The sequence below is a fragment of the Periophthalmus magnuspinnatus genome, chromosome 15 (assembly GCF_009829125.3).
Source record: "Periophthalmus magnuspinnatus isolate fPerMag1 chromosome 15, fPerMag1.2.pri, whole genome shotgun sequence".
In the NCBI taxonomy this organism is placed as follows: Eukaryota; Metazoa; Chordata; class Actinopteri; order Gobiiformes; family Gobiidae; genus Periophthalmus; species Periophthalmus magnuspinnatus.
The window spans coordinates 14,873,045-14,933,992 of NC_047140.1; the positions used below are offsets into that span (position 1 = coordinate 14,873,045).

A 60,948-nucleotide genomic window follows, 5' to 3' on the forward strand; every position below is an offset into this window, starting at 1 on the left:
TCTATGGTACCTTGGGTATTAAATGATTGTGTCGACATCTAAGGTTAGAGTGTAAGTCATTCTTTTTCTCTGCCAATTTCTTGACAATATTTTCTAGCTCTCTTACCAGTCTTTTACTATGGATCATGCCAGGACGACTGAGAGATTACAGACATTTGTCCAAAGGCAGAAATTTACATACAGTAACATTACTATGCCTTTAAATATTTTGGGAAAACCCAGATGATTATGTCATGTCTTTGGAAGCTACTGAGGTTTATTGATGACATTTGAGTTAATTAGAGACATAGCTGTGGATGCTTCTTTGTGTAACATCAAGGGAAAGTCACAAGAAATCAGCCAAGATATCAAGAAGAGAACTATGAACTTGCACAAGTCCGGTTCTTCCTTGGGTGTAATTTCCAAATGCCTGAAGGTGGCACGTTCATGTGTTGAGACAATTATACACAAGTATAAAAGTATAAACACCATGAGAATGTCCAGCTATCATACCACTCAGGAAGGAGACGGGATCTGTGTCCGAGAGATGAATGTGCTTTTGTCGGAAATGTGCATATCAGCGCAAGAACAAAAGCAAAAGACCTTGTAAAGATGCTGGATGAAGGTGGTAAGAGTGTGTCATTATCCACAGTGAAACGAGTACTGTACTGACATCAGCTGGAAGGCCACTCTGCCAGGAAGAAGCCATTATTCTTAAAGAAACATAAAAAAGCCAGATTGCAGTTTGCAAATGCACACAGGAAGAAAGATCTTAATTTTTGGAGACATGTCCTCTGGTTATACCAGTTCTGTCAGGAGGAATGGGCCAAAATTCCTGCCAACAATTGTGAGAAGCCTTTGGAAAGATTTCCAAAATGTGCAACCAAAGTCATACAGTTTAAAGGAAATGGTAACAAATACTAATGAAATGTATGGAAACCTCTGACGTTGAAGAAAGTATTGAAATATTGTCTAAAAAATCCTTCTGTCATTATTCTGGCATTTAGTGAATAGAAATAATTTTGATAATCCTAATTGACCTAAAAAGGAACAGTTTAATCTGATTCCATGTCACACAGTGAGAAAAGAGTGTATGTGTCTTGTTCCAAATAGGACGAGCATTTCCAGCTCCAATTCACTTCATTGGACATTTCACTCTATTGAAAAACTGTCACCCTTCTCTCTGTAACTGTTACTGTCAGACTCGTCATTTTAGTCTTAAAATGTTTTTTTAAACATGATCCTGGTATTTATTTCACTAATGTGTCCATAACTCAAGATATGAACATTAATAATAGATAAACAGGCACCTTCTTTCCTCTAGGTTGCTCCCGCAACAGGTTTGATTGACAGTGTTGCAAAGCATCCAGCCTGTGCTAAACCACCGGTGCAGGCGGGAAGGGGCGTTACCTTTAAGAGCCTCGCTCCTGATTGGCTCTTTGGTTGCTATGATACTTGCAGTCGGAATGCCAAATGTGAAACTCGACTCCAAATTTGCCCCTATAACCTCTGACCTCGTTGAGCTTCATTTGGCTGGAGTTATATGCTATGGGTGAAGTCACACTCCCTTAGTCCACTTCTTTATTCAGTCTATAGTTTTGGCACCTGATTTATAAAGAGCTTAAATTTACGTCAGTTGGCAGTTGATTCCATTCTGAGACGGTGAGTGGAAAAAGAGTTTTTATACTGGATCATACTGTGTTTTAACATTCGATATGGATGAAAAAGTGTTGCTTGCCTTCTGTGACACTGCGTTAACTTGTGTCTCCCATTGTAACTTGCTCCTTGCTCCTACTTTGTGCACACCCAAGTACCTGGTCTGATCTGACTCCGGCAATACTTGATCACATAATGTATAAAATGTTGTCCATGGTGTAGTACTCCGTCACATTTACTTGAGTAACTTTTTAAATAAATAGTACTTTTCAGAGTACTCATCTAGCAGCATATTTTTACTCCTACTTGAGTAATAGTTTTATTGAAGTAACAGTACTCTTACTTGAGTAAATCTTTTGGTTGCTCTTTCCACTGTGAGTCTACAAGTAGCAAAATCTGTGAAATGATTGGAACTTTTATATTTCTTGCTCTGCTCCTTCAGATATGATTTAAGTTGTCTCATTTTTGTGTCTTTCCTTTGAAAATACCAGCTTTTCTGCGCTATTTAATGCTTTGTCTTTCAAATTACATTTACTACAAATTATAAATCAGATGTTATGTCCAAACAATTACTCTTTAAATTACTATTACTGTCTCTTAGTTGTTTTCATAAATACTTTTTTACTCTTACTTGAGTAATTTCTTGAGCCTGTATCTTGTTCTTGTGCTTGAGTAATATTATTTTGAAGTAACATCAAATTCTGGTTACTCTACCCACCCACGCACTATATATTTTTTTCTGATTGTGGGTCTGCTGTCTGCTTGTCTTGTGGAGATGATGCTGATTTCTTTGGCTAGTTTCCCAGTATGCCATTTTTTATTATTACTGAAATTACTTCAAAAACATGCTTTCTAACTAACTTATTGCTATTAGCAGCTTGCCTCTCCACAGATCTGACCTGCAACTCAGATAGGTGATACAACATGCTTGTATTTGATGTATTTCTTTCCATACCGTAGTAGAACATTCAAAGCAACCTTTCCATGGAGACAAGCAGAAGTTGGACCTTCCACCAGAAAAGTTACATAGTGGCTCTTTTAAATATTCTGTCAATCATGTTCAAAGTATTGTTCCTAACACTGGAGTCAGTCCCAGTGCCCTCCCTGCTTTAGCCTGGACTCGTGACGTCTGCTCTTGTATACTCACATTCACAAAGTAATTACAGCCTTGGTTGTGTTTGTGCTTCAATGAATCGCAGACAGCTCCTTTAACTCCCCCTCTCTCTACATTACATTTCACTCTGTAAGAATAAAACAATTTACATTTCTCCTCTGATTTACATAATTTTTCATTAAGTTTACTGTCAACATTTAACCAAAACAAATGTTCAAAGGCATACAATCTTTTTTGGGTTTTAAAATGTGATCCATGCATAAATAAATTATACTGTATATCTAATAGAAAGTAGGTGTGTTATGAATATATTTCCTATGTGGGTTGATCATCAGTGTGTAATCTATTTCATATTTATGTTTTTGGCTGTTTAAATTATGCCATAAACTGGGTCTGTTTGGGAGTCTGTGAAGGAGTGTTATCGCCATCTAGTGTTCACTTGGAGGAATAGCATCCATGCATAGAGTAGACAGTTATGAATGGAAAAAAAATCAATGAAGGTTAAACCAATATAATAAATTTGGAAATTTTGGGGAGACAGTAATACAATTTCAAACTCAATTTTGATACTACGAAATAGACTCGATACACAATACTGATCCTGATAATACGATGATAATAACAATCTTTCTTTAGGCAGCAGAATGTGACTTTCAACATTAAATAGTAGTACTAGCCGCACTATACAACTTTCTGAAGGGGAATTTGCACCTGGTTGTCTCTAATAGAAGTGTTACTGCTTTGCCTGGGATGTTCTACAGTATATCATTAAAATTATTGAACGCACATACATTTACTGCCCAAAAATAAACATGCAATTTATACTGTAAGTGGGGTAGCCTCTCCACAGATCTGGTGGGGATCTGCCATATCACAAAACATTCCAGGTCTCCAGGAGTGATAACATCTCAATACAAGCAGCAGCAGCAAACTCTCCTGAAAAATGATGTTACTTTATATGTGCAGGTTTTGCTTCTCACTGTATCCAGGGGTTTCAAAATGATTCTGTGTCGTTTATGATGGAGGGAGGAGTGAGAGAGGGAGGAGAGCGTGATGGTGAGAGAGACAGAGAGGGAGGAGAGAGTGACTGGGAGAGGGAGAAAGTGATGGAGAGAGAGAGAAAGAAAGGGAGAGGGAGCGGGAGAAGAGAGGGAGGAGAGTGAGTTATGGTGAGAGGGAGTGACGGAGAGAGAGAAAGAAAGGGAGAGAGAGACAGGGAAGAGGGAAGGAGGAGAGAGTGACAGTGAGAGGGATAAAGAGAGAGAGTGACGAGAGACAAAGATGGAAGGGAGGAGAGAGTGACAGTGAGAGGGAGTGGAGGAGAGAGAGAAAGAGAGGGAGACCGGGAAGAAGAGAGAGGGAGGAGAGAGTAATGGAGAGGGAGAGTGTCATGGAGAGCGAGAAAGAGGGAGAAAAGAGGGAGGAGAGAGTGATGGGTGAGGGAGAGAGAGAGACAGAGAGATAGAGAGAAGGTGATGAGAGAAAGTAAGAGGGAAGAAGAGTGACAGAGAGAAAGAGTGATGAGAGGGAAAAAAGAGAGGGGGAGAGAGTGATGGGAGAGGAAGTGAGTGACAGAAAGAGAGACATAGACAGCGAGAGGGAGATAGTGATGGAGAGAAAGTAAGAGGGAAGTAGAGAGTGATGGAGAGAAAGAAAGAGAGGGGAGAGAGTGATGATAGAAAGAGAGAGGGAGAAAAAGAGGGAGTGTGACAGACAAAGAGACAGTGATGGAGAGAGTGGGGGCAAGGGAGAGAGTGGCACAAAGAGAGAAAGGGACAGAGTAATGGAGTGAGTGATGGGGAGAGAGAGAGAGTGACGGATAGATTGAAAGAGAGGGAGAGAGACAGTGAGAAACAGAGAGGGGGGGGTAGAGAGAGGGAAAGAGAGATATATTATATATATTATGTGTAGGTTTTCTCTTCACAATATCCATGGCTTTCGAAACAATGGAAAATAGGAACTGTTGCCATTGCAATTAACAATTTGAAATAAAAAATATCTTATGAATGTGAAAAAGTCCTCAAAACACTGCAGGAGAGCTCATGAATACAGATATTGTTCTTTCAGTACTTACTTTCAATGGCTGCCGGCTAACACATTCACATACAAGGGTGAAGTGTCTTGCCCAAGAACACGACAACAGTAACGCAATGTCACCAAACTACCAACCTTTGTGATCAAGCAACTCTGCACTACGGCAACTACTATTTTCCACTGCTGTTGTTTAGGACAACTTTCTCTGCACAAAACAGCTTTCGTAGCACATTTGTTGATAGTAAATTTCTCTTCCTGCTTCTCCTCGGGCTACACTCTCATTTTTAGAAGTGCGGAACAAAAGTGCAAAGTGTAAAACATTTTCATCAGCTGTTGTGATAAATGAAATAGTGTACAATCCGAAACAAGCCACTGGACAGAGCTCCCTCAGGCTGAGAGATGGCCGCTTCATTCACAAACACAAAACTACATGGTTCTTATCCTCTCCACAGCCAAACAGTGCACATATAAACAAACACTGCACTGACAAACAGATAGGACACTATATTGGGACATTAAACTTAAATGATAGAATCTAGTGTTTGAGATAAAGTGTTTCTACCTCAAATTTACACTCTATTTGAGATAAGAACTGTAGAGGTATTTTAAAGCAACTGTACGTAGCTTGCACTCTAACAGTTAACAATCAACCTGGGCTGACAGTGGTGAAACCTGCAGATAAAGGACACGTTCATGTTTTTCTTATTTGCAGTATATGGACAGATGAGAACCAGAACACCACATTATAACATAGACTAATTGACCATAATGTCCAGTGTTTTTTGTAATTAAGAATAAATCCGCTCCACAGTAAAATCTATATTTGATTTGAACATGTTTACGTCTTATCTGGGGACACAGATGGGTCATGTTTATGGAATTTAAAATCAAAATTTTGCATACATGTCTATAAAAAGGTTCAGTATGTAACTTTTCTGGTGCCACCTGCATATATCTAGGGAGATGTTATTCCACTGCCGGATATGTTCCACCGTGTGTCATTAAAGTTATATCTATCTCCATGGAAACAGGCTAGTTACAAGTTATGGAGAGGTTATTACACACAATAATAATAATAATGCATGTTTATCCAGTTATTTATCAATGAAAACATTTGTACTTAATTAAGTGCAAGGTATAGTTCAATGTCAAACTATGGAATATTCCAAACAAACCAATCAAATCTGTATGTAGGCAAGCAGAAAAGTTACACAGTGCACCTTTAAGAGCTCTTTAGTTGAGAGGCGATGGTCGTAATGTTTTGGTTGATTGGTGAAACGTTACTCGTACCAGTGGGACATGTGATCTTTGTAATGTGATCCAAACACACGGTCTCCAGGCAACAGTCCTACCGTGACTCACTGATGACGCAGCGGGAGGGATCTGACCGAAGAGCAAATACCTGAGGAGGCAAGGGAGAGAAGAGGGCGAAAGAGAGGGATAAAGAGGGAGAGACGAGGGAGAGAAAGAGCGAAGAGAGAAAAATCTGTACTCTGACTAAATACTGAAGGGAGAAGGAAGAGAGGGAGCGAGAGAAGGAAGAAAAATAAGACCTGGGGAGAGGGAGACAGAGAAAAAGAGAGAGATTGTCCTCAAACCAAATACTGAAGAGATACAACGTAGAGGGAAAGAGAGGGAGAGAGAGAGGAGAAAGTGAGAGGAGTAGGAGAGTTATGTGTCAGACCTGGGCAACAGCGTGAGGATCCAAGATGGCTGCTGCTCTGGAGTCTTGCAGACCCTTCTCCTCAGACTTGTCCCTCATCAGACGCCTCAACTACAGCCTAAAGCACGGGCAGAGGTAACTTTTGCACAGAGATTTTTTTTTTTTCTTGTGTTTTAGTAACAAACTGATTTGTTTTGGATTGAGGGCTGTCATTCTGAAGAAACACTGCACTAACTAGAGTTTTAGGTCCATCTCCCAAATAAAATGTTTTGTTTTTGTATGTTTTTTTGACCGAATCTATCTCGAAGTGTATTTGGAGTGATTCATGCATGTTTGAGTAATCTTTTTACTCCTGTAAGACATCATTGCTCCGATCTACCTCCGTTTTCATGGCCACTGGCATACACCCACTTTGCTGTACTTAATTGGTCTCTATCAGTGACGCTGCATAAGATTCTGTAGAGTCGTGTAGTCATTTTGGTACTAATGCAAAAAAAAAAAGCAAATCCATGGGACAACAGTCTAAGCAGGGCTATCAGACTTCCCTCATCCCAGCAGAGAGACATAGTCCCTCCAGTGTGTCCTGGGTCTTCCCTGGAACCTCCTCCCAGTGTGACATGCCTGGATCACTTCTTTAGGCGTTCAGGAGGGATCTGGAACAAATGCCACAGTCACCACAGCTGGCTCCTTTCGGCGTGGAGGAGCAGCGGATCTACTCTGAGGTCCTTCCTCATCCTATCTCTAAGGGAGTGCCCAGCCACCCTGCGGAGGAAACTCATTTTGATCATTTGTATCCGAGATCTTATCCTTTCAGTCATTAGCCAAAGTTCATGACCATAGGTGAGGGTAGTCAGCCAAGACAGCCCCACAGCGTCCAAAGATTTAAGATATTCAGGATGGAACTCATCCAGCCCTGGAGCTTAACCACTGAGTAGCTTGCCAAACACCTGAGTGACTTCAGCCAGGGTGATGGATGAGTCCACTTCCAAGTCTTCAGTCTCTGCTTCCTCTTTGGAAGACGTGAAGGTGGGATTGAGGAAATCCTCAAAGTATTCCTTTGACTGTCCGACACCATCCCTAGTCAAGGTCAGCAGCTCTCCACCCACACTGTAAACAGTGTTGGTGAAGCACTGCCTCCCCCTCCTGAGGCATCAGAATCTGTTCGACGCCGACTGATAGTCCTCCTCCATGGCCTCCCCGAACTCATCCCAACCCTGAGTTTCTGCACGCTTGGCCCGCCGGTACCAGTCAGCTGCCTCAGGGGTACCACAAGCCAACAAGACTCGACAACACTCTTTCTTCAGCCTGATGGCATCCCTTACCTCTGGTGTCCACCATCAGGTTCAGGGGTTGCCACCACGAAAAACACCGCAGACCTTACGACCACAGCTATGAGCAGTCACATCAATAATAGAGGTGGAGAACATGGCCCACTCAGAGTCCATGTCCCCAGCCTCCCTCGGGATCTGGGATAAGCTCTCCCAGAGGTGCGAGTTGAACACCCTGTTGACAGAGGAATCTCCCAGACATTCCCAACAGGCCTTCACAGTACACTTGGGTCTGTCAGGTCTGTTTGGCTTCTTCCTCGCCAGGGGATCGAGCTCACCACCAGGTGGTGATCGGTTGACAGCTCTGCCCCCCTCTTCACCCGAGTGTTCAAGACATGTGGCTGGAGGTCAGATGACACAACAACAAAGTCAATCATCGACCTCCGGTCTAAGGTGTCCGGGTGCCACGTGCACTGATGGACACCCTCACAAATGAATGCCTAAATTCTAACTTAATGATCCACTTGTGTCATAGATTATAACTATGTAGTAGACACAAGCAAATTATTTTTACATCTACTAAAGTAAAATTATTAAGTTTGTATCACAAGTATTTATTATATAATTGTTAATGATTATTTGTTCATAGACATCGCAGTAACAAAGCTGCAGCATTAAGGGCTATAAACCATTTTTGTTTACTATGTTTCTCAAACTGAGGTACATGAGCTCCTTGAGGTGGGACTTAGACAGCTCTTCAGTTTGTGGGTTCGCCTAATTTAGAGCTAATTTAATCCATGTTTTTTGCTCCTTTGAATAATTTGTTGTTGATTGATACTTTGCAGTGACATCATGTTGGTTTGCACACATTTCCAAACATTTGCAAACACTGCCAAAAAAGTTCAAACTCAAGAAAAATACAAAATGGATTTAAACAACACATTTTCAGGAGACTGTGATCGATATGAGCATTCATAGTCCTGTTAAGGTGTTTGATGTGATTTGAAAGGTGGGAATGACTGATAAACAGTTGGCTAATGGAAGCTAGCTTGTGACTGATTGACTTGTTTAAAAGCACAAATCAGCTCATCTGCTGTAGTTCAGATCAGACTGTGTTAAAACAAAGCTCAGATTAAAGGCTAACTTTAGTAAGAGAGTTACTAAAGCCCTCACCCCCAGGGAATGTTGAGGGCATCAGCTGCAAAGTATCAATAACTACATTGGCAATGATGTAGTCCACCATAAAACTGATTTAGCCCTAGATTGGTTAGTTTTATAGATCTGGTTTAGATCTGGTGATACTCAGAAAGACTTTTTTTTTTCTTTGGTGGTACTTGGTTTTAAAAATGTTTCAGAGCCACTGCTATACAAATCTTTCTGAATAAGGACATATTTCATACATCTCTATATATGTTCTTCAGAGACAGACCCACTGTGAGTGCTGGCTCCAGTCGGGCCCCTCTCCGTGTAGACGTCCCCCTTTTGGACCCCTGCAGTGGGCACCTCACCCCAGGATCTGCAGTCTCTTTGAAGCTGAGGAATCCACAACCATTCATACGTTTACCCCATGTGCCCTCTGACCTCTGGGTACCTCCAGGTTTAAGGGGCAGAGCCAGGACAGAGAACCCCAGGACAGTGAGCCTTATCCTGGACATGTCTCCGGAGAAGGACTGGAACTCACGGAGGGTCCACCACTCTGCACTGAGGGCTCGGATCAATGGTGAGAAGTAGTTGGTCACCTTAACTAATGATTTTAGACATTTATTTTTATTTTTTTACCATGATGATTAATCAGCCTTAGTCATGAGATTTTGAAAGAACGCATCAAGTGATTAGTGCAGTTACCTAATTGTTAAAATATGTGTTGAATATAAGTTGAACCATGAATTCAACCATAGTAAGTTGTTTTATATATTTTTATACGTATTTTGCCAATATATTCCTACTGCCTGTCATCTTGAAAATCTTTTCATAAAAATACATCAACCTATCTTTTCAACTACATTCATCTCCTTCCTTATCCTCACCACAGTAGCAGAACTATCAGCCACCTCAGCCTCTCCATCTTCCCCTCTTCGCCACCAAATGAAATATAGACCAATACCAAAAATTTCACCTTTTTCAGCCAATCCTGATGAAGACCCACCCAAGTGCATGGCCCAGGCTGTGTCCAGTGGTATCACTCTCAAGTCTGCACAACAGGTACATACACAGCATCAGGTTTTGATATTTTTTTTCTCTCTCTTTTTCATCTTTCTCTCAAAATAAATGAGAAGTTAGAAAGTCCAGGGTTGTATTGATCTGATGAGGCCTATCTGTGTGGAATTTACTTTCTGTTTCTCCTACTTTGAAAAACATGCAATTTTGTTGTAAAACTTATACAGACACAGAGAGTTATTGTCCCCATAGGGAAATTTGTCCTCTGCATTTGACCCATCCTACAATGCCGCTGGGACAACCTGTAAAGAGCAGTGGGACCCATCTCCAGATCTTGAGCTAGTTTTAGTCAGGACTACCTTAGCTGGAGGAATTGACGTTTTTGAGCTTTTAACCATGCCATTGTTGCCCCACATCAAAAACGTTGAGTTGTATTTTTACTTCATTCACGCTTATTTCCTTAACCCAAATCCTCTGTTAACACTCAAAAATGCACAGGTTAAACTCTAAACTTCCCATGCATGATTTTCAAGTCCATAAACCATCAACGGACCCATTTTGTGGTCAAATTGTGTTCACAACAAACGCGTGGCTCTATTAGCATTCCCAGGGGATAAGAACTTCATCTGTTTACTTTCTCATTGTTCATTCTTGTTGCTGACGGCAAAGTGAGCTCCAACTCTTAAATTCTTCATTGGAAACGGAGGTGTAGTTTACATTTTCCAAAGACAGACATTATTTTAAGTTCGAAAAAGGGAAATACTTATCCCAAGGTGACCAAAAGCATGTTTAAAAGAATGCTTCACTCAAAAAACTCCATAAGAATAATACAATCTAAAATGTAAATGCAGCCATGCTAATCTCAGTTTCTAATTTGTACCTCACTAGCCAGCCTCAGTCATTTCTCATTAAAAGTTACAACTCTCACAGTGTATTACAAGATGCGGCGCGTTCTTTACATCCCCTTCTAACATAAACTCGTCAACACTTTTGTAAAAACATGACGCTGCAATTACGCAAAGTCTTGTCTAATTAATCTGTAAACAACAACAACAAGGATCTAAACATGAGATACCTGCGTTGTGCGTCATGTCCCTGTCTCTGCAGGTAATCGCGCGTTAATGAGTTTGTGTTTATCAAGAGCAGACTGGAGGCTGTTTAGATGATTGTGTCGCCACTTCAGCTCCTACAGATCAGCAAAAAGAGGGGAAAAAGAGGAAAAAAGAGAGATGTAGAGGAGAGAAGTGATTACAGGGGGATGGTGAAATGATAATGAACTTTGTTGTAGTGCTGTGTATAAGAAAGGCATTTAAATAATAGGCTTGCAACATTGAAGTTTATATGGTTTTCTTGTTTCGTAATTATATTGATTTGCTGCAGTAAATATTCATCTTACTTTTACATGTAGTTTGAAAATACATGTTTTCAAAAGTTTGAAAGGATCCATGCAAAACTGACTTTTTTTGACAGACCAGTGTGTTGTTTATACATATCCTAACATGACACTGGTGCCATTCTCCTGCCTGCATTAACAGGGGAATAGCGCCATCTGCAGTCTGACTTCTCCAGGACAGCATCCCAAGTCCTTGAAAGTTGATAGGCTCTCCTCATCTCTGTCTACTATCCTATGGACTCGCATCCCAATAGCATCGTTAATCCAACACGCTGGTCTGTTGAAAATTACTTTTATTTGAGCCTATTTTGAACTTGTTTGATATTTTAACCATGTTATTAAAATTGTTCCCTCATTAAATACATAGTTGGAGTTGTATTTTGCTTTACTCACGCTTGTTTGATGAATCCGGTTTAGTAAGCTCACTTCTAAGCACTAAAAGCACAGGATTTTGAATTTCCCAGAATTGTTACATCACAGGTTTTAAAATCATTCAGTCATTACAACTTCATGCTTCTGTTAGCATTCCATAAGAAGTTACAGACCCTAGCTGTTTAATTATTTAACAAAACCAATTAAATGTGTTTGTTAAAAAAATGTAAAAAAAAAAAAAAAAAAAAAAAAAAAATGTAATCATCAATATGCTCCCTCTCTCCTCCATCACTCTGCTATTATTGTTAAAACCATCTTGCTGCAACAGAGCCATCAGCCTCCTCAGCCTCTCCATCTCCTCCTCTTCACCACCAGGATCTAAAGTTTATCCATTAAATACACCCTTTATTGCATTCTTTTTGTTCATATATTTAAACTTCTCCAAGTACACACATTTTTTGTTTATTTCTCACAATGTTGGCTACAAAGAATTCACCACGACCCATATGCAAAATAAAGGGGGGAATAATTACAGTTTTGGCATTAAATGTACCTCTCTTATCTCTGCAGGCTCCTGTTTCTCCTGAACAGTGGATTTCTGAGGAAGTTCGACATTACATATACACTTCTGCTACACAGAGGTGAGAGCTCATATCCTCAAGTGCAGGTGCAAAATACTACAGTAATAATACCCTAATCATAGTGTGTGTGACCACTAATATGGATGGAGTGAGTAAACATTTAACAGCTTTAACTGGTTTAGACCTGGAGTATACCTGGTTTAGATCTCAGTTAGACTTATATTAGTGGGTTAGACCCGGTTTAGACCTGGTTTAGACCTGATTTAGTCCTGGTTTAGACTTGATTTAGACCTGGTTTAGAACAGCTCTTGTGGTGTGGTTCTACACTGCAGTGATATCTAATGTGGATAATACCATGTTTAGTCCTGGTTCAGTCCTGGTTTAGGCCTGGTTTAGTGCTGGATTAAATTTTGGTTAGACCTGGTTTAGTCCTTAGTTAGACCTGGTTTAGACCTGGTTTAGTCCTAGTTTAGTCCTGGTTTAGTCCTAGGTTATACCTGTTTTAGACCTGGTTTAGTCCTGGTTTAGTCCTGGGTTAGACCTGTTTTACACCTGGTTTAGTCCTGGTTTAGTCCTGGGTTATACCTGTTTTAGACCTGGTTTAGTCCTGGTTCAGTCTTAGTTTAGTCCTGCTTTAGACCTGTTTTAGAGCAGCTGTGTGTTCTTAGGCTGCAGCCAGTATCTGATGGATGTGCTTTATATCTTGTTTGTCCTGGTTTAAGGGGGGTTTAAATCTGATTTAGTGCTGCACCTGAGTTAGACCTGAGTTCAGACAGGGTTAAGTACAGATTTTCTGTGATTCCGGTCAGACCTGGTTTAGTCCAGCTTTAGTTCCAAGTTAGACCTGGTTTAGTCCACAATTTTATGAACAATTTAATAAACATTTTAACATTTAACATTTTAAACAGTGTCTTTCCAGTTTCAATGAGAATGAAATAAAATGAGACTGAAAACTGGATATGACTCAACATTATATAAAATCCAGCAGAAAGAACTGAAAGAAATCGCAATATCTCAATACCAAAATCTGGTCAAGCTGCCCCAAAAGAACGAGACTGACAGCACAACAAGACAAAGACAAACCGATGCAAATGAAAAACAAGCATTGCATGTTATATGGAAAATATGAGACTTGAAATAGAACTTAAACCTATAGAGCCTACACAAAGCCAAAATAGATAATGTGTAACTGGTGCGAGGGACTCAGAATTACCATAAATGACAGTTTTTCTATAAGAACAGCCTCGGCAGCCTCATATAGCTGCTATAGAGAAACATGGAGATTATATACAGCATGGATTTACTGTATATGAAAATACATGCACAAGTGTTTCTATTGCTAGCATTGTTTTATTTGGATAAGGAGGGTTATTTCTTTTTAAAAAGAGGGTCCATTTGAAGGTCTAAATTAGAGATGAACCAATTAATTTTTCCCGGTCCAAATACAGATATAAATACTTTGGCTTTAAGAATCAACTAGTGTAGAGCCTCTGTATGGGGCAACATGTGCTAGTCTTATTCCTTCAAATTATACTCCCAACCTGGCTACTGGCTGAACCGACATTTTGTAACTGATTCCTGATCCAGATATTTTTTTTATTTTTATTGTTAGCTTTCTGTTACTGGAATATTGTGTTGAGTTTAGATGTTAAAAATGCATATTCCCTTTGATAACAACATGCCACATGAGGGTCATGGGCCAGGGGGTTCTTTGTACAGGGACCAAGACTGAATAAACGAGAAAATGGTTTATCCAATGTAAATATTGATGGAAACAAAAATTTTTATTGTTGTAAGGTTAGAACATGTATTTGCTCAAATATCTAAGCATAGCAAGTCATTTAAACAGATTAAGCTGAGGAGTCAAAACAAATTATCTAACATTATAGGCTCAAAATGTTTCGTCTAAAGCTGTATTTGAATTAATAAGTGGGGTTGTGGGAGTCGACCTGTGTACAATACACTAGGCCGGCATCAGAGACAAGTGGGTGGACACTTCAGGGTCTCAGTACAAACACTGTACACTGGCTCTTATCATTAGGGCCTGTGCCTGCTCCTATTAAATCTTTCTATTTTCACCAACCAAATTATTATTTTGCACTTGAAAGTTGCTAGCATAATACATTATCTATATGACTGAATGTATGATAAAAGAAAATGTATACTCTTACAGGAGTTATGAGGATGTGAACTGGGACAGGAAGTTACCGCGGCGACCGAAAGCTCCAGACCTTACTTTGGAGAAAATGGTCGACCCTGTGAGAGTATCTTCATCAAGACGATACCATGAGAGACCCCAGCTATGGCAGGTCAGGCACTGATCTGCTTCACAGGAGGAAGAATGTATGGTTAAAAATCCTCATATATATCTATATATAAATAAAACGTCTGTGGTTTCGGTCTTGTTGACAGTGAAGCTGCTCTGGCCTCTCTCTGTATAAACCTGAGACGTGTTTACAGGTTTAAAGGTCAGGGACAGACTGTTGTTGTGCACACGGCTCTAAAGCCACAGGGTCGGCGCAGAATAAAATGTTATGTTATTGTTGTTATTTTTCTACAACGGGGCTGACAAGTGTGACATGAAGGGTCCAACTTCTACTATTTTTTGTGATATGTAAGGTATTGTTGTTTTATTATTAACAATTCATTATAATTCAATGACATGTCAAAAAAACAACAAAAACAGAAATAAATAAATAAATACATTTGTGATTTATGTGTAACCAATTTACTTCTTTACAGTATTAAGTTGGGTACCCAAGCTTTAACTATCCTCCACAAAGTGTACATATGGTTTTAACAGAGGTCATCTGGAAAAGTTTTTTGCGATCAAGATGTTTGGGCTCCCATCCAGAAGCCATTTTAAATTTTATTGAATTGGCTTGAGACACTTGGATTTATACTACTTTGAGTTACTAAGACCAACCCCGAGGGGAGCAGTTTTAGAATGAACCTGCCCTGCCTGTATTTTACTAGCCCATACATTACACCCTCTCTTATCCTCCACAAACTGTTTAATAAATCATGTACTTTCATATTTTTCTTTCTTGATTTCAGTCAGCTGGAGCCGAGTGGAACAGACGACAGCTTCGGTCTCAGGAAGACGTCCGAAAACCCTTCTCCTTGTAAGTTTAGTAATTATTATTGAAAAATGTAAAACTAATTTTCAAAAACAAATCAAATATCAGTGAATTTATTTGACCTCCAGCTGCAGTGGGTGCCCTCGATCAGGACAGATCCCTTTGTACACGTGAGTTACATTTGTGTAAACTGGCTGACCTGGCAAACATTAATGTGCATGTAACAGGTTTTCATGTTTTTCTAATTCTGACTTGGTTTGAGTATTCAAAACTGATGACATCGTTGACTGAAGTATCCTCAAAGTAATCTAGAAACAAAAGTGCAATGTATTACCTATAAATGTTCAAAGACTCTTGGAGATAAGAACACAACAATCTAAAAGAAAGAGAACCAGCCCGTGAAACGAGTTCATTTATGGAATAGTCTTCACAAAAAAATCAAAGAATCAAGAAGAACAATGACATCTAAGAAATACATACATGCGCATTAAAAGTGTGGACGTCTGTTTCCAATGGATTAATGCGTGAGATATAAATGAAATGCATGTTTTAAAGTAATGATCAGTATTGTCTGGAAAAGGGGGCAGATTACTCTTCTCTCTACTCCTTTTCATTCATTTCTTGACACTGATGCGTTTTGATAATTTATGAATGAAATAAATGAAAAACATTAATCATAGTTTTACATCAGCGAAGTGGCAGTTTGTGAAGAGTACAAAAATACAGGAAGTATTAAACAGAAAGCCTCTACTTATGCCATCAACAAAATTATATCCAAAACGCAGAGACAATTTACAAGCAAGGAAGGCATTTTAACCATTCATTTAACAAAATAAAGGTTGTCATTTATTTTTTATGAGAGTGAACATAACTATTGGGTAATTTAGAAATGTTTTGGGCCTTGTTTGCATTATAGTTGCTAGGTAACAGTTATGTAATTACCTCTACATATGTCGTATGTGTGACGTTTAACCATCAACTCCAACGGCCCAACTCTGGATCAGGCTTAACCCACTCAAAACAGCACACTGCTCTCAACATGGACTAGACCTGGACTAAACAGGACTAGACTTCAACTAAACTAGGACTAACCCAGGACTAACCCAGGACTACGAATGTCATATCCACGGCCCATGTCCAACCAGGAAGAAAAATTATAGGTCTTCACCCCAAAACTAAATAAACAAATACAAAAACAGGAAAGATTTTAGTAAAATCTCCAATGTTACAATAATGAAATGAGACTAAACCTGTCATATGCACTTTAAAGCTGTATATTTCTGTTTACTAACCCTTTGACACTGATGTGATACCAGTGGTGTGATTGGCTCTACAAACCCAGAGGACATTGATAACCCAGACAAACCCTTTACTCCTCTGACCCTGAAGAGAAGTGTACAGCCCCCCTACACTCCGACTGCACGGTGAGACTGCCCTCTGCTGTACACAAGAATCACAACTGTGCTTAGGCTGTTAAATGCACACATGCCCTACTGTAGTTTATCAAATACTATTACAATATTTCCAATTAATCAACATGAAAATACCTCCTTATACATATTTATTTACATATTTAAATTGATGTAATTTGCCAAACCAAGCCATTAATATGCATTTTAGATTTGAACTGGTTGATGGAGGTGGAAGTTTGTTTGAGGGAAGTTTAGGTTTTAAAGTATTTGTTTAAATGATTGTCTACTGAGAAATGTATTGTGTGGTGATAACACTGTTTTTATTAAATCATTTATTTTGCCAGTCGGACCACTATTCCTGGTTACACTGGGAGAGGGGTGTATGCAGACGCCTCAGATGGGTCCAGTCCTGCTCAGAGTATGGGGTGAGTAAATGTAAAATAAAATAAGTACTGGCATTGTTAATCTTGTGATCTGAATGATCTTATGGTAAAATGAGTCAAATGAACTGTTTTAAATTAGATTATTATTGACTTGTTAAGTATAGTAGCGTGTACTCACTGGTGGAACATAAAACAAAGTAAAAGGAGTAAAATACTGTGCTTAAGTACAAATTTCAGGTTTCTGTACTTCATTGAATTTTAAAGTGAATACTTTTTACTCACTACATTTGAGAGCAGGTATCTGTACTTTCTACTTTACTACATTTTTGAAGTGGCCTGAAAAGTGAAAGTGTGTTTTTTTATTATTGTCTGAAACTTGCTGAAAAGACTGAGGGGTTTATTTTTACATGTTGGTGGTTTGGGCAAACACAAATATAGAGATAAAAAAGCTAGGGAAAGACATTGATTCAATAGTTTCTGTTGAAAAAAATTGTAAATCTTTATTAAAATCACTACAGTAACAACAGTGAGTTCTTCTTCCACCGCTGCTTGTACTGTAGTGTCCACTGGAGGGCGCACTTATGCACTTTACCAACCATTGCCACGGAACAGACCACAGCAGACTGTGAGCAACTATTCATGACCACAAACTATGGCATTGATTGATTAATTTAATTATGATTTATGAAAGTATATGTTTTCTGCGATTGTTGAATTATAATGATGGGCTTATGTTTTCATTTTGTGGACATTTGGGATAATTAATAATAATAATTATTAAATGCCTTTTAATTTAAACTAAAACATGAATAAAAGCATTGCGTTTGAGAGCTAGTGAGCCAATTTCAGTAAAGCTGATTCACTCATGTGTTTAGTTGAATGATCTACTATTTTGGAGTGTTCTAAGCAACTTCTGAACTACTCGAGAAAGCAAAACAATCAATGCCAATTAGAAAGAACCAGACAGAGGAAAGAAACATATTAGCACCTTTTTTCCCAAAATGTTGTGAATTGGTCATCGTCACAGACTGTATAAATGTACTGGCTCCAGTGAAATGAAGCTCAACAAGGTTGGCAATTATAGAGGTGAATTTGGAGCCGCTGGTCTTGCAGGGAGCGGGTGCTGTTAATCAAACCTGTTGCTAACATTTTAAGACCAAAATGACGAGGCTCACTGCAGCAGTTACAGAAAGAGGAGTGACAATGTTTCAATGCAAAGTGAATTGGAGACAAAGTAGATGGAGCCGGAAGTGCGCCCATGATCACTTCCTATTTGGAATGCAGTGGCTAGTTTGTTAGCTATGTCCATTTATACATACAGTCTATGGTCATCTTTAAGTAAGTGGGGTGCTGCAGGATTTTTTTTTTTTTATAAAAAAAAGTGTACTGTGACTCAAAAAAGGTGAAAAACACTGTACTAGACATGTGCTTCTGTATGAAAACAAACTGTTGTTAGACCATACTCATTAACCCTGTGTGCTCTGGCCTTTCCCTCTCTCTCTCTTTCTTGCCACCTCATTCTCCCTCCTCTCTCTCACGCTCTCTCTTTCTCCCTCTCTGTCTCTCTTTCTCTCTCCCTTCCCCCCTTTCTCTGTCTCTCTCTGTGGTGTTTCAGGATCCTGTCTCCAGATGCAAATCCACAGCCCCTTGTGTTGTGTGGGCTGTAGTTTCATTTTCATTTCATTTTTGCATGGTCCTCTGTTTCCTTCCTCTTTCTCTCCCTCTCTTTCTCTTTCTGTTGTGTTCCCCCCTCTCTTGCCCTTTTACCTCCTTCTCTCTGCCTCCATCAATGCCTTTCTTTCTCTCTACACCCCTCATTTTTGCTTTTTTGCTCCCCCCTCTCTTTGTTCATAATCTAATTTTCTTTCCCTGTTTCTTCTCTCTCCTCTCTTCGCCCTTCTCTCTCCATTTTCTTTTCTTTTTTACCTGTAGGCTTCTCTTCCTCCCCTTCTCTTCCTCTCTCCTCTGCCCCCCTCTTTCTCTCTTTTGACACATGTCCCGTTTTCCTCCTCACATAAACCACAATGGTTCAGGAGTTTAACTGTCAACTCCAACGGACCAACTGTGGATCAGGCTTAACCCACTCAAAACAACACACTGCTCTCAACAGGGACTAGACTAGGACTAAAACAGGACGAGAGTAGGACTAAACCAGACCTAAAGTAGAACTAAACCAGGATTAAACCAGAACTAAAGTAGAACTAAACCAGGATTAAACCAGGTTTAAATTAGGACAAACCAGGACTGAACTAGTACTAAACCAGGACTGGAGAACTCAACAAGGACAAAACCAGGACTAAATTAGGACTAAACCAGTACTTAAATGAGTCTTAACCTGGTCATGGGGCCACATTTGTATTAAATAAAAGAAAAACTGAATCAAAACTAAACTAGGAATAAACCAGAATAATAGGAGAAGAATTTTTTAAGACAATTTTTTATGACTTTCTTCAAAGTTTTAGACATACATTTCATCAGTATTTGGTACCATTGCCTTTAAACTAGATGACTTGGGTCAAATGTTTTGATATCCTTCCACTAGTTTATCCACTGAGCAGAAGGTTGGTGGTTCGAACCCCACTCTCGGCGTAAACATCACTGTTTGAGAGGTCAAATCCACTGACCCACGGGTTGACAATACGATTCCAGCTCCTACAGATGAATGCTGTTGCTGTGTCCTTGGGCAAGACACTTAACCTACTTCACCCCCAGTGTCTGTGTACACTGGAGTGTGAATGTGTGTGTGAATGGGTGAGTGGTTGCTTGATGTAAAGCTCTTTTAGTGCTTTGGTGGAAGGTGGAAAAGTGCTATATAAAAATGTGACCATTTATTAATTGTCTTGGAATTTTCTTTTTTTTTTTTCAAACTCTTAAAATTGTATGACAAATGGACATATACAGTTTTCAGTGTGTGGTAGATTTTGTTGACTCAGACATGCAAATGTTTTTACAGGGGGATTTTTAAAAAAAAAATCTTTTTTCATCTTATATAGATAAAATCTGAACTACACCAGGCCATTTGAATATTAATACATTTCAGTAAATACATTTGTTACGTAATTATGTTGATTATGTGTGTTAAAACACGGCATGTGTTGTCGGGAAAAAAGTTACATTTTTGACAAGAAAGAATGATTAAAACATGAACAAAGATTATAAAAAAGACAGCATAGAATATAGGCCCTTGCTACTGGGTGAACCAAGTGACCAAGTTTTGTGCAATGTCTTTTTTGTGAGATGTTCTAATTGTCTTCTGTGTCTCCCTGGGGCAACAGATGGAAATTAGTAACTATAACCAGTCATATTACAGATGTTCATTAATGTCTGCTGTCCCTATCAAATAAATAAAATGAATACATAAATATTTCCTCATCCCTCAGGTCACTTGGAGTTTTGCAGAGTCCATCTTTGGTCCGCTCTGCTCCTCTGTCTCGGCTGGTAACCACGACCAGTCCATGGAACCCATTCACCAAGAACCCCGTCTCCCGTCCGACCCAGAGCAGATAGGCCTGCACCAGAGCAAAGTCTGAATTAAGTGTGTACCAAGCCTGAGCGGCCGATGGTACAGACAGACAGCCTCACTCCTGTCAGTCAACCTTCTTTTGATGAGGACAACTGAGATGACCAGAACTAAACTTGTATGTTACTGTGGTTAAACCTGAAGTTTGTTGAGACCTGGACTATTCCTGGTCTCAACAAGAGTGAATCGCTGGTCTAAATCCAGACTAACCATGTCCTGAAACCAGTCTACTCAAACCAGGACAAAACATTGGATTTACTGCCCAAAATGATTAAAATAAAATAAAAATAAAAGGATTCACAAGATTCTTCCTCCATTAGAAGCCTGCAGCGCACCATCAGTGTCCACGGACCAGATGTTGAGACCCCCCAGCTCTCTTCTTACTCCTCTCTCTCCCTTCCTGCCCTCGCTCTCCTCCCTTTTCTCTATCTCTCTCCCTCTCTCTCTCCCTCCCAAATCCCTCTCACCTGCCTTTCCCCTCTTCTATCTCTCTCTTTTTATCTGTTTTCCGTTCTTTCTGACCCTCTCTCCCTCCCAATCCCCCCCTTCTCTCTCCCTTATTCTCTCACCTCTCCCTCCTCTCTGTCATCTCCTCCCCTCTTCTCTCCTCCCTCTCTCCCCCTGTGCGTCCAGCTCGTATGCAGTATAATGAGGCAGAGACATTATCATAATTTGTGTGATTTAGATGAGTGCTTTCCAAACTGAGTTCAGAGATGGAGCATTGTCCTCCTAAACACAACGCTCTGACTCAGTGACTCCACTCTGAGGATCTGAGTCCAGCCAAGGGCACACAGCAAGTCTAGATATGGAAAGAGACGTTTTTTTGTCAGGTTTAAAGCAGATTTCAATATTAACTCTTAATATTAAACTTCACATTTTTGTTCAAGTTAAACTAATATGTATGTTTGTTTTTTTTTTGGTTTTTTTTTGGTTTTTTGGGGGGGGGGGTTTCTAATTTTTTTTTGTTCTCATTTTTGTTCTGTTTTTTTTTTTTTTTTTTTTTAAACACACGTCTGAAAATAAATAACTGTAGCGGGATAGGGGGTAGGTGAACAGAGAAATTTTCTGAGCACTCAAACCTCAAATACAGGACAACACAGGGTTACAACTTTGACTATGTTTATGATAAAAGTACACAGTTATAACATTTAAAAGCTCATAAAAGGACTGCACATGGATTTTGCTTCCTAGTGCACTAACATCTTTGACCTCGGGCATTATGGAACCACTTTAAAATTACAATCACATCTGGCAGCATCCAGGACATTGTTTTTGCCATATTTAAAGATACTACATTATGCAAAATTGACTCTTGTGAGCTTTAAATCATGTTATAATGTTGTTTCCTCTTCAAAAACATACCCAGAGTTGTTGTGTTTTGTTTCATTCACGCATGTTTGAGTAACTCTTTATTATTAGGTTGTCTGTATGTCCAAAGCTCAAAATGCTATGTTCCACCTTGTGATGTCATGACGCATTTTACCTTTAATTCAGGAGAAGTTGACAATTCCAGGGCTGAAATTGTCCAAATCGTCCTAGTAGTGAAGGTGTATGGAGTGTACAAATACAGTGTGATGAAACAACATTATAACATAGATCAGAAATGTCATAATATGAGCCTTTTAAAGTCAAAATCACGGCTATGTATTTTCAGACAGTAAAGTATTTTCAGTTTTCCTTATTTTTCGTCTCATAAGTTGTACTGTTTTTTGTCTAATTCTAAACCCGCTGAGTCCATTTGATCTGTGAGGGATATGAGTGACACGATTATGAAGTGTCTGTGGTTTCTGCAGTCACAGGAAACAGGGATGACCTACTTCCTGTTTCTCACAACTTCTAACCATCCACCTCAACCTGGATTCTACTGATGCCATTTTGAATTTTTGCTCCATTTTACTCACAAGTAACAAAAAACGTCACCAGATTTGTCAAAGGTTATCGTTTCCTTCAAACGTGTTTAAATCCAGTTAATCTTGGTGGAGCAGTCTTCCTCTGGTTCAGTATCTCTAACAGCTCTGAGCAGCAGGAAGGAGCAAACCACAAACTTGTGTCTCATTCAAAAGTCCTACTATATACTTCTACTCTGGCAGTTTAAAGTTTCAGGGGCTCTGGGCACATGCTGATCAATGAGGAGATGATTGAAACTAGACCTCAATTCTATTACAATAAGACCAAAGAATGGATGAGAGCGACTTTGAGTTTAACAATCACATTACAAAAAGTCCATAAAACTAAGTGGGCTGAAATCTGCTGAGAATTACTAAAAGATGTGTTAAAGTGACAGTATGTAGCTTTCTGGAGGTGGAAAGTCACCTGCATGATTCCATTGAAATAGTGAGTTAAAACCATATGGAACATTCTCCGTGTAGATAGATTATGCCATACTGTGGTATATTATAGTCAAAGGAACAACTACAGGCAGGAGGAGGCCGGGTTCCAGGCCAAATAAGACCAGCAATTTCTCGTTTACATTCTGATCAACTCCAGAAGGGTTAGAAGTCGCTAATTTGTATCACGTATTTCTCAAAAGCAGAAGACATCTCATAACATTCAGAGCAATATATAACTTATTTTACCTGAGATAAATAAGAGTTTGGTGCTTCGATTATTGAATCTGCAAAAATCTAAGCTGTTTTTCAGTCTCTTATGTTGTTGTTGTTGTTGTTTTTTTTGGGGTTTTTTTTCTTTCTTGTGGGTAAGCAGCCATGTTTGTTTTCAACATGAACAGAGCATGTGTCTCATGTCAATCACGCCGCCAAAAACTAGGGAGACAAGATATGCCTCCAGGTCCACTCACCTTTGTAAACTTTTGTCAATGCATGTGGTTCTGGCTGGACAGGTAAGTAAGGTTGCATGTTCAATAGTGCAATAAAAACACTCATGATGTTTTAAATGGCACCAAGCTGGCTGGTTAAAATGCAGTGCAGTCTCCTCTCTGGGTCCAGTGCGTCTCCATCGGTCACCTGTGAAGTGTAGAACACAAAGCCACGAGAGAGTACAGGACACTCAGGCCTTAGGCTACGGTGATGGAGCGCTGCTACAATACTCACGCAGCAAGACAAAGTTCTCCTCTGCCCCTACACCTACGTGGATCACAAAATAAACAGCAGTGCACACACAAAACAACCGCGGAAGCCCTAGGGTACTACTTTGAAAAGAGTTACTACAATTCATGTTACCCACAGGGCTGGCAGAGCTCTCTGAAACACAAATAAGTACAAATCATTTCATATCAACATAAAGAGTTTGTCACTTGTAGAGTTACTCATAGTTTGCCTGGGATCAAGAATACACATTTCTTCAATCGGGGAAACGCATGGTCCATCTTTATCGGAAAAAATGAAGGAAAAAAATCACAGGGGGCTGAAAAATATCACAAATTTCTGCCGAATCAATAAGTGAAGCAGTAAACTCTGTTCATCTGAGGTGAGGTAAATTGACCAGTGAGCTCCTTCTTTTCACATGTGTCACTGACAAAAGACAAATATGACTCCACGATCACGTTTGACTGGGCTTGAGACGCTGCGGAAGATGCAAGGACTAGAATGATATCAATCTGTATATATATAAAAAAAACAGATAACACTTTGGATTTGCCAGGGAAGATTAACCAAAACTTTTACTCAAGTTACAGTACTATTACACTGTACAATATATTACTCAAGTATAAGTAAAACGTGACTCCAACATGTACAATTTTATTAAAAAGTGAATCTAGCAAATCTGAGTAGTACCCACTTGTAACTTACTCTTTAAATTTGTATTTTCACATTGCACAGGCCTCTATAAAGCTACAAACCTCTATGCTAATACATTCACTTCTTGCATTGTCCACCACCCCCTTAATAAACCTGCATCCTTTCAAACTCACATGTATTATTAGACCTACATCTCCATTAACCTTCTCCTCTTTCTCCTCTGTCCCTCCTCTCCTCCCTCCTCTCTCCATCCTCTCAATACATTTTCCATTTGGCGTTCTGCATCTTATTTTTCTGCCTTTCAAAAACATCTTTCTCACGTTGATTGATTCGAGCCTCGCGTCTCTCCTGTTGGAAATCTGAACGGCTGCTTGGGCGTAAGATTAATTCCTCGGCTAATTTTTCACACGTTGCTTCTCCATGAAAAGGCCAGAGTGTCAAGCATGCCTGCCTCCTTCTACTGACAACGCGCAGATAATTAACATAAGGAAATTGATGCGTTCCTTCGGAGTGGGGAATTTAATTTAGCCAGACATCTTTTGCATAATGCCATCCCAAATAAAAGGGGAGGTTGTCTTTTTTTCAGTCTGGAGATAAATTGGAGTATTTAAAGGGATTATCAAGCGTTGAACCAATTAAGAGTGACACGTGATATGAGGCAGTGAATGCTGTTTAAACGCCCATGAAATAGGCACGGTAACGTCGCTTTTGTCGAGAAGGAGAGCGAGGGGAAACGGAGAGCAGGTTTATAATGATGTTAATTACAAAGACATGGGCTGAATCTCACCTGCAGCAGACACCGAACAAGATTAGAATAATGAATTACTTTATTTAGAGAGTAATAATGCAAGAATTTGATTAAACATAGATGACCAATAATATGACGTTAATACATCTGTTTTGCATCCGTGTTGTGTTGTCACGATACTAAATTTTAAACTCGATTTCGATTCTAGGGAACAGATACCACCATGCTGATTAAAAAAAAACAAACATGGGTTCATTTCTGTCCTGTGAATATGGCTTGTTTATTATCAATATCTGTTCAAATGAGTATCTAGTTTCTAAACCTGTATCGAAACTAAATGAGTATCTAGTTTCGATCCAGGTTGAGAATCTAGTATCTGATTTTCGATACTTTTGACAGCCCTATGTTCATGTGACCCCACGACATTGTAGTTTAAACTGAGCTGGACGACAGGTCAGAATTCTATGGTAGGATTGAACTGTCAGATTGCAGATTTGTTGACCTGGTTTATGGTTAATATCTCTGTAATTACTGGGCCTATTCGCATGAAACAAAAACTGGCACAGAGTTCACCGTCTTCTCTCTCAGTATAAATAATATGTGACAAGTGAAGTTACTTTTTAACGTTAGCATCAGAAAGTGGTGCAGTTGCTCAACACTAAAATGTGATTGTTGTCAGTTTAAAGACTTAAGATATAAGATTAATAAGGAAAGTTTGAGCAGGCAATTCTCAAAATGCAACCTGACAGAGCAGCTCTTAGAAATGATTAGTAATGTATTGCCTTGTTGATTAAAAATATGATAACTGATGCTTTTTTCACGTCACCTGAACACAGCGGTGACATGGTTATTTGCAGATCTCCTTCTGTAGCAAGACAGCAATGGGAAAGGAATGTCATGCCATAGAGCGCAACAACAGATTCTTCTGGTCAGTCGCAGAATTGACTCACTGTGTCATTAATTCATGGTGAAAATTTTCTGGACGGAGAGTCAACTATACCTGCTTGTCTCCATGAAGATCCTTTGCCTGGAAAGTTCAACAGTATAGACTTAAACTTAACAAGATGAAGACGACGCCAGGCAAAGTTACAGGTCAGATCTGTAGAAAGGCGAGCCCACTCACAGTCCGAATGCATATTTATCCAATGTATTATAATGAAACATCTGCAATTTTATAAATGCTATAGCTGAATGCCGTGCTGTGGATTATTTATTTCATTTCATGTATCTTTATTTATACAGGGTTTCAGCTCCCTGTTAAAATACAGTACAATAAAATATAATAATAATAATAATAATAATAATAATAATAATAATAATAATAATAATAATAATAATAATAATAATAATAATAATAATAATAATAATAATAATAATGCATAGGTCAATTTTGGTGTGATTATAAAGTTTAGCACTAGATTATTAAAATGCATAAATGGCACCAATTTTTGTAGTTTTGCACGCCCTTGAAATGCATTCCACTTAAAGGCATCAACATTGATACCAAGCATTAGCCCAACTTAGTCATGAATCTCAATCACATAACCTTTTCCTGATATGGAAGCCATTTTGAGGACTTTATCATTCAAATAATAGAATATTTGGGGAATTTTAATGACTGTGGCTATACTGCTTATTTTTCATCTCTTAAAACCCGTGCATATGTGGTGTTGTCAGTTGCTCCTCTCTCCCTCTCTCCCCCTCTCGTCTTATCTCACTCTGCTGACTCTGACTCTGCTCTGTCTGGGCCTTTTGCTTTGTCATATTTGACCCACAGTTGAACATTTAGTTTCAATCTGATACAGAAAAGATAAGGACCTAAATAAATCCCCAAATATGAAAGCTCAGAATGACTCTTTAAGAAATCTGGAGAAGGCCCTGACAGCACTGCGGTCATCAGAGTATTAACAGTTTTCAAATTTGATATCTTTAAAGGGCTGATATTACACTGTTTTCTGATCTATGTTATAATGTTGTTTCCTCATCAAACATATGTCTGGAGTATACCTTTTGTTTCATTTGTTTAACACAAACCCTGTATATTTGGGCTGAGTTCTTCTCTCAAACTGAAAACACTCTGTTCCACCTTGTGATGTCATGTGGTAATACAGGAAGTGCTCCATTGTGTTTTTAATTTCTCTACACCTCCACTAGAATCATTTGGATCATTTCACCCTTGAATGGCCAGTCCATACCAAACAAAAGGTAAAAGGTAACTGTTAACTTGAAAACTACCATTACATGACATCACGAGGTGGAACAGAGCATTTTGAACTTTGGAGATGAAGACAGACTAATAATAAAGGATTTCTCAAATGTGTGAATGAAACAAAACACAACTCCAGGTATGTTTTTGATGAGGAAACAACATTATAACAACGCTCACAAGAGTCACTTTTGCGTAATATAGGACCTTTAAGAAATTACTTATCAATAATTGTTACTTCCATGGGTTTCGGTCACATAACTTTTTGCTGTTACTTTTGACCTTTAAAAAATAAAATAGTTTTGAATTGCTAATAACATTCCTAATTTTTCATCACTCTGACACAAATGGATATATTGTCATTACACCAGAGTATATAGTTCATTTTAGACCGGTGAAAAACAGCTTCATGACGTAACTCCTGACCAAAAGCAGTTGGATTTTGGAGCGGTCGGTGCTATCAGTGTGAGCCAGTGTGTCCCTGTCCAGATACTGTCCCACTCCCAGTAACAGAGCACACTCCCCCCCGCTCTGATCTGCTCTGGGGGCTATGGGGTGAAGGGGGAGGAGGAGAGAATGGCACGAGAATGTATGTAAGTGTATGGTTTATATATGTATGCATGTGGACTTTCTCCCTTTCAAAAGATGTAATATTTAGCTTTAAAATAGTTAATCGAATCTTTTATCATAGTGAAACCCATGGATATAGTACGGTATGTGTTTGGTAAGAACAGTGCATGTTAATGAACACCTGCAGCAACGATTTCTATATCTTAAAACAGCTAAAAAGTTCAAAATAATACGGATAATGCATTGTATTTTTAGCCCTTTCAAGATATTTAAACTGGTTTACATTGCCCTGGGACAGACTGACGGAGCAAGGCCACCATCACCCACACAGAAAGCATAGGGTAAAAACGTCTTGCCTAAGAACACAGCAACACGTGTCTATTGTGAACGCCTGTCCTTCATGCTTATCGGAATTCATAAGACACAGTCCCGGACTCTACTTTTGTATTAGACGTATTACCAGAGCTGATAATGACAGAGACGAGATGTCACTCATAATTCATTTATCATTCACATCAATATTAATGCACCAACTGTATCTCTGAGCATTATTTTAATACTCAATATCTGATTTTATACCACGATTACCAGGTGGACTGACAATCGGATTGGATTCAGGAGAAAATTAAAAGGTCATATTTTGAAGATTGAATAAAAAGTGCTTCTCCTTGTTAATAAACAGGCCCGCAGATACATTAAAGTTTTAGGTTACTTGTTAGATGAGGTTTGTGTCCTAAAGGGCTGTAACTATAACCGTAATATAGTGTTCTGTCAGTGTGGAAAAAGTGTAAATTAGACAGATCTTTTGCTTTGTTGCTTTAGGTTCAACTCATAGTTTAGTCATTGCTTTTGGTACAACTGTCAATTTTCACTATCCCTGGGTCCAGTTTAGTCCTGATAGACCTTTGTATTATTAGACCAAGAAAATATGGGTTAAAATAAGGAAAGTGGTTACAGTTAGGATCAGTCTTCAGAAAATTAAGGTATTATTCCCACAAACATGGAAACCCAAATGTGTAAACGCACCCATAGACTATGTTACATGTCTTTCTGAGAGACCTATTATCCATTTGTCAATAATCCATTTTGATTAAAAATATCCAAAATGAAATGCATAGTGACCAAGCAGGTTGATTATATTTTTTCATTCAACCATAAAATCTGGATCTCATTTCAACATCATGGGGCCTATACAATACCATAGTACCACTGTCATGCATCCCCCTTTTCACATCAACCTGTCCATGGATGAGTGGTGAGTTTGCTATGACCTGGCACAAATATCCTTTCTATAGGACAATGTTTAGCTGTTTGAATGTATTTTGATGGGACATTATAGTAACATAAGCAATCATTTAAACCTCTGTGTTAACTTCATTGGGAGTTTCTACTGTTCTGAGTTTAGTCCTGGTTTAGTCCAGTTTTGATTTTGTGCAAAACTAAACATACCAGCAAATAGTCAGCTACTTAAAAAAGACATATTGGATGCCATGTATTTTGGTGGGACACTATATTAACATAAGCAGTGATCTAAACCTCCATGTTAATTTCTTGGGACCTACGGTTTAGTCCTGGTTTATATTAGTTTAGACCATGCACAAACTCATTAATCTGTGTATGTATGTGTATATATATATATATATATATATATATATATATATATATATATATATATATATATATATATATATATATATATATATGCAGATGAAGCTGTTTTGTATGCAAGTGCTCCCTCTGCTGATTAGACAATTTCAAAACTGCAGCAAGAGTTTAATGAAATCCACAATGCCCTAAAAGTATATAATATAATATATATATATATATATATATATATATATATATATATATATATATATATATATATATATATATATATATATATATATATATATATATATATAGATGCTGTTCACTCTTTCACTCAGTCCTTCGTTTCATAACAGGTGATGTTTTTAAACCCACTGTTTCACTGTGCACTCTATGAAAAAGCTGGTTGTCCATCACTATCTTTCAAGAAGAGAACAACACTCTATAAGATGTATTAATAAGAGACAACTTGTTAGACTACCTGAAGATGCTTGTTGATCTTTGATACAGGAGCTTTAACAGAAGGTCTCATGATTGTCTTTGTCCACATCAGAACTGAAATGGGGAAAAAAAGCTTTTGGTTAAAAATTGAATAAATTTCAAGGACATGCAAAACTGGATACATTAGTGCCACTAATGTACTTTAATAATCTGGTGATTAACATTTATAATCATAACCTGCACCTGTTTTTAATGTTTAAAAGGACCTATGTGGTTTTTGTTTTGTTTGGTTTTGTTTGTATTGTTCTGTATTTTAACAGAGCACTCATATAAAAGACACTCTGGTACTCTCATTGGGCTCTCACTGTAAAAATAAAGATAAAAAAAAAAACAAAAAAAACAAATCTGCAGTCCATTGGCAGGTTAACACACACTAAAAATACACATGTCATTACAATTACAATATGACTAAGTTCATCATTAACATTAACAATAAAATACAATAAAGTGTCACCATTTCTAATACATAATGTTTCCTACAGTTAAAAATCATTGTGTTATGTGGATCTGCTTTTTTTTTTTTTTTTTTTTTTTTTTTGGTGACAAATATCAGGTCCCTATGATGTCATTCCTTTATTATCAACAACAAGATTTAAACTTAGAATATGAGTTATATAGGTTATATTTATTCCAGTGGCTAAGGTTAGGATTGATCTTGTACGATAGACTGAAATCTGCACACACACTTAGATTATGGGGACCTGTATTGTCTATATAGGGACAAAAATCTGCTCCCTATGACATAATTCCTGTATTATTAAATCAACTACAAGATTTAAAGGGTTAAAATAGGTTAAGGCTTAGGTTAAGTTTAGGACCTCCCAAGCAGGGGGAGATGACATGTGTGTGCAAAACTAAACTAGCCAGCAAAATGTCATCTATTTGAAAAGGACATATTGGATGTTGTGTATTTTGGTGGGACATTACAGTAACACAGTCATTTAAACCTCTGTGTTAATTTCTTTGGGACTAGCGGGCTGCAGGTGACAGAAGGCCAACCCGCGCCCCCCTCTTTTTTTCTCTTTAAATGAAATAAATAAACAATGAACGGGTCCAGTCTCATCCCATCTCATGCATGGCTGCCAGTGATGCTCTGCCTGTCAGCGCTCTCATTGGCACGGCACGGCACGGCTCTGGCGCAGGCTCCATCCATGCGTCCAGTTCACAAGCAGCTAGGGCCGTGTGGATAAAAAGCCCGGGTACCTATAGGGCTCTCTGCAGACGAAGCGATGCTGGGCTGGAACGAGGAAGTGCAGTGGCGAGGGGAGGGACCGCGTGTGCAGCTCCCGGGGGCCGCCGCAGCCTTCAGACCTGCCGCGTATGGAACTGGGGAGAGCTGGAAGAACTTCATACTGCAAACGCAAGGGATAGCAGGTAACGCGCACGGAAAGACATTCACAAAGTCGGCTTTAGTACAAAAACTTAACATGTTTAAAGGTGAAATGGTGTTAGGAAAGTTCAGGATAACTTTGGAGGGAAGATTTCACTGGAAAAAAAAATGCTTCCTGTACTTTTCAAAGCAGGTGCACCGAGCGTCAGAGCAACTTTACGCGCGTAACTTTAGCTCTATCTACGTAGTAAAAACAACAAAATATTTCTTAAACAGTGATTTAATTCAGTGTATTTTTAGTTGTTCATCATTTACGGCGTATCAACCTTTGAAACAACTTTTCCATGCGCTTTTTCCAACTTGGAAACCTGGACACGTGCTTTCCCACTTATTCTTAAAATTTGCTATCATATTATCGTTGAATGTTTTCGGGTTTCATATTTGTTTATTTGTTTAACTATTTTCATTCAACTTTAATGGAATTGCCTGGTTTTACGCAGCGCTTTGGCACCTGTTGCAGCATAGGCGCGCGCTCAACACTCTCTCGCTCGCGGCTTCTATATTATTAAAAGTTTTAAAATGAAACAAAAACGACTGATTATGGATATTTGGACATCTATAATTTATTATAACTCGTTTTCAACCAGGCACATGAACTTGTGGAAGTTTGAGAGCCGTGCGTAAAACAGGAAGCAGTGGGCACTTTGAAATAATTGTCGACAAAACTTCAATTCATCTCAGTTTATTTTAACAAAGCCCCACAACACAACAGCAGTCGCTTCGCAAGGCTTCACAAAATTGATCTAACCTATAGATAGTTAGAAAATCAAACAGTGAAACAGGCACTGGTCAATAACAGACAGGCAGATTAACATCCATAGGACACAAACAAATGGATAACTGTCCCAGAGCATCCACGTCCTTTGACCCTCTTTCTCGCTGATCGGTTCCGTTGGTTTCAGACTCAGCTGAAGACTGCTGCGCCCTCGTTTAGAGAAATGAATCGTGTCAAACGGAGGCAGTTGTTGCTGACTGACTCTGAAAGTTGTTAACAACGCCCAGAAATAACGCCGCGCGGTGAAGGCGCACAGAGAGGAACTTTAAGCCCAGCTTCACCACTTCCTCTTCTGCAAACACGACCAAACTTAGAGGCTGATGCGCTGGTGATGTGTGAAGGCAGGATTAAACAGAGCAACTTGTGTGATGTGAATGGCGTTTATAGCTAACTTTTCTTTCAAATTGATGAATAGTTGCTGTGTAGTAGTCATATCCCCACATCTCCAAATGAATCATCTTCTCCACTTTTCACTAGAACTTTCCAGACACATTTTACGCCTGCAACATTTGTCTTCTAAAAATAATATTTAACACTGCATTTTAATTACAAATGTTTGGTATCATATCAGACTCGTGTTATACATTTTTAACAAACAGTATCTAAAAGTGTCTTTCTTTTTTCAAAAAATCCAAAAAGACAAAATTTCAAAATTGTACAATTTAACATGTTTCAATTAAATGCAAATATACATTTTAATACCATATTCCTCATTCATCATTTATCTCCATATTGAGATCTCACTCTAAGTTAATGCAACAAAATATTTTAATTTCAAACTATATAGCAGGTTTGAAGTTTATTTATCAAATCATTAAAAATATGCAGTGTACAAATACAATTAGCACCTGACATTTATCAAAAGTTATGGCACATTTTAATCACATTTTCAAACTAAAAACTAAAAATAAAACTGAGGGGGGAAAAAACTCACACAGAAAGAGCATTTATCAGCATTTAGACGCATTGCAACTTGATTTAAAATGAATGAGTTATGAATTATTTTAGCCATATTATTTTGCACATTCAGTTTGTACAAATTGCAGTAATGATGCTAATGATGCACACCTGCACCCTCCATAAAACACTGACAATTTTAACTCTAGCAATTGATAATTCCACATAATACTTCAGTAATGATTAACTTAACCTATTGCAAACATGCACACATCTACAGACACAATTAGCAATCAAACTAATGCAAGACATAGAGGTCAAATAAAACAGATGCACAAGAAACAACATTTAGTAAATATGATAATTTACAAAGAAAAACCTTAAAGCCCACGTCGACAAACCTCTTCCTGACAAAGCGCTTGTTTCGGTTTAACACTATAGTCGTACGTGAGTCTGTGTATGTAAATGTGTGTGAGACAGAGGCAGAACAGCTCAAGAGGAAAATCCAAAAGACACGACTTTGCTCATCTTTAAATTATGATACTTAACTTAACCAGACAACATATTAGTGAGATGTATTTACTGAAACATGTCTCATTGTTGCTATTAGCGCCAAAAGACCGTTATTAAAATCATCTCCTCACAACAAGATCTGAATGTAGAAAACAGGAAATCAAAGAGAGCACGACTAAGCTGGATTTACTTATTTTAATAGTGCTTTTACTGTTAAATTGTGGACTTTTCAGGGTTATTTCCGACAGTTTTACAGCTTTAAATAGTAACTTCCTGTAAGTGGAATTAGACATTACTTTGTATGTTCTCAATTATTTTAATACACTGATCATTAATAAGTTGGATTTAACATACATTTTAATTTAAATAGTGAGTGTTTATTGTAAAAATCATTTCAAATATATCTGTTGTGATTGTTTTTTAAAAGAAAGTCACTAACCAATAAAGTACGTTCATGCTCCAGTGCAAAAATGTAAATGTGTTAACTAATGCATAATCCAAAATTTTAATGCTAAATTTGAAATAAAAGCCTTCAAATAGATTTTAGTAGGATAGAGGCATGCAGGACAAACTAAAGCTTAAGAATTGGCTTAAAACAGGAAAGATGGTTGATATTTTTTGTTCTTTGATAAGCTTATTTCACACAAAAATTGGTTTAATGCTTTTAATAAGAGATACCACAATTTCATGACCTGGAACATGATCTAACCTAAAATGGTTGGCACATTTGTTGATCCGAGAAACCCCAGATTTAATCCAGGTCTAAACCACGTCTTTATCAGTTCTAAACCATGTCTTAAATAGAAAAAAAAATATGAAAGTAGTTATTCACAGGGACTCTAAAGGGGACAAAATGTGATGTGTATTGTATTTGTACTTTCATTTTGTATTCATTTATGCAGGAGTATTAGAAGACGGCGTCATTCTTATACATATCCACATATATTACACTGAAATACGCTGCGTCTCCTTATATCTTGTCTATGTGCTGCTGTGGGCTGGTCTCCGTATCAGTAACGGTCTGGTCTCCGCCCTGTTCTGCCCGCCTCATCTCAATAGTAACACATTTAGTTAGTTCAGTTTATTTATGGATAGATAGTTTTTTTAATTATTATTATTATTTGGACAATTTGCATTATATTACATTGTACTTTCTTGATCGTTACATAGCATTTTGAAGATTTTTACTTCACGATCAGATGCTTGACAGAAGACAGCTGCTAAATAATATTATCGTTGATGTTATTCTGTTAATTATTATTTACTCAGCTGATCTGGCCCAGTGGTAACATGTTCAGGCTTTGGGCAGAGTAAACCGGCTGGAGCGAGGGTGCAGTAATGGTGTACTAAAGATTAATTTGTACAAAACATCTTATATTTTACTTTGATTTTATACCAGGAGGATAACGGATATAGGCCTACTAGACTTCTTAGAGAGGAGTGGAGATAGTGAACCGCAAAGCTCTTCCTGTCTTCACAAAGAGACTTCAACTTTTCCAGTTACTCACAACTTCACACATTTTAATGATTCCACCGGCCTCCTCTGCAATGTGATAAAACTTTTGAAACTTTTTTTTTTTTTTTGGTTTAGTGTTTGAGTTTTATACATTTGTGAATAAAAAAAAAAAAAGTTTTGTCGCATTGGCAGCCAGACAGGACCTCCCATTATAGTATATTCCCCATTGGATACAATATAGAGATATAAAGAAGTCTGCTAAGTGAGTGTGACGTCACCTATAGCATTCAGCTCCGCAAGTATCATAGCAACCAAAGAGCCAATCAGGAGCGAGGCTGTTGAAGTAATGCCCCTTCCTGCCCGCAACGCTGATCTGTTATTAATGTTCATATCTTGAATCACGGACAAAATAGTGATAATGTAGAACGGGTTAATATGAACATTTTAAAACCAAAATGACAAGGCAATATTTCAATGTAAAGTGAATTGGAGCCAGAGTCGATGGAGCTGGAAGCGCGGCTATGATCATTTTCTATTTTAAACATGACAGCAAACGCATTAGCTATGTCCATTTACATATACCAGACATCTTGCATCCCGGGGGCCAATTGCAGCCCGTGAGACGATATTTTGTGGCCTGCAGGACAATATGAAAGTTTAATGTTAGTGTGGCGTTACCATGTCGCGTGTAGAAGCTTCCTCCGAATCTGTAAACCCCAAACGCACGTGTCACGCGCTGTGGTCGGCTGTTTGTACTCCCGTCACAAAAGATTCAACAAATAACGATGTATATCCATAAAATCCACAAGAATTTACATATTTCCTCATGTATGTTGAAAACAGCGATGATGTTTAAGAAGATTTTAACAAAGCTTTTTTTGTGGAATACCAGCCACACCCAGACTCTACCTCTTGTGGCCCCCAGCTAATTTGAGTTTGAGACCCCTGATATATACAGTCTATGACAATACATCAATATTTACCGCAAATAACAATTCAAAGTGCCTCTAACCTACAATTAGTGGACATCCTTAGACTTTTTTTCCCTGCGTTTCTCCATAGATCTTATGTTCCAGGTAAAGAAATGGGGATGTTATGTGAGTAGTACAAAAGTCTGAATTGAGGGAGTGATATTTAATGCCTTACTATGAGTGAACATCCAGGTAAAGCATTAACCTCTCCATGGACACAAACAAATGGCAGACCACAGCGGAAAAGTTACATAGTGCACCTTTAAGGCCTAAACTCCCCTTTGCAGTTTGTATCAGTTGTACCCCTCCCTGCAGTGTCACATGTGGCTGATAACATCTCTCTCCTGAGTTTTCAGTTGGCGCGTTTCTCTCCGCGCTGCACGGCTGTGGCTTTAGGATCATGTGTGTATTTATATCACTCCAACAGACAAAAGCTCATCCACCTGCCTCTAAAACAGGGCCGGGGAATCTAACCCTCAACCCACCACTCCTTACGCACCTTAAACACATTTACCAAAATCCCGCCAAGCGCCCTAGTTTTACTTACATATCCAGATGCTTCTGTGGTTGATGGTTGACAAGTCAAACCTTTCTGTGGTAGGTTGTATTCTGTCCTTTGGCAAGACACTTCACCCAGCACTCTAAAACAGGGAATTTAACCCTCAATCCACCACTCTAAGACATGACATTGGTGTCTTCATTCATAGGAAAACAGTGGCTCAGGTGCACATTGGTTGTCAGTTCAAATTCTGGCTTACTGTTGTTGTTGTTGTTGTTGTTGTTGTTGTTGTTGTTGTTGTTGTTGTTGTTGTTGTTGTTGTGTCCTTAAGCAAGTCACCTCACCCACTTTTCCCTCCTCTGAATGCAGGATATAACTGTGTATTTACATCATTTTAACAGATAGTTCCTTTGTGTTTCCTCAAACCACCTGCCTCTAAAACCGAGCCGGGGAATCTAACCCTCAACCCACCCCTCCATATACACCATACGCACAACATATTCACCAAAATCCCACTAAGTGCCCTAGTTTTACTTACATATCCAGATGCATCGGTATTTTTATCTTCATTCATAGGAAAACAGTGGCTCAGGTGTGCGTATAGGTTCAAATCCTGCTCTAGTGAGTTAATTCTTTTGTTGTTGTTGTGTCCTTGGGCAAGACACTTCACCCACTTTTCCTGCGTTTTACCAGTCCACTTAAAGCCACAGTATGTAACTTTTTAGCCATACAATAAAGGCTTTTTTTGGTTGTTTTTATTGCACAGAAAACCTTAGAAAAACATGTGAACGGGCTTGTATCTCCACAAACCTGACTCTTATTTGACCTAAGGGAGCCCTCCTCTTGCTTGTTTCCATGGAAATATTGTTCCTTTGGCTATAATATTCCAGCGTATGGCATTAAAAAAAAAAAAAAAAATCTCTTTGGAGAATGTTCAAAAGTATGGTTTTAACTTTCTGTTTCCATGGTATCATGCAGGTGACAATAAGAAAGTTACATACTGTACTGTACACACTTACATATATTTGAATAGTAACATAATCACAATCTGACAATGAAACCAATCAATTTCTTCCGCCATAAACGTCTCACCCCCTATTCAGTATTTACTCATTTAATTTTAATACCACCTTTCACTGGAGAATACGGTGCTAAAACATCTGTCCTGCCCTCCTCCTATCCTCCTCTTTCCCTCCTCTCCCTCACTACCCCTCTTTCCCTCTCCTCTTCTCCCTCTCTCCTCCTTTCCTCCCTCTCTCCCCTCTTCCTCTCTCTTTCTCCCACACCCCTTGTACAGTATCTTCTTCCCTGTTAGCTCCAGTATTTACAGCCATCTGTCTGTCCCACTCCTCTCCGGGGGTTGCTGTGTTATTTTGGGGCCCTCCTCTCCTCTGGTTGGTCTCTGGTTGGTCCCTGGATGAGTCTTGGACAGGACAGAGCCCCTGGACCCCCTGAAGAGGCTGTTTTTGGGGGCATAAGCAGTCCGTCCCATCTGCTAAAGGCTCCACGCACATTCATTATTAATGTGCCTCCAGTCTGAGAGCAGGGCCAAGGAGCTGCGCTGGACTAAGGAGAGAGAGCGGAGAAGAGAGGGAGAGAGAAAGAGAGAGGAGAGAGAAGAGAGGGAGAAGACGTTTGTGAAAGGCCTGTTTTAAAAGGGTTATTGATCAGCGATGGGCTACCAACTGACACTTTAAATATGTTTTATTGTGAGCTTTCATACATAGTTAAAGGTGCAATATGTAACTTTTCTTGAGGGGAATCCTTCACCCTCTTGTGTCCATGGAGATGTTATTGATTTGTCGTGAATGTTCCATATTATGTACTTCGCCATGTATTAAAACAGCATAAGACACAGCTTCTCATTGTTTAATTCTTACTTACTGAGTTTGGCTTCCTGGTGTTTGCATTGCTCAAAATACCCAGAAAAACAAGCATTTATCTTCTTTGTATCTTGGTGTGGTTGTGTCACCAGCTCACTTCCATGGAGTTTACCACCATATTGAAAGAGGCGGTGGCTCGCACTCTCTCCTCAGATAGGACTCCCAGGTCATTTGAGCATTTTTCTGCAGAATTTGCATATTTCTCACTGTGTCTGGATAGACCCACCATATACATTTAAGAAAATTCTAGTTGGTTACAGTTAAAAGTACAAAAGTACAAAAAATTGTATAACCAAAAAAATTATATATATATATATATATATATATATATATATATATATATATATATATATATATATATATATATATATATATATATATATATATATATATATATATATATATATATATATATATATATATATATATATATATATATATATATATTATTAATAATAATAAAAATAATAATAATGCTTTTTACAGGTTTGTCAAAGCCTCTGAAAGTGCTCCACTTTAGTCATTATTCTTTTGCTCCACACTAAATAATATTAAGCCACTGTTGTAGTCACAGCTGCCCTAGGACAGACAGACAAAAGTGAGGATGCAGATCTGCACCATTGGCCTCTCCGTCCACCACCAATCATTTATGCACACACTACTTTCATATTACACAATGTGGGTGAAGTGTTTTGCCTAAGGACACAATGACAGAACTTGGTCTGAGCGGGACCTTCGGGTTGGGGGACCACTGCTCTACCCACTGAGCCACTGTCCAATTCTGTAATATAAAATTATGTTTTGCAATTCTAAATAATGGTCAATTATTTTCTCATTTTTTCTTAGTGTAAAATAATTATTCTTTTGCACTTACTGACTTACCCCCCTCTCTCTCCTCTCTTGCTGCCCGTGCCTGCCTCCTCTGCTCCTCTCTGCTCCTCTCTCAGACCCACCCATGCATGCTCAGTAAATTAGCCCGAACACGAGCTCCAATCACTGGACGGCTCCTCTCCTCCGCTTCTCCTCGACCTCCGGGCCACATTCATTTTCCACTTAATTTTGCTGCAGTCACTTTGCATTTTGGGATGATTACGCGACCGGGGAATTAACAATAAATAACAAATGTGCTCTGATAGGTCTATATGTTTCCTTATATTGTACAAGCCCTCCCATCCAGGCACTGTGCTATGTCAAAGTTGTAATGAAATTGTCTGCGAGGGGCAAGTGTATCTGCGAGTGTGAGACATGGTCGGGGGGGTTGGGGTCAAAACTAGACAGTCTGTTTGATAGACAAATGTTTTCTGTAACTTCATTAAACTTTAGTCTGTTTTTACCTCCAGAATACTGATGGATTTGTGTATTTAAAATATCTGTATATATTAAATTTTCAAAAAAATACTTACACTATAATTGGTTAAAGCAAACCTGTAAAATCAACTTTTTAGAACTTTTAACCATGTTATAGTTGTTTCCCCACACTATAAATTGTATTTGGAGTGATTTGTGCATGTATGAGCAATCTATAATCGTTTATTTTCAAGACGCCATATCGCTGATGAACTCTCACTTTCACCGCCACCAGCATACGCCCACTGCTCTCTATTACTTCATTCTCCAATTTTACTTTGTCTAATCTATGATACATGTAAGGTTTGGCAGTGTTGCATTGTCATTTTGGTTAAAAAAAATCCCCTACTCGCTAGAGTGATCTGGAACTGTCCACAGGAGGGTTGACAACTTCACGACTCTTTGTTGTTATGATGTTTACGTTGACAGCCATCGTCAGCTACCACTGGCCACCGCAGGTTTCTAATGCAGTCAGTGGATTTCTTTCTTTTATTAAGTCGCCTTAGATGGCCGTTGCAATTTAAAATGTGTAAATTATAAGGTAATGTTCTCATAAATTACACCTATATAACAGATACATTATTATTTATTGTCTCCATGTCTTTAATAAAACATGGAGACAATAAATAATGAACAAATAGTTTATTAAAATGACTCATGGAACATTCTAGGAAAGGAAAATAATCTCCTCGGTGAAGGTGACAGAACCTCCACCAGTAAAGTTTCATACAGTGTACCTTTAAAGCTGCGTTCACACTTTGTCACTCCACAACAAACCATGCTAAACTGGGACAAAACCTGGAACTAAACCAGGTCTAAATAAGGACTAAACTAGGACTAAACTGGTACTAAACCAACTAGACCAGGACTAGACCAGAATTAAACCAGGTCTAAACCATATCTGACCCAGGACTAAACCAGATCTAAACCATGTCTGTACCAGGACTAGACCAGGACTAGGCCAGGAGTAAACCAGAACAAAGCCAGGCATAAACCAGGTCTATCAGGACTAACGCAGGACTAGAAGAGGACAAAAGCAGGTCTACAAAACTGAGGCCAAACCAGAACCAAACCAAGACCAAGTGCAAAAGACAGTCAAATAATTACCTTAAACCCACCCACTTAAATCTGTAATCAATGGGACAGAAACATCTAGTATCCATCCATTTAATTTTAATACCACTTTAGAGAATGTGCCCCTCCTCCCCTCTACTCCATCTTGGCTCGGGGCTTCTATAGGTCAAAACTAGACAGTGCGTTTGATAGCCTGATGTTTTGTGTAAGCTGAATTACCTTCTTGTCTCTGGTTTTCAGAATACTTGCACCGTATGGAGACCGAGGAGGCGCAGGAGATGGCCCCACTGCCAGGTGAGAGATTGAGAAACGCACACTTCACAAACTACGCACAAAAGAGCGACCAAACTGTGTCTGAAAACTCCAGAGTCAAATTTAATGTGGACCGAGCTCTGCCGCCTCTGCTTAAATTGGGGTTTTAAGTTTAAAGTGTATTTAGATTAGTTTGGATTTGAATTCACACAAAAAGTCAGAAGTCTTCTACTTTTAGGTTCCAGTTTCGAATCCGTTTAAAGGCTTTGGTTGCATCAGGAACAAGGCATTCGTCATTGAAACAGAGTGAATAAAATGCAAGCTCCTATAAATGCGTTAGGACTTTGCAGCACCGCACTAAAAAAGCAGGGAGGAACTTCCTTTTTAGTGGAAGCAGAGTCTTACCTAACCAGGAAGAAGGCAGATTGATGTATTGCACTCTGGATAAAGCTCAATACATGATCGGTCTGGAATGGCTCTTGATGAAAGTGATGGGCTTTTGCTTAAACCAAAATGCTGCCCTGTGATTGGTCTAGTCTCCGAACCACTGCTGGCTTCAGTCATGGAGCGCGACATGATGAATTTTCAGGAGTTTACAGATGTTGCTAGAATTTATAGTATCAAAACCCAACAAAAATACAAAAAAAAAGAGAGAATTGTTTCATCTTTACTAAGGAGCCAATAAAAAAGGAAAGTTGTTGAATAAATTCTTACTTACATTTCTAAATCACAAACAGAAACATGGTATTTGAGGCAAAGGGCAGCTGCACAATTTATAGAAACCGAATTAAACCGTAAAAATCTAATGCACATTGTACCCTCAGGTCGGGAAAGCCCACCTCCGAACAACGCGTCAGAAGAGCCAGAGGAGCCAATGGCGGTGCCCGAGGATCTGTCATCAAGCTCCACCCACCAGCAAACCAACAACAACAAAGGTACGAGGCTCCGGCAAATCAGAGCTCACTTCCAGGAGGTGTTTCTCTCCGCAATTATTTTTATGAATGAATCTTCTGAGGCGGTAATTGAACTAACCGCATGACGCTTTATTAACACGCATACTGATTAGATGGAAATTATTTGTTAAGTTAATTAGCAAATATGGTGACGAGATCTGGCTGTTAAATGATGTGAATAAATTGTGTAATTGTTCTGAATGTAAGCAATGTTTCAGTCCCGATTACACTATGCATTTTACAAATATTAGGGGTAAAAGCAAGAATATAATAAGGAGACGTTCAAAAACAAATACTTCCTCTGGACACTGGTGGTGGTGAGATGGAGATGCTGAGGTGACTGATGGTTCTGCTGCTGCGTTGGAGATGAGGCAGAAGAATGTTACAACAGGAAAAATTATGGAGGGAATAGATTTTTGCTACTACTTCCTTCTTTTTATCTAGTACATTCCCAAAGCAGCGAAATCAAAGTACAACTCAAAATCATGTTATTACGAAAAGCATTTCTCAAATCCTCAAATTAAAGTCGCGTTTTAAAAATATTTCCCCGAGTGCATCCAGCCGGAGATATTTGCAGACTCCAAAGTGCGGTGCATTTAGGTCACTGGCAGCAATCATAAAAAGCAGCACTTTGATCCATGGCTTGTCAGTAATGAGCAGAATCTTAAGGAATGGCTAATGCGTCCTTGATTTGAGTTTGTGAACGCTGCACCGGGGAATGCCACGGGACGGGAGCTGGGAGGGGACAAACAGCTGTCAGGGAAACTCAAGATCGAATTCAGACAGAGGGAATGAAATATCTCTCATTAGATTTTATAGATTTAGATAGAAAGGTAAATGGTTGAGGGTTGAATTGCTACAACAAACACTAGTATATGCCTGAAGTATCTGGGGAACTTTCCAATTTGTTCAGTACTGGTTCTTAAAGGTCTATATTTTTTCTAGTTGAGGGCCTGCCACCTGCTTGTTTCCATGGAGATGTCATTGCTTTGGCCTGTATGTTCCAAAGTATGGCATTAAAGTAATCTATTTGGCATTTGTTCAGTTAAACATGCTTTCTATTGCTGAAAAAATATCTTGGAAAAACTTGTATTTTTGCTGTGAGTGGGCTTGCCTCTTCACAGATCTGACCTGTTACTTGACTTAGGTCTTATCACCTGCATAAATAGATTGTTACTTGTCTCCATAGAGATGTCATTGCTTTGATTTGTTCCGCAATATGACATTAAAATATACCCGTTTGGCATTTATTCAATTATATCTTGAAAAACCTGCATTCTTACAGTGAGTTGGCCGGCCTGTCCGCAGATCTGACATGTTATTTGTTTTTCCGTCCCCATAGAAGTCTTAGCCTCTGTGTGACTGCTCCGTCTGCTTCTCCAAACTGGGAGTGTTGGCAACAGGAAAACGTTGCCCAAGTTTCTCTACATCCCCTTTTACAAAATACTGGACTCTTTTTAAGCAATGCCAAACATATGAACAGAAAGAATACAAAGTTTGTCAGTTTTAAATACGTTACAGAATCATTTATCAGTAACTACTTGCCTAATTAAAAGTGCACTGTGTAACTTTTCTGGAGAAAGGTCCACCATGTGTAGTCTCCATGGAGATGTTAGTTCTTTACCAGGAGTTGCCCGAAAAGTTGTATTTACTCAGTTGCAGTTGTTGTTTTTGTATTGCTAATAAATACCTTAAAATGAAAACATGACATTCTTATTGTGAGTGGTGTCGCCTTTCCACAGATCTGACTTGTAACTCAGCCTGGTGGCACCGCCTGGTTCTCACCGTGGATATAGATATGTTTAATGGCATACTGTGCAACATTTGAAGCAAAGCAATAACATCTCTGCAGAGACAAATAGACGGAAGACCCTTCTCCAGAAAAGTTACATAGTCCACCTTTAACTTGTTGATGTAAATCTGTAGCTATGATATAAAATCTACACATTGGCTTCCTGTCAGCAGTTTTTTGTTTTTTTTTCCTCCTTGATCCTGATAACATTTGATTATCAGTAGCAGTTATACAAGCCTTAAGTGAGAGGAAACTGAAATAGGATGTAGGCCTTTCCTAACACGATGTTGCCTTCAGAGTTTCAACACTTCAGGAGATAAAAGTTCAGGAGCAGTTTACCACAGTTACACCTGCACCGCACTATCTCTGGGCCTCAATGGAAAATCCACATTGTGAAGTGAAAGCAGCTGCAGTGCCATGTGTTCATATTGTGTAGATATTTTTACCTTTTGTATTATTTACAAAATGTGAAATGACCAAGTTGCTTTTTTGTCCCTAAGTGTTAAAAACCATGTAATTTGTCGACTCTCTTTGTCGCTTTTGTACCTTGGGGCTTAAAGTGCATCTGTCACTTTACACTACTAAATTCTCTAAAACATAATTAACATCATTAGATTTAAGATTTTACTAAAACCTTTGCCTGGTCTTTTCTAGTTTTTGGGTGAAGGCAGCAGATATGACATACGTAGAGGCTTGTTACCTAGCAACCATAATGTTAACAAAGGCTAAAACTTCTCTAAATTACACAATAAATATGATCGGACAAATATAAGTAAACAACAACATCTATTTTGTTAAATCAATGCCAGAAAAATGCCTTCCATGTGAATAGATCGCTGTTTTAGAAATCACCACTACCTCTCGACACAAACTGACACTTGACTGACGTAAAACTATGATAAATATTTACAACAGGTACCACAAAACCAAGTAATTATTAAAAAAAATATGTGAAAAAACAAACAAATAAAGCAAGTATTCTTTTACAGTTTACATTTTATTTTCAGAGACTTATCACAATATTTGATAAGACCCATTATCTCATTATATTCACCCAGTCACTTCCGCATCTACAGCTATGATGCCATATCCTAAAATGTATAAAAGATGACGCAACTGAGCACGCAAGATCATTTTTTTCCCACATCTATTATTTTTGTTTGAACTTATCTGATTCTAAATGCATCTTACAATTTCCGTACAATTTAGCTTGGAAAAATACTCCAAACTCTTTATTAATCCAGATGATATTTGAAATCATTGTGAGACTCTTCTTTTTATAATTAGTAGTGCATCTGTGTGAACGTGTCTATATCAGGAATGAAAACGACAGCCTAAAAACAGGGGAAGTGCGAGCTGTGCATCTCTGCATGGCTAACCTCTAGAACAAAATGTTAAATTTACCTCAGGATCATGTGATGAGGTTCGGGTGAGGTTTGGGTGAGGTTTTGGTGTGGAGGGAGGAGGGGAGAAGGGTCCTGCGTGACTGAAACCCACAACTCAACTTTTCAAACCCCAACTCAAACTATAACCTCAGTCAACTTAGCCAGTTTAATAGTTTGGCATTTGGCAGAGGAAGTGAAATGCTGTATCCAGTGATGCTCGTACAATATCCACTTAGTACTAAAGTATACAGTATTTACTTTGTTTTCACTACTCCACTGTGTATATGATGTCATGAAGAATTGTGAAAACTAGGTAAATTTGCAGCTTTCTGGTCAAAAAAAAAAGCCTAAATCTATGTTGTGGCCTCTGCACTGCCCTGATTACAGCCAGGTGTTTCTGATCACAAACTCTCGTCTCCAGGGGCGGAGTTTGAAATGTGGACACCTGTTAGACCAATCACACTGTTTCTTTTACCTCCAGACCCCGCCCCTCCTCCACCTCCCTCTCTTCTTTACTTCTCTATTTGTAATGTGTTTGTGGGTGGAGTTTAGGTGTTCAGTCCCACTTTACTATAGAAATCATGTGTTTTTTTAGATTCTTAGTATTGAACTATACCTGAAGTAGATCATCATTTTACATATTAATCTAAAATTACTTAATAATAGAAATAGATCCACTGACTTCCTGTTGCAACCTGGAATTTCACCATAATAAGCAAGTGGCTAAATGACATATAATCAAAATGTATCCCTAGGAATCTTAATTTTTCAGATAATCACAGTTACGTACAGTGTGTGTTTGTGTGTTAATGAAACGAAACAAATATATAAAAATATAACATAGATCAGAAAATACTGTAATATGGACCCTGTTAGATTTAAATCTGGCTGTAATTGAAAATGCAAGTCTTTTCTTAGTTGGTGAAAAGTATGAGAGCCACAAACTGATCTAATGACGTCCTCTCACCCACTAAAGGAGGGGTGAGGAGAGGAGGTGGGGAGGACAGGATGAGGAGGGGGACAGGAGGTAGAAAAAGGTTAAAGGGTCCTCAATGTGGGACAGAAAGAAAAAAAAATCCCTCAAACCTCAAAAACCAAAACTGTTTCCTGCTTAAACACATGTAGAGCTGTGCATGGTCTTCACTGTCAGAGCGTCAAACACATTAGACCAGCAAAAGAGTTTAGTTTCATTTTTATTATTTACTGCATTTTGCTTTTGGTTTTAAAATGGGCCCAGTAATAAGTCTTATGTTTTATTCATGGGTTTCAGCTTCCTGTACGGAACATTTTTAGGACTTTTCCCATTCACAAGATGTAATGTTTTGGTTAAAATTGTTAAGCACTATGGCAACAACCAGGGCCTATAAACAGACTAAACAGCTGTTTAGGGCCCCGAGGCCACCAGAGGAGAGCCCAAACATTTATATTGAAAATAATAATAATATATCATGTTTTGTTGGACACAGGACTGGTGTGTTTGAAGCAGCCTAAATATCCCTCTAAAACAATTACATTTGTTTTATATGTATCGTAGCAAAATATCTGCTGCTGCTACATTTGTTTTTGAGCCAGGCAGAGGTGAGGTGAGATGTGTTTACACCGCTGCAAGGACACTTTATAATGTAAATTTAAGCCCACTGTCGCCAACTGGAACACATTAAAATCCAAAGAAACTTGTCTAGAATTTCAAAAAGCTTGACCCTCCCCTTATATGTTTGTCTACTTTTTTGTGACTCTGGTAGTTGTGACGTTTTGGATGTTTTCAGTCTGATGTTGGTCATATACATACAAATACAACTGGCCAAGGTGATGAGAGCAGAGTCATAATGTGAATCACCAACAGCTGAGTCATGAGGCATCCGCTGCCCGGGGCCCCAGAGACAAATTCAGCTTAGGGCCCCCTGAAAGCTAAGACCGGCCCTGGCAACAACCCAAATTTTTCATCATTCTGGAAAGGTTCATTTTTTGTTAGGTCGGGAGGGATGATCTGATGCGATTGGTCATTTGAAGTGATGAACTAAAAAAAAGACCATAAAAATATGAAATTAAAGGCTCTGTACACGATTTTAGCATACAGCTCTTCAAGTCAAAATTAGTATACTCTGTTTGCTACATCTAATTAGGAAGTTCATGTTAGCATGCTAGTTGTTGTTAGCATTGATGGCAAAACTCCACTCTGGCATCTGAGAGTTATGGAAAGCACTTTTAAACTCATCGTGGTGAGTGATTAGGATGTTCAGAATGAATAAGGTTAGTCAGGAATAACTTTGGACCACAAACAGTATAAAAAACTAGTTCTGTTTTTCACGTTTTTAGAAGACAGTAAAAATCAGATACACTGCCTTTAACCATAATGCTGACAAAAAATTTTTGTTGACTTTTTTAAGATTGGAGAGAGGGAGAGTTATAGGAAAGTGGGTTTCATTTTGTGCCTGTTCCTGTCAGTGGGCCTGTGGTTTTCACACTTAGATCTCCACCGCTCTGCACTAGACTATTTACAGAACAGGAACCAACTTCACCCGGTCTACAGATCAACAAAAATACAGCAAATATTAGTCACATACTAGTAAAAGTAGCTCTCAAAAAAAAAAAGAAAAAAAAGAAAAAGGAAATCACATAAAATTCAGAGGATTTTTATTTTAGTGGATTCATATTGATAGTACAGAACTACTCACGCAACTTCCTGTATCATGTCGCAGTTGAATGGAGTTTCAGCTATGAGTACATCGGGAATCAAACCCACAATTTTTCTGCTAAAAGTTCGCAAAGTTAATGAGGGGGTGTTATGAAAAAAAAAAAAAAAGTTGTTTCATTAGAGGAATTTTACTTTAATGTGATAGTGTGATAGTGCTCTCAAGGGGGAGTGACTTAGCACGTAGAGCAACGTGAGGGGGGACTCAGAGCTTCAAAAGTGAAAGTGAAACATATGTTTATATGTTGTTTTTTGGCAAATATAAGATTTTTAAAACAATAAAAGATAACATGGGGATCTGAATATTTTATGTTAGTAATTAAAACCCATAGAAGTAAAATACTCCCTCTTTAAATTACAAGTAGTTTTTTATATTATTTTTCAGATTTTTGTATCAATATCTGATGCCCATGTTCATCCAGAAAGTAAAAATTTGTTAAACTATAGACAAAATCTGTCAAAATCCTCATGCTAATTCTGCTGAGTGAAATGAATACCTAAAATCCTCCTTCAACCACAATACCACCCCCTTCCACCTAATGACTCAACCATAGAAATCAATCAGGAGATACTTACTCCCCTTGAAAAATAAAGGTTTGCCTGACGTTTAAAGTAAATCTAAGTGATCTTATGACTACGAATGATCTTACAACTACACTACTACCACTCTCTATCTCTTATCTTAGTACTGCTACTACTACTCCAGTCTGTCACTTTGCATTCGCTATCACTACCACTTGGTACAACAACTAATATTATCAGATTAACAAAAACAACTACTACAACAACTACTACTACTACTTCTACTATTATGGCTACTTTTACTACTACTACAAGTACAACAACTAATACATTATTCAGTATTGATAGATTGAGATAGAATAAGCTTCCATTACTTATCCTCAAAGCACTGCTACTGCCAGTTCTTCAACCAATACTCTGCATTAGATAGACTCTTCACTGTCAGAGGGGTTCAAACACTACTCCAAAAGAGTTTATTTTTATTTTTATTATTTACTGCATTTGGCTTTTGGTTTTAAAATTGTCCCAGCAAAAAAAAAAAAAAAAAAAAAAAAAAAAAAAAATCTGTATTCATGGGTTTCAGCTTCCTGTTGTATTACATTTTTTAGGACTTTTCCCATTCACAAGATATAATATTTTGATTTATATTGATAATCACTATAGCAACAATCCAAATTTTTTGATCATTCTGGAAAGGTTAATGCTTTGTCGGGTCGGGAGGGATGGTCTACTGTGATTGATCATTCGAAGTGATGAAGGAAAAGGGTTATGGGTAAATGGGTAAGGTCAGAGTTAGGCACTTGATACAACAACAACTGCTACTGTTGCTACTACTACTTTACGATTACAGATACTTTTACTACTACTACTACTACAACTAATACATAATTTAGACAAATAGACAGTCACGATAACACATTTTGAAGTGTGATATGTACATATATGATAATATTGAAACAAATTTGTTGTGCGACTGACACAAAAACCCTAAAGCAGAATATTCCCCCCAAAATATTCTAAATGAACAATATGGTTAAAAAAAAATACAAACTGCAGAATGAAACACTTTTGTTTGTTTGTTATTAGTTATCTTATTTTCTTCTGTCATTTAGCAGAATCATTAATCACATTACCTGATTCATGAATATCACAAAAAAACAACACAAAAATAACACTGAAGGCTGAAGTTTAACATTTATTTGCCTAAACCTTTTAACATTTAGAACATAAGATGGCAGAAAATGTATTTACAGACAAAAACAAAACTCATCTCTCATGATTTTAGGAAAGAAGACCTCTTTGTACACACATACAGATAAACAGACACACAAATCCATACACATCGATATTCATACACACACACACACACACACACACACACCCCACACACACACACGAATCCATGAACACATGTCAATATGCATACATAAGTATACATCTCGATATGCATACACACAGCAGTCCTCTGTCCTTATACTTTTTCCATCAATTGTTGTTGTTGCATTGTGACTTTTTTATTACAGCCTCTTTTGTTTGCCGACAGTTTGACCTGACAGCGGCTTCCCAAAACTGAACCAGGATGTGTGATAAAATGTGACAAACATAAGCTTCAGCCTGAGCCCGGTTCCTTCTCCCGATTTAGTCACAACTTCCCCAAATCCATGAGAAGTGCAGAGCCGTGGCCGCCTGCTTCCCTATAGAGACAGGAGACATGCAACAGAAGGCCAATACACACTTTATATGCAGCAGTCAATAGTGTTGTCACGATACTACAATGTCTAGATTTCAATACTAAGGAATCATACTAAGATCATTCTAAAGCTATTCAGGAAAGGTTCATCTCTCCTATGAATGTGACATGTTTCGATGCTAGTTTTAGTATTTGTATCTGATTTACAATACTTTTGACATCCCCACAGACATGTTCTTATTCGATCTATATGCTCTATATTATTGTAATTTCAAGTCACCAAGGAGCACTATGTGACCGTTCAAATGAGCACTTTGAGGACTTTGCCATCTGCTTGTTGTTACACACTGCAAAATTAAACTAAGGGTTAAGGATCATTGTTGTCCCTCTGGGGAAGTTTGTCCTTTGCATTTGTCCTTCAATGCTGCTGGGGCAACCTGTTAAAAGCACTGGGACCCATCTCCAGATCTAGAGCTAGTCTTGGTCAAGACTACCTTAGCTGGAGGATTTGACCTAATGTGCATGTTTTGGGTTGATGGGGGAAACTGGAGTGTCTCAAGGAAACCCAACCAGACACAGGTAGAACATGCAAACTCTGCACAGAAAGGCCCAGGTGTGCAAGTCAAATCTGGAGCCTTCTTATTGTGAGGTGACCGCCTCTATGTGCCTCTATCTTGCATGTAAATTACAGGGGGTTATTTACTTATTGAGTAATTATTGTTGCATATTGGATATTTACTTGCCTCTTCATAGATCTGACCTGTAACTGAGCTTGTGGCATTACCTGTATGTTTGTTTGTTTTGACAAGTCATTTTTACAAGAGTTCACAAAGTTAAAGATGGATTCTGAACTATTTTGAGACTTGAGTGAATAGTTTTGCAGTTTATCTGATCTGCGAGATTTTTAGATTCAGAAAATGTGCCAAAGCAATTGAAATTTTAATATTTGTACACTGAAAACTGTCCATGTATCAAAGTAATCATGGTCAATCTGGAAGGCTGGCAGTTTGATTTACACTCTGACAAGTGGATACTGTTGTTGTGCACTTGGGCAAGACACTTCACACATGCTTATGAAAATGTGTGAAATGCATAGGCTCTACTTAACTGTATTGTTGGTGGTTTTGCATGTATGATAGTTTTATTTAATCAGTTTTGCAAGTCCAGAAAAAAACACCTTTTAATAATACTCAAAGTGGCTTGTGGTGGAAGAGTGACCATGTTTTAACTGGAAGGTTGGCAGTCTCATACTATTGTTGTGCCCTTGGGCAAGAAACTGTGAATATGGTGTGTGAAATGAGTTTGAAGTTATATATTGTTTATAGTTTTATTGAAAATGATGCTTTTGTATGAATGGTATACTTTTTCTCATCTGTGTGGTAAGTTCAAGTATTTAACCTTTCTTCTATACATTTATGTTTCATATAAAAAGCAGGGTAAAAATGATATAAACGTTTTTGCCTGCTCATACCGTTGGGCACGGCGTCAGTTGCAGCCGGTGGTTGGAGCGTGTTCCCGAGCTTCCCTTTCTGTCACTTCTCCATAACTCTTGTATTTCACTTCAGACTGTGCCTTCTGCTTCCCCTTCTCCACACATCCATGTTCCTCTTCTCTGAGCAAACAGGCCTGACACGGGACACTTAAATCAAATAATATTACAATGGGAAAACAGGAATTAGTACTTATACTATAGAGTTCATTATTGAATGTATTTCTGTTGCTGCTGGAGGAGAGCAACTCACATCTGACCAAATCTCTTATCTGATCAGACTTAGAGGAAGCTTCACTTTGGTTGAAAAGTCTAACACTGTTATTCTGAGAATGGACTTCAGTGTATTAGTGTATTCAAGAGTCGTGCATAGGTCAACTCTGCATAAGAAACAGTCTCCTCAGCAAAATAATCATCCAAAATCATGAAACTGAGGGGTTGCAAAGGCGGGTTAACTGTATGACAACACTTGGACTAAGACCTACTTCAGTCTGATTGGTTTAATTTACCATTACAAGAAAGTTATACTTGAACTTAAACTTGAATTGTGAAGAAAGAAAAAGAAAGAGAAGTGTTACATAATTTAATTGTATCTGAAAGGCCTGTCACGATAATTACTATATTGACTTATCATTCAATATACGTTGGATGGAACAATATATTTTGGGGCTCAATAATTATTGTGTATACTTTTTTTTTTTTTTTTTTTGCCATACAATAAGATTTAAGTCATAAACATTGAACAAATAACTTCTATGACTGATTACAGATACAGATTAAGTACTAAAGTGTTTCATTCTGCTGTGTATGTATTGAAGTTAATTGGTTTTTAACAGTATTGTACATTTTTTATACTTTTTGCAATTTCAATTTGCTCATGGGTTATTGTGTCAATGGCATAAATTCAGTATTATTGTTTATCGTCTATATTTTCTTCAGCAATATATCAAACTACTAAATGTGTTATCATGACAGGCTTTTGAAAGTTATAGCAAAATATATATTTTATTTTTTTATATTTAGCCATCTCAAAAAGATCAAATGAGTTCATATTCAGGACAGAAGTACACACCTAAACACACAACATGGAGGATATATACACTTAAGTCATAATGTGGAACATTTCCATGGAGACCAGCAGGAGGTGGACCCGACAGCTAAAAGTTACACAGTGCACCTTTAAAGAGTTCAAAAGTATTATAAAGGTCAGGCTCAAGTGTGTGCAAGTTTCCAGTATAGAAAAATACAGTGGCTTAATGAGAATGAGAAAATAAGGAGTTTGTGACATTAGGTGATAGATGTGTGCACAAAATGGCAGATATGTTTTGTGCTCTAGGGCAGCTGTGGCGTCAGAGGGATCTTTCAGTTATAGCCTATACTTTTACTCCATTTACAGTGCAAACAGTAGGTCATATGTTACTGTTATAAAAAGTCTGAAGTTGAAATAGACCAGAGTAAGTGTGGTTGTGGTGGAGCAGTCGTCCCTGTATTTCACCGAGCCTCTTCCTGTCACTCACTTCCTGTTTATCATCTCAAAGTGTGATACAGAATCTACATCAGATCAATGCTACACCTGCAAATGTGTGCGCTCCTGGATACGGGAAATATGTGTCACACATTCAATCTGCTAAACATACTTTGAATGAAACCTCTGATTAATCACAATACAGACATTTTTATATCATGAGATAAGAACTGTGTATAGTGAGCGCTCTGAGACTTGCAAAATTCAAACTAAAACAAATTTATGATTTGAGCAACAATTCCTTCTTGATTTGAATCTTAATTGCTAAAGCAACAAAGGACGGCTGCCATAGCTTGAAAGCATAGTTGCTTTTTCCTCTTAATTCCATTGCGTTGATAATACATTAGCAGTTCTACCACCAGAACTACTGATTTTGAAAGTTTCTGGCAAAAGATTGTAACCTTCTCCAGATCACAAATAGTTTGACTTTACATGTTTTAGGTTGCTGGTCTAGTGCACTCTCCTCACAGTCTGTACTGTAAATGCCAATGGAGGAATCCGCAACTCCTGAGCCAGAAAATGGGGCAGGAGTACCTAGCTGTAGGATTAACCTGTTGTGCATAGCAGGTTAAGTAAGGTCCATGCCTTCCCTCTCAGCCCTGAATTAGCCCATTGCTCATGTTTTAGGGTGCTATTAAGATCCATAATAAACTATCATATTTCAGACAAGGCGTAGGCCAAGTGTACATGCTGTTAGTAGTGAGTTTGAAACCATAGTAAGCTGCAAATGTATTTTAAAATGGACAGATCAGAATTCTATGGTGTAATTTGCTGTTTAACTGTAAGATTGCAGATTTGTGGACCTGGATTATTGTGAATATCTCTGTGAGCACTGAGCCCGTCCAAACAAACATAAACTGGCACAAAATTCAACATCTTCTCTTTAGTAGAAATAAGCAAAAGTTTTTTTTTTCACAATAGCTTCAGAAAATGGTCTCATTATTCAACCCCAAAGACATGATTGTGGTCAGTTAAAAGAACTTTTGGGCATAGTATTAATATGGAACGTTTGTGGACCTAATCTCTAACAAATAAAGCTACGGTCAAACACAGTGGATCTCTCATAGAGTTATATTTATGGAGTTTCAGCTTCCTGTCATATGCAACAATCTGAGGACTTTTTTCCATTCAAAAGATACATTTTGTTAATCACTATGGCAATGGTGCTAATTTTCCTTCTCTCTCAAACCAATGGCTAGGCCCCGCCCTCCATCTGAAATTATGACATCATCCCATTCTAAAACGTGAACAGGACCTTGTACATGTGCAGGTTTCCAGTGCGCTCCTTATAAAGACACCATACATTAGTCTGTGAAGGATGCACTGCAAAAAGTAAAATCTTGCCAAGTTATAATTACAGATCAAGTTAAATTTTCTTAATTTGAATAATTGTGTATTGTGCACAAGGTTGCTTGTACTTCCAGTCAGAGGGAGGATTAGTAATCTCTATGAGGTTTTGCATGAGGTCTCGCTAAAATCAATAAATCCTGACAGATCAGGCAGTGGACAGGGAGCTGCAGGTGGATGTCACTTTACACATGTAGGAAAAACTTCACTGGAGGGGATTAAAAAGTCAAAAGTAACATTACAAAATTACCAAAATTAGCATTAGCACCAACACAAAGACATACAAAACACAGAACTCTGTGTAATCCCTTGGTTGTCCAGGCACGATCCATAGTAGCACAGAAGTGTCCAGCTCTCTGTCCACTGCCTGATCTGTCAGTATTTACTGATTTTAGTGAGACCTGGCAAAAACCTCATGGACATTAGATTAGAGCAGAAATGGCGTCGCTTCTGATTAGAACTAGCTGGCTACCATTGGGCAAAGAGCCAATTTGAAGATCGTAGATAGGTTTAGATGACTTTTTGCAGTGTGCATGCCGTGGCCCCAGCCCTGACTCCTCTCTGGTGTTTTGCAGCCGTTGTCATAAAGGCAGAGAGTGGCGCAGATGCGGACAGTGGCGTGAACGTAGCGGAGGAGGAAGAGTTTGCCGAGGACTTGCGTGTGGTCGATTCGTCTGGGCCCAAAATGAACGGATCTGGGCCAAGTCCGGGACCCAAGGCCTACCCTTCGTCTGGAGGCATCAGGCTGCCCAACGGCAAGCTCAAGTGCGATATCTGTGGCATAGTGTGTATCGGGCCCAATGTGCTGATGGTGCACAAGAGAAGCCACACTGGTAAGACCTCTGCCAAGGCACCACCACATGTTTGAGGGACAGTGATAGGGACAGAGAGGGAGGAGGCGGGACCCTTTAATTACAATCAATGTGGCATTTGTTGATGGTTTTCAGATCATCAGAATGTGATGATGTCATACTCCCAGATGGGGGCAAGAGGTATTTTTCCCACATTGTACTTTGTCATGAAATATCCAAAAGGTAAATACATCCAGATCATGATCATTTCTATTAGTGACTATAGTCACCAACTCGCTGTATTACAACAAAAATCTGCATTTTAACATGATTCATTTTAGCTGCCCTTATCTGTGTTATTGGTCTGAAGAACAGTGTGAGTTCATCTGAAACTCAGCAACTGTTTAAACCGATGAGAAGCACAAAACAGAAATCTATGGAAGAATTTGCATTTTATCGGTTGTAGATGTTTTGACATGATTTATGTTAAGAGATGGACTATGTAACTTTTCTGTCTCCATGGAAATGTCCTTTGCCTGGAATGTTGGAGAATATTGCATTAAACTTATCTATGCCCATGATGTCACCGGGCCAAGTTACAGGTAGATCTGTGGAGAGGCGAGTCTGTTGAGTTTTTTGTTTTTTTTAATAAATGGAAGATGAATACGTTCAATGCCAAACTATGGAACATTCCAAGCTAAACAATGACATCACCAAGGAGACAAGCACGTGGAAAAGTAACATAGTGCAGCTTTAACTTTAACGTTGTCTTTGCATGACACACTTTTCCTTTGGTGCATGAAATAGTCTCTTTGATTTACCATTATCATTTGTTTATTGTTTATTTGAAATTACCGCAAAACCGTCCAATCATTTCTGTAAAAAGTCACAAAGAGAAAACTTTAAGTACTCGGAAATCTGCAATTACTGTGGATCTGGGCTGAGTGACAATTATCCGTCTATTAAAAGTTTTTCAAAAATCAAAATTGATATTCTTTTGTTACCAAGTCAAAACCAGCGGTGCTGAAAAAGGCACTTAACTGTCAAGCCTCGAAAACTAATGAAAAATCAAAATGGAGAATAGGATCGCGCGATGTAAATGCGCGAGACACTACAATAAAAGATATAATGAACCGCTGCGTTTTAAATAGAAAAAGTATTCAGTGCCGAATCTCTCCGCTCCCGAAATGCCTTTTTAATGAGTATCCTTTTCATATATTTTTGCTGCTTCACTGGTGACTCTTATATTACGAAATGGTGGGAGGAGGAGGGGTGAGATGTTTAAGAAAAGACGTATTAAAACGAGAATGCCACAACAGTGGCGGCGGTTCGGTTGGATATATTGGTTTATTCCAGGGGCGTTGATCAGGAAGACTGCCTCTCAACATTGCGAGCTCTCTCCCCCTCCTTCACTTTATTCAAATGAGGAGTGAATTTGCATTGTGATGTGGGGCGCTTAGTTTAGAAAAGAAGAAGGGGGAAAAAATGAGATTCGGAGAGCAAATTGACCCACGCAATGGTGCATTACGAAGCTGGCAGGAGCAGAGAGGCAGGCGGAGAGAGCGGTTGTTCCATCTTAGGCAGCGCGTGGCAGGGTAGAGGTATGGGGGGGAGAGAGAGGGGGGATGTAGGGTTGTCATTGGGCCCTTCGCTGGGAACGGGAGGCTTGTAGGGCGCTGACCCCATGTTCTCACAGCCGGAGCCCATTTCCATACAATACATGACACTGGCTGTAATTAAAATGAGTTTAGGGGCAGAGCAGGGGTATATGGTACAGGCACGGGCTAGATTTTATTCATGTTAAATGTACTTGCACACATTTCAGATTTTTTTAAAAAACATTTTTAATAATGTATGATTTCAAGTTTGTTTTCAAAATATAGTGGAAATCAAAGACATCTTAATCTCTTAAAAGTCTATTAAATAAAATTGTTCAAATAAGGACTGAATGTGCCACTACTGTCCGCATATATATACTACTACTGATTGCTAAATGTGTTGGATTTGAATTTCTGCTAGTTCTGCCACATTATTTTTCCTCTTTATGCTATTAAACTTCAATCAAAGGGCTAATGGGTCTGTATTTCTCCTCACGCTCCTCTCTGTTTTGTGTATTCTCAGGCGAGCGTCCTTTCCAGTGCAGTCAGTGTGGGGCCTCGTTCACTCAGAAGGGAAACCTGCTCAGACACATAAAGCTTCACTCTGGAGAAAAGCCCTTTAAATGTCACCTGTGCAGCTATGCATGCCGCCGCCGTGACGCCCTAACCGGACACCTGCGCACACACTCAGGTAAACGAACTACATGTAAACTCTATTAACTAAGAGAAACTTATTATGTTATACTAGTGATCAACTTGCACACTCACGTAAACCAGCTTGTCAATGTGTGTGTGGAGTGAATGAATACTGCGCAAAATTGCAAAGTGATCACAGAGCACACTACTACCTCTAGTTATGGCCACCCCCACACTCACTCAGGTACCACTACGGGTTATAACCTGTACATACTATAGTCATTTTCAGCTAATGCTCACAATTAAGTCAATACTGCAGTTATACAGGCCATCACCTGTACACACTGAAGGAAACTTATATTTTCAGGTTAAATAAATGGTTGGGATGTTATTTTGTGAAGTTATTGTCTAATCTCCTTGTATATTAACATATCTTTGTGGTTGTCTGTTGCAGTGGGTAAACCTCATAAGTGCGCATACTGTGGGCGGAGTTACAAACAGAGGAGTTCATTGGAGGAGCACAAAGAGCGTTGTCATAACTACCTGCAGTGTATGGGATTGCAGAACAACATCTACCCAGGTCTGTACACACACACTATCTGTACATCTTAACGTCTTTCACATTTTACAACTTACAGTAAAGAAAAATATTTGGAAAACAACTTATTTTATCTGAGACATGATTTTGGGGAGTTGCAGTTTAGCAGTGTAGGAAAGATAATTTAGGTGCACATGTATGGGCTTTAAAAACACAGAGGAGCTTGAAAAATCTGCAGTATTGCTAAGGTTTTCTGACGGTGCCCCTTCTGTGTTGTATTTTGCAGTAGTGAAGGAGGAGAACCACAGTGATGGGAGGGAGGACATGGGGCAGTCTGGCTGTGACAGAGCCTTGGTGCTCGACAGACTGGCCAATAATGTAGCTAAACGGAAGAGCTCTATGCCACAGAAGTTTGTGGGTAAGCGCTGCTTCCTTATTAATACTTATCAATACTTGTATTGCGTATAAAACATTGGACAAATCACTCCAAAGTACTAGCAATGTCATTACTATGATAAAAGCTGTCTGGGTGTGCACAGTTTTGTTTTTTTTTTGTTTTGTTTTTTAAAGTTAGGGGTGTTTATAGAATTAGAAGATGTAATATGTAACTGTCCTGGTGGCTGGTGCACCACCTGCTTGTGTCTATGGAGAAACTATAGCTTTGCCTGGAAACTATGGTATTAAAAATTGTTATCCATCTCCATGGAGACAAACAGGTCAATCCACCAGGTCAAGTTGCAGATAAGATCTGTGAACTAATTCACTGCATCCAGATCTGTATCTGTAAATTAATTAACCAGCAATTCATTTTCACCAAAATGTTCTCTCTTAGTAACCCAAATGTATTTTTCATTTCAGGTGACAAGCGCCTCTCGGACCTGTCGTACGACACCACCTCCACAGATCTGATGCAGCCTCATGTGATCGACCAGGCCATAAACAGTGCCATCAGTTACCTTGGCGCTGATTCCTTACGCCCATTGGTCCAAACTTCACCTGGCTCCTCCTCCGACGTGGGACTAGGTTCTATGTTCCCTTTCCACAAATCCCAAAATGACAACTCGACTCCCCACAACCTCTCAGCGAAAGACAGCGCTGCCGAAAACCTCCTCCTCCTCTCCAAATCCAAGTCTGCTTCCAGTGAGAAAGATGGGTCCCCTAGCCACAGCGGACACGAAAGCACCGACGATACAGAGAGCAATAACGAGGATCGACCAGCGGGGGGCGCTGCTGCCGGGCTAATCTACTTAACCAATCACATAACATCCGGATCGAGAAATGGAGTGATCCCATTGGTCAAAGAGGAGCAGCAGAGGCAGTACGAGGCGATGCGCGTGGGGTTGGAGCTAGCATCGGAAGGTTTTAAGGTGCTAACTTCAGATGGAGAGCAGGTCCGAGCGTACAGGTGTGAACATTGTAGAGTGCTGTTCCTGGATCATGTCATGTACACAATTCACATGGGTTGCCACGGTTTCAGAGACCCGCTCGAATGCAATCTGTGCGGACACCGAAGCCAAGATAGATACGAGTTTTCATCCCATATCACGAGAGGGGAGCACCGATATTAACCAGTCTGCTGTCACCTTATATTAACTACACCTAATTATCTCTAATAAAGCATGAAGACTTAATTCATAATGAACAAAAAGTTTTTAAGAGAGGGTATTACAGGGGGTTTTAATTGTTGACATATTTAGATCTCCATGTTTCCTTTTATCGTTTTGAAAATGCTATATTCACCCAAAACAACATCCGTTTTGTTTTTGAGGCTCTGAATCCTCTTTCCCCTTACCCTTACAATACAATTGGTGTGCATCCCGCTAATGAAACTACTGCACATCGCATCAGGTTTGTGAAGTTGTAGAGTAGTATCATGCTTTTGTATATTTATGGAACATTGCCGTGGGGGAGCGTGGGTGACGTGGACTGAGTCTTGTAAAGGTGCATACTGTTAACCATAAGGAGGGTTCAAATAAGGCCATGGTGAGATCGCTAAATTACTCAAATATGCATAATTGACATGATAAAACCACTTCAGGCACGTTTTTGATGTGGGAACAATTTAATATTAACATTTTAATAACAACATTATAAACATTTGCATAATACCCTGCCTTTAAGAATAATTTTGGCTTGGCAACTACACAATTAAACCTAACTCCTAACCCCTTAAGCCTGAATCATTCTTAATAAATCATTGATAAGCTATTTGTTCATTATGAATTGAGTCTTTGTTCATGCTTTATTAAGGTGTAGATATTATAAGTGTAACCAATCACAAAACACACTGAAGAAGATACAAAAATGGCATGACAGTAAAGAGAAGTAGATTGATCCAGTTTCTTCACTGTTACAAACTAAATTTCTGTTTTTACCTACCCCCTATCCCCGCCCACTGCTCTGTATTTACTTGTGATTATTCAAAATCGAACTTCAGGTCATACATGAAAAGTTCAATAAAATGTAAAATAATGAGTTTTATTGTCTGCTAATCTGGAAGCGCTATTAGCATACTAGTTGTTGTTAGCATTACCATGACGGCAAACTCCGTTCTGGTCTCTGAAAGTTGTGAAAAGCTCCTAAAATTATTGTAGTGAATAGTTAGGATGCTCTGAATGCATAAGGTCAGTGAGGGACAACTTTGGACCACGACAAATAATGAACTAGTTATGTTTTTCACATGTTTAAGACTATAATTTGATATAATTGGATTTTTTTTTTTCAGTTTCATTTCATAGAGGTTGAGAACAAACTCAGAAGTTATATCAGTTCCAAGGAAAAAAAACAAAAACCTGAAACTAAATCTGATCTGAGTTTTGGGAATTAGAGGAGAGAGGATTCCTGGAGCAGCCCTCACTCACTTCCTCATCCTGGTACTTCCACTTCTCTGTACTGTCACTTGTCTCAACTGTGCACAAAGGGAAAATAATGTGATGTACATACACAAACGCATGATATAATGTTCAGAGTGTCTGTTTACGTGCACAGCCGAAATCTGATTTCTGGAG

General features: G+C 38.7%; 2 protein-coding genes across 5 annotated transcripts; both read left to right on the forward strand.

Annotated features, from left to right (window-relative positions):
• Window positions 1–6,492: 6,492 nt before the first annotated feature.
• On the forward strand, window positions 6,493–20,599 carry LOC129456864 (spermatogenesis-associated protein 48). The gene is made up of 9 exons (XM_055227477.1): window positions 6,493–6,581; window positions 9,136–9,434; window positions 9,840–9,916; window positions 12,207–12,277; window positions 14,391–14,526; window positions 15,275–15,342; window positions 16,614–16,721; window positions 17,054–17,134; window positions 20,473–20,599. The coding sequence occupies exons 1-9, from the start codon at window positions 6,493–6,495 to the stop codon at window positions 20,597–20,599; spliced, it is 1,056 nt and encodes a 351-aa protein (XP_055083452.1).
• A 10,520-nt stretch (window positions 20,600–31,119) lies between these two features.
• ikzf1 (IKAROS family zinc finger 1 (Ikaros)) lies at window positions 31,120–59,854 on the forward strand. Of its 4 annotated transcripts, XM_033979863.2 has the most exons (8): window positions 31,123–31,299; window positions 40,971–41,024; window positions 41,807–41,917; window positions 54,953–55,210; window positions 57,290–57,457; window positions 57,857–57,982; window positions 58,227–58,358; window positions 58,799–59,854. In XM_033979863.2, exons 1-8 carry the CDS (start codon window positions 31,155–31,157, stop codon window positions 59,506–59,508), a joined length of 1,704 nt encoding a protein of 567 aa, XP_033835754.1. In that variant the 5' UTR covers window positions 31,123–31,154; the 3' UTR covers window positions 59,509–59,854. The 4 variants fall into 4 exon arrangements, with proteins under 4 accessions (XP_033835755.1, XP_033835757.1, XP_033835754.1 ...); XM_033979864.2 differs by lacking the exon at window positions 58,227–58,358 and having other exon boundaries at window positions 31,120–31,299; XM_033979865.2 differs by lacking the exon at window positions 54,953–55,210 and having other exon boundaries at window positions 31,124–31,299.
• Window positions 59,855–60,948: the final 1,094 nt, after the last annotated feature.

Coding starts and splice junctions, on each gene's coding strand:
- LOC129456864 (XM_055227477.1), top strand. CDS start 6,493: ATGGCTGCTGCTCTGGAGTCTTGCAGACCCTTCTCCTCAGACTTGTCC. Junction 14,527..15,274: donor AGAGACCCCAGCTATGGCAG/GTCAGGCACTGA, acceptor TCTTGATTTCAG/TCAGCTGGAGCCGAGTGGAA. Junction 17,135..20,472: donor AGTCCTGCTCAGAGTATGGG/GTGAGTAAATGT, acceptor CTCATCCCTCAG/GTCACTTGGAGTTTTGCAGA.
- ikzf1 (XM_033979863.2), top strand. CDS start 31,155: ATGCTGGGCTGGAACGAGGAAGTGCAGTGGCGAGGGGAGGGACCGCGT. Junction 41,918..54,952: donor GCAAACCAACAACAACAAAG/GTACGAGGCTCC, acceptor GGTGTTTTGCAG/CCGTTGTCATAAAGGCAGAG. Junction 57,983..58,226: donor GCAGAACAACATCTACCCAG/GTCTGTACACAC, acceptor TGTATTTTGCAG/TAGTGAAGGAGGAGAACCAC.